The 57306-nt window shown below is 35.8% G+C and overlaps 2 protein-coding genes across 2 annotated transcripts; both read left to right on the forward strand.

The window, feature by feature from the left end:
- The first annotated feature begins 4326 nt into the window (after positions 1-4326).
- On the forward strand, positions 4327-38851 carry LOC146163163 (guanine nucleotide exchange factor subunit RIC1-like). The gene is made up of 34 exons (XM_083382938.1): positions 4327-4467; positions 4871-4978; positions 5573-5748; positions 5975-6114; positions 6591-6852; positions 7400-7506; positions 9663-9838; positions 10416-10691; positions 11633-11841; positions 12503-12728; positions 13253-13385; positions 13928-14064; positions 14479-14570; positions 15834-16027; positions 16935-17112; positions 17697-17940; positions 18396-18500; positions 19162-19272; positions 20487-20669; positions 21283-21454; positions 23308-23431; positions 24565-24705; positions 26372-26603; positions 27194-27273; positions 28315-28405; positions 29189-29298; positions 30829-30932; positions 31924-32064; positions 32439-32623; positions 33015-33145; positions 33860-34075; positions 34703-34820; positions 35563-35757; positions 37001-38851. The coding sequence occupies exons 1-34, from the start codon at positions 4327-4329 to the stop codon at positions 37367-37369; spliced, it is 5607 nt and encodes a 1868-aa protein (XP_083239064.1). The 3' UTR covers positions 37370-38851.
- Positions 38852-43743: 4892 nt separating this feature from the next.
- On the forward strand, positions 43744-55047 carry LOC146163164 (uncharacterized). The gene is made up of 11 exons (XM_083382939.1): positions 43744-44537; positions 45931-46044; positions 46490-46597; positions 47106-47191; positions 50400-50436; positions 51130-51302; positions 51559-51725; positions 52144-52318; positions 52809-53090; positions 53963-54100; positions 54859-55047. The coding sequence occupies exons 1-11, from the start codon at positions 43892-43894 to the stop codon at positions 55045-55047; spliced, it is 2115 nt and encodes a 704-aa protein (XP_083239065.1). The 5' UTR covers positions 43744-43891.
- Positions 55048-57306: the final 2259 nt, after the last annotated feature.

Genomic DNA, 57306 nt, shown 5'->3' on the forward strand with positions numbered 1-57306 from the left:
TGAATAAAGTTCATGCGGTTTAGAAAACGATTCGGAAAACAAACAAGGATGGTATCGGTGCCGATCAGACATTAAATTAGAAGTTTTTGAGCCATGATATGCCCGCAGAAAATTTAACTGAGAAAGGTTAATAACCAAAGTTATTTAAATTTCTTAAAACTGCAAAAAAATTTGACGTAATAACTTGAAAATAACAATCCTAAAACGTTTTATTTTGTTTGCTTGAGCAGAGACGTTATTGGTAGGAGACGTATTTGACACGTGGCCATGTCCCCTACTCTCCAAGTTTAACAAAATAAACGAACTGTATGTGTTGTTCTTCATGTTGCGTTTGATGTTTAGATGTTAATTTGTGACGTCACATTTTGACGTAACTTTACTACGTCATCCCTGAAAAAAAACCTATGACACCGGCCAAATTGAAATCCTTGAAAAACCTGCCTGTATGCGATGCCCGTAGAAAATGGAATCGACACAACAGGACAAAAAGTGACATACCGACTGTCTCGACGCACAGTTTAAGAGCATTTCTGTTATGCTGACCCACTTACTATTGTACAGCTAAGATACAGGGGTGTGGAGCCAGGGGCCACTGACCACAAAATTATGACCTTCCTACACGGTTGCTTCTATTTGTAAGAATATAAAAGATTCACTGTCTATACTCTATGACAACTGTTTTAGTTTTGTTCACCCCGAGCATCTATCTCCAGATTTCATTTACCCTTGTCTCATGATATGATAAAACTATCTCGTCTATATATAACAGCACAAAATGACTTGGGTTGTTTCAATTTTGGTAAAGATCAACTTAAGCTAAGTTTTACCGTTGCAAATCTATAATTTCGGTCGCAAGTTATCATACTTTTCTGACGGTTCACCCTTATTCACCCCCTTTTGATTGGTTCACCCCTGCAAACATCTTATTCACCCGGGGGTGAACCATTCACCTGATTAAGAAACACTAATCTAAAATATCGACACTTTTATTAGTTTAAGTGCGTACCGGTAATAAATCAGATCCTTATCTGTGTTAAAATGAATTGTTGGCCGTAATATCAATTGACATAATTTTTACATTTTTATTTTTTACATTTATTGCCGCAACGTCTAAAAAAACAAAGGATTATGTCGATTTTATCGAATATCTCCATGTGAATTTTAAAAGACCACGCTTGCGCAACGTTTCAAATTCTCGTCTTTGCAGCTAAGGAGAATTGGCATTCTTCTTGCAGCCATCTTCAATAAATAAACTTTAACCACACAAATTCCATAAATACCGAATTCACAAAAAATCCACGGCTATACTCAACTGAAACTTTAACATTCAAACTGCAGCATCAAGCCAAAATTTGTTTTGGTGTTATAAGTTATAGCGCTTCTCAGTAAAACGCACAATGTTTATTCAGGTGTTTACGGTCTGTGGCAGCCAACGTTTGTCCTTTACTGTTATTAGTTTTGTCCGCCTTGGCTTCGCAGTGCGTTGAAGTAGGCCACAATCTTGTCTACTGATTGACTCCATGACAGATTAAAACATGTTTGTTTTAAAATAAATATTGTACCAAGTACCGGTATACATGTCCCACTATAATTGTCAGCAAACGCTATACTGTTCACTTTCTATAAGTTTATATTTGCTTCTGTAATAACTTTTTTTCTTTGTTTTAAAAGGTGTTTCATCAAACTTGATTTAACAATCAAATTAGATCTCATTTTCTTAATTTGTTATTCATGAAACCGTAAAATACGTTATACATTTTTTAATCATAGATGAAAATCTAAACTTTTAGCACCAACTTTCTTCATCCTACAATAAGCAACTTCAATTCAATTTAGGAAACACCTTAGTCAAACCTGTACTGCAAAGCTGATCAACCTGGACCAGAATTTATTGATTAATAGATTTTCTCGTTCGTCTCGCTGCCCAAAATTCACATGACATTCACGTCAAAACACTGTTATATTTTAACTCGTGCCTGGTGCTCCTAACTTTTAAATGTTGCCATGGGAGAATCAGGCAAAATAAAAGCTTCTCATTCCTTCTAATTTTGACCCACATGTGACTATTTTGCCTCGCAGTAGGCTGTTCCAAGCATCTCGGCGTGGTTTTTACTCCTTTTTTAGACGCGCAACTGTTATTTTTCACTTAGGCCTGTAGCCTAACCAAAAAGGAGATTTTTGATGCGAATATATGAAAAAAGTTATCAGGGTATAAAATCGTAGTTATATGAAAATCACGAATAGTGCCTTAGTTTTTAGAAAAATCTTCGAAATCAAATATAGCTTAAGTCTCCCAAGAAGCTTGTATATTGTAATCACTGTTATCGTGATTTAATTTGAGGTTGTTTACCGTTAGACAGAAAGAACGAAAAAAAAACTGGAATATTATTTCCGCCAAATTAATCATTATTCTTGTTGCAAATGAAAAAGGCTTGTATTTAGTTATTTTATCGCAGATAGTGCGGCAAGAAACCAATTTTGCAGTTAACCTGTTCTCACATTAGAAACACAAAGGTAAATGACTATTCCCAGTCAACTCTGGCCCGTGATAATATTGATTGGCTTAAAAATCGATTACTCTCTTTCAGGTAAAATATATAGCCTACTTGCTTGCCTGATTTAATTATAAGGGTTTGCATAGGCCTATATAGGTATGTAACATAGTTACTACACTGTACTAGGCTACTACAGGAATTTCATGCTAAACGACACTGTGTTACAATAAAATAAATATGAAACTCACACAAATTTGCACCGAAAAAACTTTTGTTGCTCACAAATGAGATCTATTGATCTAAACATTCAGGTGCATTGCAAATAATGTTTTCAAATAAAAAATATAAAACGTTCATACGCAAGTCTAAAAAGAAATGCTACATGAAAAAACTGTCTTGAGTTGACCACTGTTAGGTTTTCCTGTTGATAATTCTCAGTTCTCACGAATTAGTTTCTGTGTTTGATTCCAAGTTACTATGAAATTAGTTTATAAAATAAATTTTCAAACTGCTTTATCTTACTTTTAAACTGCCTTACCTTACCTGGGGACTGCAGATAACGAAATGATAGCGATTAAGCTACCTCTATTCAAACAACATCGATCTTTCACAAAAATCAATGAACATTTAAGATATAAAATGGCGGTCAAATCGTAACTTTATCAATCTTTCAGGTGCAACCGCAAAGACGTATTAACTCTAAAAACTTTTTACTGTCAGCGCTTTCGAACAAAATTGCATTGCATAACTCGTTTAGTTTTTTGTTGTTTTAACCTTTAGGCTAATATCCGGTTAAAATAGTAGTCGGACAAGAAAAAATGTGGTAAAATTTCGAAAAGCTCTAAAACATGTTGATCTTAATTAATAAAATATTCCTAAAATATGTATGAAAATCAAACATCTTCGCGAAGAATTTAGCAATTTAAAATGCAAATCTTCAGTTTGACCATTAAATTGTTCCATTTAGATACCATTGAAGAAAGTATTTTGCAGTTTTAACAAACCACAATACCTTATTACACGTGAAGTCTGACGTGTTTCTTTAAGCTACCAATTTCACTATTCGGTATTTTGGACAACTTTATCACCAGAATCAAAAGTGCCACTATTGCTTCATATTTTTAAGTAATGGATTAGATGAACTGCTTAATAGAATGTCAGGTTTGCATCTATTTTTTGTTAGTGTTTTTTTTTTTTTTGCAGAACTAAATGCCTTAAAAGGGGTTTTCCTAAGATTTACAACCTCAGATGTACAAAACATAATAAATTTGTAATAAATGCAAACTGGCAGGCTTCTGGGTGCTGATTCGTGAAATAATTAAAAAATATATTTCTCCTCCCCCCCCCCCCCCCCTAAAAAAAAACAATATAACGAAATAGCAATAATATCACCAAGATAGTACATTAAGGCAATCATTTGTTCTAGGCTATCACAGGTTGACAAATAAGTCTGTCAGTTCATGCGGAAATCGTTGTGAAATGCATTCATTCGCACAAACTTAAGTCAGCAAATTTGCAAAACTTCAGTCACTCTTACAATTTTTGTTATGAATTGATTTAAAGCCGCTTTTTGTTGTGTTAGTAATTGATTTATAAATTTGTGTTTTATACAATAATACAACTCAATATTTTATTTAATAATTTTTTTTGTAAAAGTTGGTAAGCAGTAAGCACATACTTGTGTGTATATTTCATTAATTTATTTATACATTTGTCTTTTAGAATACAACTCAATATTTTCTTTGATAAATCAATTGTGTAAATACTGCGAACTGCAACCTATTGGAACTGTTATGGGCTGATATGATCCGAACCCACTCAAAGCAGGATTATGTATTTTCCAATCGGATGGCCCAGGTACCTTTCTGGGGGTCAGGGAAAAAAGTCCAACCTGAAATGCGTGGTTTGCAATCGATATCGAATGCTCTTTGCTGTTCTAACTGAGACAACAGTTAGCATTTGGCACTGTAAGGTAAGTCATTTTTTTTGTCTGTAAAAAAATAGTTTACTTTGATTTATTCAATTTAAAATGACTGTGGTCCTGTTTGTATTGCTGGCAAATTTGATTTTTTGTTTTCTTTGGGTGTTACAAGTTGATTTCCTAAACAAAACAAAGTGCAGAGATTCTTTGAAAATTAAAAAAAAAACAGTATTTATGTTGCGATATTATTTTTATGTTAAACTTCTTTTTTTTAGCTTTTTCTACTTAAATTGAACCTTATTTTAACAACATTCCTGTTCATAAACTTATATATAAATCTTCTTATATAGAAATCTTTCTTAATTTAAAAACAAAAATACACATATATAAATCTTCACAATATTTTCTTTTCTTTTTAAATTATGAAATTTTCAATATTTTTTTCAATTTGCAGCCATGTGTGGAGATAGTGTCCTACCAGCGTTGTCATTCATCTGTTGCATCGATTGGAACAAACGAACTGGCAGAATGGAGACAAGACAGCAGTATGCTTGCTGTCACTGTAAGTTGTTTGTCTCCAGTAGATTTTATTTTTTGTCTTGTGATGTACATTAACTAGTGATTATACAAGTATTTATTGACAGTAATTATACAAGTATTTATAAATTTTATTTACTAATAAGCAAGTTTTATTAACATTGACTATTTCATAAGTCGTTTTTTACCTTTATTACACGTACTTTTTATCCAATTATCTATTAACGAGCTTAACATCAACTAGTGATTATACAAGTATTTATTGAAAATCCTTTATCAGTCAATTTACTCGACCTTTTTGACTTTGGCTCATTATCAAGCTACATTACTGATAGTGCATTATGTACCTAAGTAAGTACCTTATGATTCACTTAGCATTTTTCCAAAATTCTAAATGCCAGAAGACTTTAATTGGCTTGTGTGCTCTTTTATGCACATATTAGCCCTTTTGTTCGAACATGTGTGTTGCCCTTATGATTTTTTCTAAAGTGTTTGAATAAATGGATAAAAAAAAAACTGTAGTGCAACTTTAAAATCCAATCAATTGACTGTTGCTTTGGTAACTCGATTTGTCTTTTAACATTTATATACCTGTTTGTTTTACTTTCTCACTACACAGACCACAGAGGGCTACCTGTTGATTTACCAGCTTGAACAAGATGTAAAGGGGGACAAAGGTCTTAATCTTTACGAGTATCATCAAACCAAAACTAACCAGGGCGATGCAAATGAGGTCGTCCCAGCTCTAAGGCTCACACTAAAGTCAAATGTCAACTATAAGGTGCCCGTCACAAGGTAAAATCACTTAAAAATATGGTGTTTCCCAAGATAGGTGTAAGTTAGAAAAATACTTATTTGCATGCAAAAATACAATGTATTTTTGGTTCTTGTTATGCAAGGTAGCAAATGTAACTTAAATATAAGTTTAGCATTTCAAAATAAATAATTAAACAGTTGTTAACATAGTTTTTTTCCTCTTTTTTTTTTTTTGGTTAACATAGTTTTTTTCCTCTTTTTTCAGCATGTCATGTGTGCACGACGAACTTCTAGTTGGTCTGGTGGATGGAAGGCTTGAAATACTTTCTTGGGAAAATGCTACCGAACAGAGAAAGTCGGTAGCCCTCTGCGATATTCCCTTTTCCATGGATTTGAATTTGTCAGGTAAAATGTGTAAACGAATATATTTTTTAAGGTTTAATAAAACATAGAGATAGATTGATATTGTTGTTATTTCGATAATATAGGTTTTCTAATTATATTTAAAACATGCAGAATGACTTTAATTTTAGGTCTTTTAAAACCTATAACTTTTCTTTAAAAAAGAATGTTTTTGTATTTATTTCATAGAAATGTGTGGCAGACCTAACCAAGCTATACTTTTTTTTTGATTTGAACAAAAAAAAAAAAAAAAAAAAACCTAAAACCAGTTTGAATTAAATATAAATTATCATATACAAATAAATTTCCTAGGGGAAAAAAAATCAAAAATAATAATTCAAACCAAAAAATGTGTCACAAAAAAATGTTTTTCCAGGCCATATAAAAACTAACAACAGCCCATAGTAAATATATATGAAATATATATTACACAGAAATGTTCTAAATACCCTAAAAAGTCTCAAAACTTTTTATAATAGGAACAATCATAAAGGAGCGAAACATTTTCCCGATCCAAGCGGTGTACAGCCCCTTTCTCGAGGGTTTTGCTCTGGTGCTTAGCGACGGCCGGGTGGCCCTCGTTGCCATGACACAGAGTGCCCCGGGCAGCCCCGACTCGGAGGACGGAGAAACGATTGAAAGCGGGTGGAAAACAAGAGGAATTTGGGCACCAGGTGTCAGCAATGCGACATGTGTGGCCGTAAACAACAAATACAGGCTGCTTGCATTCGGAACAACAGTGTAAGCATTTGTGAAAATAATTTAACCATTTGTTTCAGAGCAGTGTTCCTGCTAAGCGCATTTTTTGTGCGAATTTCAGGCACCTACCCACATTTTTTTATAAATTGTGCTAAGACGAAAAAGTAAAACGTTATTTTTTACAAGCTGTGGATGCCAATCGACACAATAGTAGTAGCTTCCTTTCTTATTTAGTTGATTTAAACTGATTTGATTTACATTTTGTTTTGAAATTATGACACCTTAAAATACTTATATTTAGTGTTAATGAATTTAAAAAAAATATTTGTGCCGAATCTAAAACAATAAAGTTTAATTACATTTTTCATTTCAGTTTAAAAATTTGTAATCAACTAAAAGATAAATATTTTTTTGTTTTTTATATAGCCTGGTGATATAGCAACAAATATTTTACTCAAGTAAATAAAAAAATAAAAAAAATAAAAAAAACTAACCAAATCTCTATATGCTTTGTAACGGACCAGTCAATAGTAGTAGTTCCTTGTTAATTTAATTTATTTAAATGGATTCAATTTACATTTTGTTCTAGTGGCGACTGTAAGGTGTTTGCAATAGATGATACAACAGGAAGTCTTACTTTGTCACACACCATTTCACTCTCCCCAACACAATATCCCAGCGTATGCAAGACTGTGGGTAAGCTGTTTCTGCTACATTTGTAACTTTAAACCATAATGGATGGAGGATGTTGTTAGTCACTTTATTTTGATGTTGTATCGACAACCGGTGGAACCCAAATCAGTTATTTTTTCGTGTTTAGGCAAAACTATTGATTAAACTACCTTGTCATTTTTGCAATTTGATTTAGAACTACTTTGCAATGTTTACAATTTATTTAAGTGCTATAAGGTTGAAAAATTATTAAATTTAAAACTCACTTGAAAATAACACTTTACAGACAACAACTATAATTACAAATTTTAGACTCAAACTAATAGTTTTAGACAAAAAACAATCATTTGACCAGGCAGCTTACAAATGATAAGTTTTGATTTAGACATTTAATTGGAAAAACATTTCTCAGTCTAAATGTTTGTGGCTATAATACAACCTCGCTATTGGTATGTTTTGTTACAATACAAAGTGCAATTTTACTTTGTATTGTAAATTCCGTTATTATTTGTTCATTTAAGGCAATTTTTTTACCGCAGACACTGATTTTTTGGTTATTGTGTGTAGTTAGCAGATAATATTTTATGATATAGATACGGAGTAAGCAGTTTGGACAAAAACAACAATTTCTTGGTGGTGGCTTAAGGTTCAAATTTTGTGAATGAAATCTAAAATAGTGAAATTTATGTTCAAATCTATTATATTAATATGTAGCCTTTACAGAAAAGGCTTGCTTTTAAACCCCTGCGTTGAACATAAAGTGACTGTTTGCTATGGTTAAGTGCAGTTTTGCTTTCTCGCTTCCTGGGTTTTTCAAGCGTTCGAATAAGTTCAAGTTATGTCAAGTGAGGTACTCCGCTTTTAACTGGACTTTTAAAGTGCTTCTAAAGCAAACAAACACAACCGCACTTTGTAGAAAACATGGACATTGTTTTGTTGGCAATACAGACTCTATTTAACAGTACAGCCAACTGGTATACTTTAATTTTTATTGTATACCAGTTTGTCGTCCCTAAAAAAAAAGGTTTTAAGGACAAACTGGTACATATACTTTCATTTTATTGTACTACATCTGATAGGTTTTAGGGACAAATTTGTATACTTTTATTTAGCCTCACCTGAAATCGTTTTCAGGACAAACTGCTGCACTGCAATTGTTATTTTTCTTGTTATATTTTTTTTCTTAGGGAGAATAAATTTTTCGGTCAAAAAGAAATTTAAGTTTGCAACCAATCATACAAAACGTGGGCATTGTTTAGTTGGTAACAAAGATTCAATTTAACAATGTAGAGCCAACTGCTATATTATAATTTTATTTATCTACACCTCGAATGGTTTTAGTGACAAACTGGTATACTTCAATTTTATTTAACTAAATCCGAAATGGTAAAATTGACAAACTGCAACACTGCAATTGTTACTTTTCTTGATACATTGTTTTTTTTCTTACTCACAACATTTTTTTTAGTTCAGCCAAAATTTATTTCCTCTGGTTCACTATACCTGGATCAGTAATGTAGCTTGCTAATGAATTTTAAAGTCAAAAAGGTCGAGTAAATCGACATCATCTTGATAAAGTGTTTCGATACGAACTTGAATCATCTTCAGTTAATGTGACCAAAACATAAACAAACCACAATTGCGTTCTACCTTTTATGAGTGAGGTTTCAAAATATTTCTGTCACATTAACTCAGTATTTCTTAACCTTTTTTACTTGGCGGCGCACCTAGAGACGTATGAAAACGTGGCGGCGCACCTTCCGAGCGAAGCGAGCGCGAAATTTTTGAAGTGTACTTCTATTGGTCTTAAATTGTCTGCTTTTTTTATTATATGGTTTTATTGTTGCATATCTTTAAAGGGACTTTCAGCCTTTGAGACTAAAATCGTTATTTTGTCCAATAAATTCTTAATCCGATTAATTTTGGACTAATTTCGACATGTTTTTTCCTTTCGTTTGCGGCGCACCTAGCAGCCTTCCATGGCGCACCGGTTGAGAACCGCTGCATTAACTGATCGTGATACAAGTATCAAAACGTCCTTATCAAGATGATGTCAATTTATTTGGCTTTAAAATTCAATATTGAGATAAAATTTTCTCCACAAATTATAATTATTCTATATGACCAAACAGGCTGTATTATTTTCAAAGCAGTTTTTAAAAAAGTTATTTTTTGTTCAGGAGCTGTAATGAAGATGGATTGGTCACCCGATGGTTGTGTGTTGGCCTTAGCATGGATGAAAGGAGGTCTTTCGGTGTGGAGTGTATTTGGATCCTGTTTGTTCTGCACTCTTGCTTCTGACAGAGCTCATGGGTCAGATGGAGCGTCCAACGTACAGGGAACATTCAGATCACTGGTTAGTGAAGTAGCTTCATGTGAAACTTTTTTAACATCATTTAATTTATTAGAAAATTCGAATGACTGGTTAGTTTAATGTAGCATGTGACAACTTTAAACATCTTTAGCGTTTTTAAGAATATCAAAGCCAAAACAGAGTAGGTAGCATTTTGTAAACATTTTAAATACATCTTTATTCATATTCAACATCTGTTGTTTAGGCTTTCATACTGTGTGTTACTACAACTTCTGTCCATTATGCTTTAAAATTGCCATTTTTGTTTGTTTTAAATTGAGTGTTTATACAGTAATATACTGATTTTAAAATTATATGACACCTCTATGAGTGAATTGCTGAATATCCACCTTATTTTAGTTAAATACGGACTGTAGGATTAGAATTGGACTTGGGATTTGGCAAAGTCGCACAACTGACAGTGACAGGAGTCAGACTCCGGTTCAATTTTTTTCGCAAATTCGAACTCTGGTTATTTTGACTGACTCTGTAAGCCTGGTGGCAGTCCTGTTGGGTTTGAGCTCCTGTCAAATAAAGTCAAACATCCTTAATTAATTGATAAAAATGTTCACAATTTCAGTGTTGGGGAGTGGAGGGTTACAGTCTGTGGTCAGTCGGAACTCACACAAACCCGAAGAAAAACGCTAAAACGCAAGCCGAAAAAACTCAAAATGACGCCGAGAACAAAACTACCACCGATAAACAGAAGAAAGGACACCGGAAAAGTGCAAGACGGAAACTGGTCACGGAAAATGGGGGAGATATGACCCCCTCGATGGGAAAAACGAATTTTGACCTCGCCCAATTGTTGATCATACAATTTGTGAAGAGTGCATTGGCAATGAACCCCTGTATGGTATGTTTGCCTTTTCACATTTTTAAACAATATTTTAAAAAAATGACATACTGTGATAAGCAAACATTCTTTAAACTTTTCAATTAAAGTCAGTCATTTCATAAGATGTAAGAGAAATTATGATACTAAAGATGCTATTTTGGAGAAATATATTTCTCTTTACATCTTTAAAATGTTTAATTCAAAGGAGAAATAAACTAAGTTATTGTCGTCATTCGCCTAATGGGGTCAATATGTTTTTAGCTAAAATTCAATATAACTTTTTAAAAGAAGTAAACTCAATTTCCGGTTGACTAAATATTTTATTACAAAAAATCGAAGTTCTGATGTCACACCTTAGCCTTCCGATCTTTGTGTAATTAATTGATTGGCAGACTCGCTAAAGCTGAAATAATCTTGTCCTATTGATTATATGCTGTTTTTATTTATTGAGCCAACGATTATACTCTTACTGAATCTAAGGTGTTGCGAAAAATAAGCTTACAATCCCTTTTATTTGTCGTGCAGTATGCCGAAACGTAAAAATAGCCTAATCTACAATTTCTTGCAACATAATTTACAAGCAATCCGGTGCCAAAACAGCGGCGCCGTAACAGCGCCTATCAAACTACAGCCCCCAAATGTCGACACCAAAACGGACCCATGGCCCCCGATCGTCCTACACCCTCCCTACACTTTCAGGCGTCATTTTTGACATTTAGGCCTTATTTCGATAACTTTCGGAATTATTCCGACATTCAGGCGATTTAGATCTTATTCTGTCGTAAATATTACTGCGTATTTACCTTTGTTATGTCGTTGGTCTTAATACTATGGTATTATAGATTATTTTGCCTTAGATATTGTTGTTTAAATACACTAGTGCAATGGCACATGACATCCTAACTTTTACATCACGTACCTTTGTTTACCTTCAAACCCTTCCCATTGTTACGTCACAGAGCAACCACTGTCACGTGCTGATGCACAGCGAGGACAAGATCTTCATAAGCTTGGGTGAGCGACCTCAGACCTACTCCATTGTGAGCAGCGACGCGTCAGATCGGTCGTTCTTAGCACGAAGGAACTCCAGTGTTCAGTCGAACTACGGCGAAATAGCATCGCAAGGGATTCGGACGAGGCAAGGTTCACGCGGGTCGCCAAGAAGAAGGTGAGTTGGATGAATACGTTTCTAATTTTAATTCTGATTAGTGGATTTCCCTTGTGTTTCTTATTCTAATATAAATCCATTTTTGCCGAAAATCCTAATTCTTCCAAAAGCTTTTCTTTGGTTTCTTAGTATAAGGACAAATTGTTATTAATGAAGGTGAGTTTTAGCCCTGAAAAGTAACTATCTTGGTTCAGTTATTTGTGACATTTGTACTTTAATAAGAAAAAAGCGATTTTATCAAAAAAGATTGTATTTGTACCCGATGCCAAATAGTAGTATAACAGGGTATCATTAGTGCCGAACTGATACCAAACTTATTCAAGCATTTTCGCAACATTGTTTGCAATCTTACTTTTTCTTTCGAAGGATATTGTTCTAAATGAGCGTATTAACAATCAATTTTAATGCAATGTTTTCTCAGAAATTTTTATTTTTCAAAGGAAAAATCTTTACACTAGAGCGCAAATTCGAAATATCGGATATCGGACCGGCAGTGATACCATCACTTGGCACCCGGTACCGACTTCGTTGAGCTATTACCAGATTTGCTAAGTGATGCTAAACAGTATCTTTCAGCAAATACTCTTAATCTGGCGCGATTTTGTACGACAAACCCAATTTCCCTTTTTACAGTTTACCAAGAATTACTTCGACTTTTTAGGTCTGTTCCTTCGCCCCTATCCTCGCCACATCGCGTCAGCCAATCACCGCCCCCCACGTTGTCCCGCATCGACCAATCGGAGGTCGCCACGTCAGCATCTCGTGCCGACGACGATAATAATGACGAGGAGGACATTTCTAGTCACCTCGGTTCGGCTGTAACTAACAAACAGTGGACTGTTATACAATTCCCGCTCAACTATCTACCGGGAAACTGGCCTATCAGGGTAAGTTGTTATATTTGTGTTAGTATTATTATGGAGTGCCCTAAGTGCACTTAGTCACTGTTTTTAAATGACTTTACTTGAGTCATTTGGCGTAACTTGATTTGGACTTGAGTCATTTACGCAAATGACTTGAGTTGTACTTGGGTCATATATGAAAAATTGACCAAGTGACTTGACTTAGACTTGAATTATTACAAAATGACTTCACTTTAGTGCAATTCAGTAGCTATTTTTAAATAAAAAAAAACTTTTTTTTTTATCAGAATCGTTAAGAGTGCCAGCAATTTTTTAAAAATTGTGTTGACCATGGCATTTTTTCAAAAAAATCTTCATGCAAAAATCGTCGAGCGATCCAATTTTCGGTCTTTAAAAACCTATAAATCTTCTTTGAAAAAGTCTTTGAAGTATTTCGTAAAATTGTGTGGCAACTCCAAATAAGTTGTCAAAACACAAATTCGTTTATCCGTTGCTCCCCAAAAAACTATGCTATGTTTTTAACCTAACGAACCGGTTTCTCGTTACAGTTCACAGCAGTGGATGACACCGGTTGCTTTCTTGCAATCGCTGGTAACTTCGGTTTAGCTCATTACACCGTAACTTCAAGAAAATGGAAGGTTTTCGGCAACGTTATGCAGGAAAAGGACATGGTCGTTACAGGTGCATTATAGAGTTGCTGGTTAGAGTTGGTTTAATTCAGTGTTTCTCAACGCATGTGTTGCCACCCAAAGTTGGGTTGCGTTTTGATTTGGTTGGGTCGTCACATACAGCAATTCACAAGGTTGGTTAACTAAGTGCAAGATTTCTTTAAAATTTGAAAGTGCGAACAAGCAATACAAAGACATTGCTCATATTAATTACATTCAAATCTATTTATACTAACGTCTTATGATTTGTTTGCTTACAAAAAGTTCTGTGAAGACAATTAGTTATCAGACCTTCGCCGAAATGCTGACCCCCATAGTATTTGGAAAAAAGATTGAGAAACACTGGTTTATTTATTTTTTTGACGCTATAAGAAAGTTTTATTCACCTTTTTAAATCTATTTATTTCTTCGAAAAAATGCTGCTTGTCTAAATATGTTGTTTCTAGGCGAATTTATGATTTATTAATTGATTAAAAATGTTCCAGATTGTTTTCCTCTATTTGTGCATCACACAGTCGTTTGTTATGTCACACTGTCGTTTATTACGTCACACAGGCGGTCTGACGTGGTGGGAGGATTACGTGGTGGTGGCTTGTTACAACTTGAGTGAGAACCAAGATGAAGTTCGGCTTTACCCGAGACTTACAAACCTCGACAATTCGTTCGCGTGCATAAGGAGGGTCAAGTCGCAGGTCAGCTCGCTACAGCAAATTCAGCTGGAGAATTGGAGTTTTTTTCAAGCAGAATAGATTTGTTTTTGTCGTTTATGAAAACAAACGAAAGTTTATTGTTTAATTTTTGGGGGGCTAAAACTTCTTTTCACTTCAATAAAAACAAGCCTTATAACCATAAGACATATGAAATAGTTTTTTTATGAGAAAGTTTTTTTTTGACGTTTCAAACTATCTCAATTGTCTGTTAAGTTAAAATCAAACAAAGTTTACAGTTTAAAATTGTCGAAAAAATCTATTAAATGTTTAATATAAAAAATAACTGCCTATTTTTTGTTTTAAGACATTACTTGTAGTACTCAAAAATAAAAAAATAAATACGAATAGTTACTAGTAGGTATCCATTCCGTCCATAAGTCTCTGTACACGTTTCAGATCCTGCTGGTAAACATCTTCCAGAATCTTCTGATCCTCTTCACTTACGATTGTAGGATCAGCATTTTTGTTCTCGCTCATGACCCAAAACAGTAAGTACAAGATTTAGTGTCGGACTTATTTAAGCAAAATTTACCGACTCCGTAGGCCTAATAAGCACACACCAATCAGTAACTGTGTTTAAGAGTCAGTAATTACACCACACCAACCAACTTATCACTTAGACCGCACGAATCCGCTAGACCAGCGCTTCTCAACCGGTGCGCCGCGAGCAAAACGAAGAAAAATAAATATGTTTAAAATATATATATATATTTTACTTTTCCATTAAGCTTAGCTCATTGATTTCACAGTACTTCCTAGTAGAAAACGTAATAAGACCTACAAAGTAGCAATATCTTAATTAACTAATCTATATTACCATAGTATTAAGACCACCGACATAATAACGCCAAATTCGCAGTAATCACGACAGAATAAGATCTAAAATAGTCTAGATAAGGCCTAAACATGTCAAAATAAGTCCTAAATAGACAAAATAACGCTGAGACTGTAGGGAATCGGTATGGGATGTTTGGGGCCACTTGTCTGGCATTGGCCGTTTGTTGTCGCCATTTGGGCGCCGCTATTTTGGCACTTGATTTTTTGCCCCTGTTTTGGCTTCAATTGGGTTAGGGTTAGAAATACCAGGGAAGTTAGTGATAATTAAGGGTGGGGTTTGGAGTTAGATAAAAGGTGGTATAGGCCTTATTTTTGCCATTTAGGTCTGATTCTGATTTCGTCACTATTACGACTATTAGGTATTAGTCCTATTTACGCCTTATTCCTAACTGTATTTTGTTCCGAAGTTGATGTTGTTCCAATTTTGGTCTGAAGGCTGGAGATCCTTTAAAGATTTGCAATTATAAAGCCTATATAATGAAAATTGACAACAATTTAAAGCAAATGCCGGTACACCTCAAAAATTTCGCGCTCGCTTCGCTCGCAAGGTGCGCCGCCACGTTTTCATATGTCTCTAGGTGCGCCCTCAAGTAAAAAAGGTTGAGAAACACTACGCTAGACACACAACTAAAAAAATAAGCATGTTTCTTATAAATAGACACTACTATTTTTCTCTGACTCTGTGCTTAAATAATTTTGCGTAATTCTTACAAATAAGCACGGAAACCTGCAATTACTCCACACTGATCCATTTATTCCCGCATACCGCGTGAAGCTGCTTGGCACACAACTAAAAATAAGCAAGTTTCTTAAAAAAAAAATTACCCTAAATTCAGCGCAATTCAAAGAAATAAGCAAGCATTGGTATGGTCTAAGCCTCTAAGGGCCTCTAATTATTCCATTCATTCCCCTAGACCGCGTGAAGCTGCTACCATCCGCTTCCTGCAGGAGTTATCGATGGCCCGCTATGTTCCCTACCCCACCTTGGTTGCCTCGGTAACACTCACCGCCCTGCACCTCGAGAGCGCCCTCCGACGGTCGTCGTCATCTACTTCTTTTTCGTCACGGCCTCAAAAAGAAACCGAAGTGCTGATTGTAAACGTCGCAGGTTTGTTTATGTTTTTTTTATTTTGTCTGTGTTTGAAGGAGTTCGAAGGACGACTACAGCATTTACTTCGTGGAAAAATATTTTTTATTGCCAGTTTGGCCGAATTTGCTAAGGTTTACTCGAAACGTTTGCAACGGGATGCCAGAGATTTCAATCTTTTTTAAACTCATATACTTGTAATGGGCTTGTCCTGATACCATCAGGGGTGTACGATACTTGACATATTGTTCCGATACCCGATATTCTGGACAAAAACTATCGCGATCCGATACCAAATGACGTCATTTATATGTTCAAACAATCAACATAGATAAAAGAGAAGCGTATAAAGGTCGTCTTTCCAGGTTAAGATTATCTTCAGCATACGAAAATCTAGTTACCTCCAGTGTTTAAATTATGTTTTAATATAGAATTGTTGCGTTTGTTCACAAAAGATTACTGTTTTTTTGTGATAATAATTTGGTATCGGTTCATCACCGATACGGCCCTTTTATCGGACGACTTACGATACTACCACTTGTCATCTTGTATCGGCACCGATCCGATATTATCGGACATCCCTAATTTATTGTTAAGTTTCTTGTACTAACAGATTGAGCAAGCATTGGCGTATGGTTGTTTCTCGACTCGTTCCCTTCTGAGCCTGCATAGCTCAGTTGGTAGAGCGACGGTCCCGGCTTGATCGGAGGTCGTGAGTTCGAACCCCACCACAGTCTAGTTGTTTTTCTAGTCTGCCCTGCTTGCATCCTTGATCGACAGATTCGGTGAAGAGTTTGCAATGGCTTCAGTATACTAATGATATGTAAGCCGTAATCGTTGGTCAAAAAGCAGCTTCCCAGGGGCTGGATCACAGATGTTATTAAACACTTGTGTTTTTGTCTTTTATTGGTTATTTTTTTGGTTCCAGGCCGTCTACTTCTGCTTCAGGGCGCCACAGACGACGATGAGACACCTAGTGGCGGCACCACGGACCTTGAGGAACCTTCGGAGCCGCTGGCCAACGAACGGCGCCAGTTACGCTTCACTGCACCCGTGGTGTTGGCGTCTTGTGTGGAGAACATCTGGACCACTCAGCATAAAAACAGGTGAAATGTGGGAAACTTCACAAAATTTGGTGTGTGCACGGTTCTGTAAGGTAGCTTGATTATAATCAATGTCAAAGCCAAGTTGATGTCGATTTACTCGACCTGTTTGGACGTTAATCGTTTTGTGTTGTTGAGTTTTAAAAGAAATTGTAAAAATAAATGTGAAATATTGCGGCGGAAAGACTGCTGTACAGCTCTACAAATTGTCATAACTTGACGACACAAGTTTTATGTTAAAATTTTTTTGAATGGTAGTAAGGACAAGTTTTTTTTACATTCGTGGCTTGTATTGTTAAGTGATTCAATAAATTATGAAAACACTTTCATTTTGCTAGTTTTACTTAAAAAAATATGTAAACACTTTTTTCTAAAGACTGGTTTTTCCAATTTAGTCAGAATTTCAATTTAAAAACACAAATGTCCGAAAAGAATTATATTATCCTAATAGAAAAGTTACGATTTGCAAATATTGCTTTTCAAAATCTATATAATGTTTTTTAGAAAATAATTATTTTGTTGAGTACAAAAATATAAATCCAATCTTGGAAAAAATCTAGTTTTTACAAAATATACTTTCTTTCCAGGGCCAAGGTTCATCTTACCGACGCCCTCTGGCTTGGATGCGGTGGGGCCGGGGTCAGGGTCTGGTTACCCCTGTTCCCCCCACGTCACAATCGGCATGGGGGTGAGGATGGGGCGGGGCACAGGGGGTTTGAACTGCAGCTTCTAACAGCTCGTCGTATCACCCTTGCATTCGCACTGGATTCCTGCTACCCGCTCGCTGTGTTGTTTAATGAGGCGGTCGTACTCGGCGTTACTTCGGAGACGGTGGGTGTTTTTGTGTTTTGGTTGGAAATCGTTTTTAGATTTTCAACATGATGTGAAAATGAATAAGGAGTTATTCGAAACGTTCAAAATGCTACCTACTTCTGTACGGGCTTTGATATTCTTATTTTTTTAATATTTTAAGTTAGGTCATAGATGATGGATTAGATTGTTCCACCATTTGATAGTATTATGCAATATTACGATAACAAACGCATTTTTATCAGCGGCGAAGATAAAGTGTTTTTGAATTGTTTGAAATATGGTCGCTATATGTTATGTGTCTGTAAGTTTGTTTTAATGCTGCAAAACAAAGTGACTTTTATAAAGGTTTTAAACTTTAGTATGCTAAAGTTTTTTTAGCATTTCTGTTGAAACGAGTCTTTTAAAGAGGCATGTATTAAAAAAATTTCGTTTACAAAATCACCACCCTTTATTTTGTTTTTTTATGTCCCCAGTTGCAAGGTTTCGATGAGACTTTGACGCACAAGAACTTGCAGGAATACAACACAGCCTTACAGTTCTCCACCATTGAGCGAACCTGCGAAATCTATCTGCACCAGGTGCGCAATCTTTATGCTTTCATTTTATGCCTTTTTTAACGTTCTTATACGACTTTTAACACTGACTTTACAAGACTGGGTCTATCGTTAGGAACTTTTAAAAAATATATTGTTTTAATAAATAGCCTTGCCGTATTACTCAAAAAGGGAACAAAACCTAGTAACGATTGTTGGTCTATCCCAAAAGCAAAATATAAAAAATAAATCATTAATTATTTCATTTTAGCGTTGTAGCAACTTAGGCCTACTCTTTTTTGTTTGTTAACGATTTAAGATAAAAAAATGTTGGATCGCAAATTATTGCCGAAATCCCAATATCAATTAGGTATCGGATCGGCACCGATACCACCCTAGTATCGGAAAAACACCGATACTAACACAGTAACACTTGGCATCGCGTATTATCCCATTCAATATTATCAAGCACCCCTATTTAACTGTATTATTTTAATACTAAAAAACAAGTTAACATTCAATAAAAAAAACAATAAGTCATTGATAAAGACCGCTTCAACAACGCAACCCGTATGTTTATTGTTTTGATAAACATATGTCAGTTACAGCTCTAACTGGCAGCTAAATAACAGCCAGACAATAGAAATCAATTATTGACTGTATTCAACTGAACTCCCATTTAACCTTTTACTCATGTTCTCTGCAGATTCTCCGTCAGCTTTTGCGTCGCAACCTTGGTTACCACGCTCTACAACTAGCAGCAACATGCCAAAACCTCTCCTGCTTTCCACATGTGCTAGAACTAATGCTACACGAGGTAAGTACTACCGAGAAGCGTGTACTGCATAAAACTGAGTATCATTGGGTCTCTCGTCGGGTATTCTAGCTGTCTATTGTAATTTTTTTGGATTCTGGGCTCTACTTAGTAAAGCGTTGGGCTCTCCGCACTTGCTCGAACTAATGATACACGAGGTAACTTAATAATTAACTCCGTAAGCTTCATTAAATTAAAAAAAAAAAACTCTGATCTCCATCTGAGATTTCACCTATTTTTATTTGTGTTTTCTTATTTTTTTATATGTTATTTATACATCTGGTTTATAAGATTCTTATTGTTTTTTTATGGACTTATTTTATTTACAGATATTGTATCGTATTTTTTCTTACTTTCCTGCTTAATCCAGGGGTGTCCAACTCAAACATGCCGGCGTTCCAATTTTTATCCTATAACTTCTTACCGTGCCAAAGTTTAGTAATATAATTCTTTCTACTAAAAAAACGTTTTTTCTACAAATAATAAAAAAGTGTAGTTAGCAGTGCGCACTACTGCATCTAAGTGTCCGTCGGTGTGCTGACTTTTGCTTTTTGTTTCTTCACACCAAACTTTATAGTTATGTGAATGCTAGCCTTCACTAAAATATAATGTTATAGTATTAGAAGTAATTGTTTGTTGTCGTTATTGCCGCGATTGTTTTATATTGTGAATAAACAATGGCAATTTACTGTATAATAAATTCGGTATTTTTTACAATTGGCTGAACAGCAAATTAAGTTATTTAGGAGGAAGACTTGCGTGTCATTTTTTATTTGGTCGCGTGCCAAATGTGGTGCCGCTTGTTGGACACCCCTGGCCTAATCTATTTATTTCTTGTTTAATTTTTCTTCTGCTCAACTTTTCTTGTTAAACTTTCCTTCGCTTGTAGGCGTATGTGTATTAATTTTCATGTTTTTACTGAATTATCATTTACTTATTTAATATTCTTTTTATTGCCATTTTCCACAATCTTTATCGCTTTTCACCTTTTCAAATGTTTTGTTTTTCCCAATCTTTCTTATCTTATAACCCTTGAAGAGGAATCACGTTGGGCATCATCATTTCGTATATTATTATTTTAATATACCTAAAAGTTTGTAACGTTTTTTTAGTTGTCCTTTTTTACATGCATTTTCAATTTATATATGATTTTTTTCTTGTTCTAATTTTCATTTAAAATTAAGATTTTCATGTTTTTACCAACCTCTTCATATTAGGTCCTTGAGGAGGAAGCAACAGCCTCGGAGCCGATTCCCGACCCTCTCCTCCCAACAGTGATAAAGTTCCTGGAGGAATTTCCTCAGTACCTCCAGACCGTCGTCCACTGCGCGAGGAAAACAGAAATCGCTCTCTGGGAATATCTGTTCAACTCTGTCGGGAGTCCAAGGGAGCTATTCGAGGTTTGGATTATCTTAACTTTTGTTTTTTAGAAAGTACTGAGAAAATAAAATGTAAAAATCAAAAAGAAATAAAAGGAAAAAAGTCACGGAGCTTTAACTTATTTTTTCAACTTGCGTTTTCAAAAAGTCCTAATAAAATAAATGTACAAATTCAAAAATGTTAAACAAAAAATAAAGTTAACTGACTGTTAAACGGTTCGGTAATTTCTTAGCTGTTTTTTAAAAAAGTCTTTGATAAAACTAGTTTAAAGTCATGTTTGTACAAGAAATGTTCTGGTTTTTTTTAAACCTCTGAGCCTGTGTAGCTCAGTTGGTAGAGCGGCGGTCCCGGCAGACAGAGGTTGTGAGTTCGAACCTCACTACCGACTATTTTTACGAACAGGATGCAGCAGGCAACGGTCCTATGGTTGTTTCTCGACTCGCTCCCTTCTTGAGCCTGTGTAGTTCACTTGGTAGAGCGGCGGTCCCGGTATGACAGAGGTTGTTAGTTCGAACCTCATTGCAGGCTAGTTTTATAAAAAGGATACAGCAGAAAAATTTACTTTGAAAGTACTTTTACAGCACCTTTTTTCTTTTTTTCTCTTTTCTCTTCTTTACCCTTTTTGTCTTTTAGGAATGTTTGGAGCTCGGTCAGCTTCGAACGGCCGCTTCTTACCTCATCATTCTGCAGAACCTCGAACTGCTGGCAGTTGCGCGCCAAGATGCAACGCGCCTATTTGACCAGGCGCTGCACACGCAACAATGGGTGCTAGCCAATGAGATCGCTCGCTTTTTGCGCGCAATCGGTAAGTACTCTTTTTTTGTTTTAATTTGGCGAAAAACGAATCTTTTGAGATATAAATACAATGAGATTAAATTTAATCGAATTTTGCCTAATATTCTGTAAATTATACGTTTATTATGTTCCTAAATTTATTGAATTCTACCCATAACGAACAAAATTGGCGGCTGTGAACGAAGATAGGTGTTAGCTTTTCACTGCTTTGAATAATCACAGATAAACACGATACACTTAATTGTCAAATTTTGCCTGATATTCAATACATATACTTGGACATGTACTTTGCGGTGCAATATATATTTTAGCAAAAACGCCGGGTCAAATCAGTTAACAATTTACCGCATTCGGTCTTTCGCAGTTTTAACAAAAATTGGTTGAAAAGAATTGGTTCCTGTCAGTTAAAAGTGCCTTCAATTACAGGCTGTTAATTTCAGTTAAATCGAAATTATAGACTTATAGAAATTTACCCAAATACAAAAGCAAGTTTTTTCAATGGCAAAAAATTGAAATCGCCTTTTGTTTAATTCTAACCTTCTTCCATTACGCCAGTTGAAGACGAAATGCTCGAAGAGTTATTCCGCTGTGGTAGGTTTTCAAAACGTAGCACCTGCATAGTGGTGGAGGTTACAGGCGGGAGTTTACGGTGTAGGGTGGTCCGTACCCCTTTAAACACGCTACAAGTTAGCAATGTTCAACAAATCACATGAAAATTACAGGGGTTGATTATTCTTAAGCAAAATAAACCAACATCTCACTATATATTTATAAAACTGTCATTTAGTTTGAAATTCAAATATTTTCATTAACCTTTATAAGCATTAGCATCCGACAGACATTTTTGTTAAGAACGTAAAATTAGCGATAGAAAATATTCTGCGGACCGGGAAAAAATGACGACCCCTGTCTTCAAATAAAGTCCCATTGTCGTTTAAAACCTATATTTGGAACCAACTTTTAGTGTAATCAGAAAACTGAGTTATTATAGATGTGTCTTTGTATAATATTTTAGAAACTGGAGTAAAATGTCAAGCAACAATAATTTTTTGTTGTTTTATATTTGCTTGGGCTAGCAATCTAGATGGTGTAAGACAGGGGTGTCCAACTCAAACTTGCCGGCGTGCCAATTTTTATCTTATAACTTCTTCCCGTGCCAAAGTTTCGTAACCGAACCAATTCTTTTTAATTATAAAAGCGCTTTTTTACCAAAAATAGGAACGTTTATTTAAACTTGACAAAAAAAACTGTCTAGTAGAAATGCGCATCACTACATCAAAGTGTCTCTCGGTGAGCTGACTTTTGTTTGTTCACACCAAGCTATATAATATTATGTGAATGCTAGCCTCCACACAGTATAATGTTACTATATCAAAAGTAATTGTTGGTTGTCGTGGTTGCCGCGATTGTTTTATATTGTGAACAAACAATGGTAATTGGCTGAATAACAAATTGAGCTTTTTTGGCAATTGGCTAAATAACAATTTTAGTATTTTTTGGGAGGGCTTGCGTGCCATTTTTTATTAGGTAGGTTTGGCACGCGTGCCGCTTGTTGGACACCCCTGCTGTAAGAGTTAGAGATTAGATGGTTTTAATGAGAATAACTTTTATTATACATGTTGTAACGACTACTCATTTATGTATTATTTGTTTCTTGGTGTTTTACCCGGTCGTTTTCTGACTAAAAGTCAATCCTTTTGCTTAAAGTAAAAACATATTTGTCATTAACTTGCTTATAAAAATGAACTCGGTTTCAGTTGGCCAACATTTGCAAAGTTTAAGATGATGTTAAAAGAGTTTGTTTTTATCATACCTTACATTTCTAGTAACCTAACCTTTAAACCCTTTTTTGTGCGTTGCTAGGCGACGGAGATGCGTGCGCAACCCCGCGTCACCCGACCCTCCTGAACGCGAACATTTACCCCGCAGTTACCCCTGGGTCTCACCATAACACCCCCACCGAACCTGACCCAGCTTTCAAGTTCAGGTTAGTGTATGTTTTCTGTGTACTTCATTGTGTGGAAATATTGCGGTGCTTGAATGTTGTTAGTTAGAGGTTGGTTTTAGTGACTTGTGATGTTATATAAGAATGATGGGTTTGCGTTGGTGAGTAGTTACATTTTCTTTTAAACCTATAACTTACATACTATTTTTCGGCAGGTTTTTAAGTGGTCAAAAATGTTTATGGGTATAGTAGTTACATTTCCTTTTTTAAATCTGAAACAAATTAATTTCTATTTTTTCGGCAGGTTTGGGTAAAAAGGTGTTGTTTTTTTCTCTTTCATCTTTCATTTCGCTTTTTTGATGTTTTAGTTGGTAAAAAATGTTGTTCGTTTGCTTTTATTGCCATTATTTAACTTACAAAGTTTTGTTGTATTGTTTGGGTACTATTAATATTTAAAACTTTTTGAAAGCTCACACTTTTCCCCTTTTTTTAGGTGTTTAACATAATTTAAGAGTTTGTTTGCTCTCTGTTAATCCAAGAGATTTTTAATCTAAAATCTAAAAACTAATCTAAAAACTTTTTTTATTTTTTTTCCTGAAAGTGTTTGTATAGTAAAAAGGCTATTTTGTCACCAATGGTGACTCACTGTATTTTTTTTGGACAGAATAACTGTAGGGTTATTGATCATTATCAAATGTTTAAGAAGAAATAGCTGTTTCATAGGCTGAGCTCATATTTTTTTTTTGTAATGTGAAATAATAACTTTTCCAAACAATATTATTGGCTACCCTAAAAAAGATGTTTTTAAATTAATGATTCTTCTAATGAAAATTGTAAAACTTTTGTATGGAGCAGCGTTTTCCAAAATTTTACTTTTTACTATTTCGTTCGGCCGACAATAAATCTTTGTATACAACGTGGTATGTCAACCGTTTCAACCAAGATATAATTTATTTCTTTATCTTGGATTAAATTTTAAACCATTTATTTTCTTAATAAAATAAAAGAAATATTAAATGAAAACAATAATAATAAAAATATTTTGGAAATTCTGAAAATATATCCATGTTTTTAATATTTTTTTTTCTGTTTTAAATAAAAAAAGTATACTGAATTATTTTATAGTTTTTTTTAATTTTGTACTAAAAATAGACACTATTTTATCCACTCGCCAGCGAGGAACGTAAAACCCTTATGATGCGGCAATACAGCGTCGTTCCTGGTCTAGACACCCACACCAACCTCCACCAAAGACGCTCGTCGTCCAAAAGCGCCCCACCCACCCCACAGCCCCAGGCTCACCCTAACGTGTATAGGTGGGTCAGGGGGAGGCCCTGGTGCATGGCGCTTGGCCCCCATTGGAACGCTGACACCATTAATCAATAAAGCAGTGGTTCTTAAACTTTTAACTGTTGTTTTACGTAAAAATCTTATACAACTATACAATTCCAAAGGTTCCCAGTTCATTGATTATTATTGTTATATATTTATGTTTCAAATTAGAACAAATTATGGCAATCATCAAATAAAAAAAACATTAAATCTAAAAAAAATCCTTTTCACACAAACTAGGCTTCTTCAGGTCAAAGAAGAAATCTAAAACGTAATTTTAAAAGGTTATTAGAATTTAATATAATCCTGAAGTTAGTTTTGATATAAAGTTGTCAAAGATAACATTTTTTGCTCTCAAATTTACCTCTAAAATATCAAGGTGGCTAACAACTGTTTAAGAACCACTGCAACAAACAGCTAATTTGCTCACGAGCGCTCACTAAACATTCATATGACTGCTGTCACGTGATGATGAATGGCGAATAACTTTCTTAATCGGAGGATTTTTTTTTCTGCTTGTAGAACTTTGACTTACCATGATCACTTTGGGTCCACATGATACTTTTTCATGTTTTTTTTTTCTGCTTGTAGAACTTTGACTTACCATGATCACTTTGGGTCCACATGATACTTTTTCATGTGAATTATGACTCATGTGATCATATTCTTTCTGCTCACATGATCTTTTCTTTTATTTTCAAGTTGCTCTTCAGTTATGTGACTGCTGATTGACCATCCGTTTGTGTTTATATTTATTCACAAGGCATGATACTTCGTTCATATGAATGAGGACTCATGGGATCATTTATTTTCTGTTCATATCGTCTTCCTTTTATTTGACAGTTCTGTGACTTCTGATTTACCAGGAGTTTTTGTTAATATTGATTCATATGACTCTCGTGAGTTTTATGTGAATATTGGTTCATGTGATCTTGCCTCACGAAATCTTTCTCCTGCGTTAATATGAAGTCGATGGATGGTTTATATGATCATGAGTTTAGTGATTTATGTGACCGAGAATTGTTGCATTAAACAAACAAAATATTTATTTAGCGTAAGTAAAATGTTTACACCTTTATAATGGTAATAGTTTATTCAAATTTTGTTGTTTAAACATGTTTTCTTAAACACCGATAGAAACAAACTGTTCCGTAACCTTTAGGCACTTTTATATTTTATCATATAGGAACTTTGCGCACTATGAGTATGTTGGCTTGCTTAAGTTTTCCCAACTATATAGGTTTGTGGTTTAGTAAAGCGACCATTTTTAAGGAGTAATATGCACAAGACGTAAACTGTGGCCAATACATAGTATTGTGGTGTTGCCGCTAAGCAGTTTTCTCGCGGATGCGCAGGCAAAACAAATTAAATTGTTATCTACTCCTGACGCCAATTGTCCCCTTATTTAATTGCATATACTTCAGACAATAATTTCTTAACCAAAAACAAGCTTCAAAGGGGCATGTTCACAGTTGTTGAACACATATGTTTGTGTATATTTCATGGAATACTTAACCAAAGTTTTAAAATATGTGTGCAAGACGAGTATTGTGGCCAATACATAGTAGTGTAGTATTTGTTGAGGGTGGAATGCTAACATCTGACGGTGAAACTAACCCTTTCTAACCCCACCCCCCACTAACCCCACAGCTCAGCGAGCAAGGGCCCCCAAAACACACCCGCCGTTCCCGAGGACCCCCAGGCCCCAGTTGCACCCCCAAATACTCGAAGACTGACGTCACGGAGCTACACCGAGTCCTACTTCGACCTTGTGCCCCCCGCGGGAACTGTGACGTCACCAGGGGGTCAGAGCTCGTCTGGGGGGTCGTCCCTCTCGCACCCCTATGTGGTGGGGAAGTACCAGACACGGCAGTATCATCAGGTACGCAATTAGGCTTTGAGCATGTCGAACAAAAAAATAACAATTTATAGCAGTGATTCTTAACTTTTTGAACCACGCCCCCTTTTTGCAATTCTAACAAAACTCGCGCCCCAACTTGTTGCAAAATAAAACAACATTAAGCAGAACAGCAATTTATTGCCAGGTAAGTTGCATTAATGCGGAGGATGTAACTGTTTTTTGGAAATCAAAAATGTTTAATTGGACCATTAGTAGCAGGAAATATCACTTCGCCATAATGTGTAGTCTTAATCCATACAGAGTTTGTCAATTTGTCGCGTCCCCCTAGTAAACCTCACACGCCCCCTGTTTAGGAGCCACTGGTCTATTGGTTTAAAACTTTGTATAAGGTTATACGGACTTACTGCGACCCCCAGTTTGAAAAGCTTTGAATTAAATTGTAATTACCATTGCTTGCCATCACTGTTTATTAGTACTAATCCATTCCGTTTTAATGGTTTTATGTGGACATAAAATTATATGGCACGTAACTGCATTGGGGAGATTTTTACTACTTTCTTTTTGCCAATTTAAAATTTGCAACCGACATTAAAATCCCTTTCCACTCACAGGACCACCATCCTATGCATAGACCACTTCAGCACTCTGCAAGTCATCCTACATCAGCAAATGGTGCTTTGCGATCCAAGAGGTACTTCTGCTGATATGTATACAAATCATATAAAATAATATGTAGCGCTTTATGTAGCACTTTATGTTGTCATAACTGCATAATGCACACCTTGAACAAAAGTAAAGTGTATATTAGGTATAAAAAAGTAATAATATTTTCATTCGAAAAATATGCTTTTAAGTAGTCTTTTTAAAAATTCGTTAAACTTTAAAATTTACTTATTAATGATTGCATACGATAGTACAACAAGTAGTTTAACCAATTCTTGCATTCTTTTCACAGCTGTTATTTTATATTTTCAGGGACTTATTTTACTTTGTTTTTGTAGCCTTTACCTTTATACACACTGGCATGCCGTGCACTAACTAATACTAACAATTTGCAGAGCACGCGAATGAGTAGAAAGTGGTGTTTCTCGCAATTATTATCGTATTTGTAATTTTGCAATAACTGTACACGCCTGGCGCAAAAATATTTGCTAAATGCCTATTTAAATATATATACATTATTGGTCTTGTAAATGTCTTTATGCTGTTTCCATTCTTTAGTCCCACCTAAATACTTGTTTTTTAGTCAAACCAGCTTAAAGATAGTTTACCCTGTGTAGGCCACACTGAAAAACAAATCAAAGTTGTTATATCGTTCGAGAAAAAATCGCTATCATATAAAACTTTATTATTTTTAGAAAAGTAATATTCAAATATGCTTCGAGTATATTTGAAATTCGACATGTCCGAAAGTGTAGCATAACATACTTTAACATTTTATTCATATTCACTTCAACACCGATATTTATTTTCGTTCGCTTAATTTGCTAAAGACCCGTTATCCTAAAACGAGGTTTAACACTTGAACCGGAACAGTTCATAGCAAAATATTTAAAAAAAAATAACTTGGCAGTATAACGCAAATGCGTTCGTCTATTAAAGCCAACTTTTCCCTTAAAAATACCTTGGACACTTAAAAATTAAAAACTTAAAGCCGCTTTTGGGCATTTTAGTTCGAAAGTTGGCCTCTCATCGCCAGAATAGTTTGACTGACATGTTTTGATTGTACCAGGTTTTCCGGAGACAAGGACTCAGTGAGCAAAGAACAAACTGCTGCAGAATGCGCAGAACATTACTTCCTCGACGTTATACTCGCAAGACAGGTAAGACTGTTCGAAAACCCAGTTAAATTATACGTTTATTTAAAAGCAAAACATAGGAACTCATTTTAGTCGCCGAACATATGTTTCAAAGTACCAAAAAGTCACATAAAATTTAGTTCTGGTAAACGCAGTGGTTCTCAACCTTTTATGGCTAGCGGCATCCCTCAGAAATAATAAACAGATTGCGGCACCCCTACAAGATTTTTCCGTCGGTAATTCACTAGAATGTCGCAATAAACGGAACTGGAACAACACACATCAACTCTGCACAACATAGGAAGTTTATTTGGATTTATTTTACTCTAAAATTAGTCTAAAAATATTAATTCTTTAGGTAACACTATACTGTTTATATCAGGGCTTCAAATCTGTTGGTCGTCCAAAAGTGTTTTAGCGGTGAAGAGTAGGCTTGCATTAACTGCAAGTGCTTGCAGAAAAGCAAATAACTAAAGGCATTTTGTCTATAGCTGAAAAGCGTTAAGGGTGGCTAGGAAAACTAAGAGATTACAGACTAAGAATTCTGAAATCCTTTAAGAGTTGAGCAAAACTTAGATTCTCATAGATTCTCAAATATCTCTTGGCACCCTTGAGCATTAGAAATGGCACCCCAGGGTGCCCCGGTTGAGAATCACTGGTATAATAAGTTAAAAAAATATAAATTTTGGCGTTTTTCAGTTTCCTTAGAGGACCATTTATTTTCGTTGAAAAAAGACAAAAATACTCTTAAAACAGGTCACATAGCAGCCCTTTTATCAGCTCTAATGTTGTGTTTTATGTTTTCAGGCTCGTAAGATCTTGAGTGAGCGTCGAATCCACGACCTCGGGACTTTTGCAGCTTGCGTCGATTTCCAACTTGTTCCTTGGTTAAGAAAGGAAAGATCAAGAGCGTGCAGGTAAACCACCGCTCGGGGAACCCCCACATGATCGATTGTGAAGCTGCTTGAATTGTACTTTTCAGAAACGTTAAACCTATCGGAAAAATTATAACTGGGCGCCACAATCAGTAATCGCCTGCTTGTTACGTTCACGAATCGAAAATGTTAAAAAAATCGAATTATTAATAAGATTGGGATACCGTTACTTGTCCGATACTAGGGTGGTATCGTTACTTGTCCGATACTAGGGTGGTATCGTTACTTGTCCGATACTAGGGTGGTATCGTTACTTGTCCGATACTAGGGTGGTATCGGTACTTGTCCGATACTAGGGTGGTATCGTTACTTGTCCGATACTAGGGTGGTACCGTTACTTGTCCGATACTAGGGTGGTACCGTTACTTGTCCGATACTAGGGTGGTATCGTTACTTGTCCGATACTAGGGTGGTATCGTTACTTGTCCGATACTAGGGTGGTATCGTTACTTGTCCGATACTAGGGTGGTATCGGTACTTGTCCGATACTAGGGTGGTATCGTTACTTGTCCGATACTAGGGTGGTACCGTTACTTGTCCGATACTAGGGTGGTATCGTTACTTGTCCGATTCTAGGGTGGTATCGTTACTTGTCCGATACTAGGGTGGTATCGGTACTTGTCCGATACTAGGGTGGTACCGTTACTTGTCCGATACTAGGGTGGTACCGTTACTTGTCCGATACTAGGGTGGTACCGTTACTTGTCCGATACTAGGGTGGTACCGTTACTTGTCCGATACTAGGGTGGTATCGTTACTTGTCCGATACTAGGGTGGTATCGGTACTTGTCCGATACTAGGGTGGTACCGTTACTTGTCCGATACTAGGGTGGTATCGTTACTTGTCCGATACTAGGGTGGTATCGTTACTTGTCCGATACTAGGGTGGTACCGTTACTTGTCCGATACTAGGGTGGTATCGTTACTTGTCCGATTCTAGGGTGGTATCGTTACTTGTCCGATACTAGGGTGGTATCGGTACTTGTCCGATACTAGGGTGGTACCGTTACTTGTCCGATACTAGGGTGGTATCGTTACTTGTCCGATACTAGGGTGGTATCGTTACTTGTCCGATACTAGGGTGGTATCGGTACTTGTCCGATACTAGGGTGGTATCGGTACTGAACCGATACTAGGGTGGTATCGTTACTTGTCCGATACTAGGGTGGTATCGTTACTTGTCCGATACTAGGGTGGTATCGGTACTGAACCGATATTAAACTCATATGGGTGTTTCCATGATTTGCGATCCAGTGCTTCAATTTCTACCATATTAGATCAATTCATGAAACGCTAAAAGCAAGTTTTGGCCTATTGTCGTTTCGAAAATCGATCCTGCTTGTGTGGTGAGCATAGTCATGACGTCATTTTATATCAGCGCTGGTTGCAATACTTTTTTCTCCAAATAATTGGGTATCGGATTAAAATGTCTTTAAGAAATAACACAAGTTGGAAATTACTGCTCTAGCAGATGTGCTTTGTACTTACTCCTTACTAACGTTGTTGACCCAGGGTTGACGATGCAGTTGCTTGCCTGAAGGCGCTCCACACTGACTTCACCTGGCCTCTACCAACTTTCTTCAGCTCCAGGTCTTCAAGGGGAAGCACCGCTAGCAGTGGTGGGTACTTTTAATTGACCCAGTGGTTCCCAACTATTGCTTAGTCACGGATCCCTTTTTAAAACATTACCTAGATTTCTATTTTTTTTTAACACTCACCCAAACAATTAATTTTGCCTAACGCTTAGAACTGTCAGCTTCTTCAGCGATACCACAAAGTATTTGAGTCTTACTGTATGTGTAAGCTATGTGTTAAGTAATTAAGTAAGTCCGGTAATACAGGGTTGCCGTTTAGTCTTTGAATGTCTTTAAATTGATTTATTTATTTATTAAGATGTCTTTGAAAAAAACATGATTTTATATCTCTTTAAATTTGTTTTATGTGATTGTTCACTTCAAGTTATGTGTTAAGTAAGTGTGGTTAAAAAAACTATTTTTTGATTTTACCGTTCTGTTTTTCAAATATATTATAAAAATTTCGACATAAGCGCAACTTTTACTTTTTCTATTAATTGACTCTATCTTCTAAAGTGTAAAGCTACCATTTTGTTAAAACAAACTGAAAATATAAAATGGTTATTACAAATGCTTTAAAAGCGTATTTTTATTTATGGATTTTGTCATCTTTTTCAAATCTTTTTGGTAGCCTTATTAGTCTAATTCTAAATCTGGAAGTTAAGTGGCACTCCAAATAAAATTCTATTCAAAACTGAACCACGGTTGTGTGAAAGCTTGTTAAGATTTTAAACATTTTCCCGTTAAACAGTGTCGCTTAATTTTGAAAACAGCAAATTAACATCCTATGGAAGCATAATGGTTTGAGGTTATAGTAAGACGTATTAAGAGTATCAAAGCCCATACAGAAGTAGGGATTATTTTAAACGTTTTGAATAAATGAATAAAGAATTATTTGAAACGTTCAAAATGATATCTACTTCTGTATGGGATTTGATATTCATATTTGTATGTTTCGTATTTTTCTCGGACTAACTGTACCCGAGTTTCAGACCAAACATGGCTTCCATAGTGTGCTTATGCTGTCCCACAGGTGGAACGCCTTCTCACTCTCGTTCCTTCCACGACCTCGGTTCACTACAAACTAAACTCGGGGCAATCGATGTAAATGCCAGTTCCATGTCGCCGTCACGATCAACGCACTTTAACACATCGCCCAGGTCGCGACAAAGTGGTATGTGTAAGCAAATAACTAATAAAAACAAATATAAATTACTCTCTCTCTCTCTTGTCGGTTCATTTCTATCTTTCTTTGCGGTTATTTTCTTTCGCTGACTTTGAGGTTCTTTGCTATAGCTCTGCATTAACTTATTTTTGTTCATTTTATTTGAACCATTTGTTAATTTTCACCCCCTACTTTTTGATTACCTTCCGTTTTTTCACTAACTTGTCGATTCGTTTTACCGTATCAATATATAATTTCTCCCCATGCGTAAACTTTTTGATTAATTTCCATCCCTGCGCCAACTTTTCAAATTAATTTCCACCCCTGCGCCAAATTTCCAATTAATTTCCACCCTCGCTTAACTCGTTTCGATTAATTTCCAGCCCTGCGCTACCCCAGCGCCTCTGGATTGTCTCCGAAACGTCACAATGCAGTCGCGTCGCTTGACGTGGCGAGCGTGGGAACCGACGATGACGGGGGAACCGGAAGTGGGGTCCTAACCGTCCTTTCAGCTCGCGAAACGGGGTCCACCCTCACCCTAACCACCATAGCATCTGAGATGTCTGAGGTAAGTGCTGTTGTGACGTCAAAAACGGCGTTGTAACGTCAACAATGTAGTTGTCCATAAGCATCATTCAAATATAAGTGTTCAACTTAAGAAATTAGTTGTATATGGTTTGGTTTCCTGATTAAACAAAGTGTTAACCCGCTATTAGTAAATATACAATATTAATTTAAAATTTAATCAATCAATTTTAAGCGGAAAACAGCTTAACAGAAAATATGTTTAAACCATTAATATAATTTTTAAAGCTTAAAAACACTACACTGAAAAAATGTTGGAAATCTGAAGGACAAAATCTGAAATAAATATTAATTTTGCATTAAAAACACGCATGGCCAATATTTCTGGATGTTAAACAGTATTTATTGACCACTACCACAATCTGCTATTAAAGGTGTCTGAATCGAGTCTTAATGTTGAGGATTCCAGCTTTGGAGCAACTTCCGAAGATGTTTACGGATTCATTGGGAACGGGATTAACTTGGATGACAAGAGGGGACCCGCAAGATGCGAGATGAAACTACAGTGGGTGCTTTTGCTATGTTTGTTTTGTTGTTGGATTTAAAAAAGGGCTTATGTTTTTTTTGTTGTTTTTTTCACTTTTTAGAACGGCCAATAAAAAAGGTGCGTTTTGAGAAAATGTCTCTATCTAAAATATTTCGAACCCGTTAGAATTGCCCGTCACAAAATATTTGAAGATATATTAAAGTTCTGCATACATAGCTACCTATTCGTTGAGGTAAAAAGTAATACAATTTATCAAAAAATTAACATAAAAATTATAATGTGTATTTATAAATATATCTATATCAATAAGCCAAATAATGTTTGGAATAATTATTTTTAAAAGTAACTGTGCATTTTTATTAAACAAAAAATCATTAGATACTTTTAGGTATTGTAACCTAAATGTGTTGGGTATGTGTACATTTTTACAAAATTTGTGTATTTAGGGCACATTTGGAAGTAGCAATGCTAACTTGCCATATTTGTTTTGTTTTTATGTCTATTTTGCGAAATAATGAGTTGGCAGACCGCAAAAAAGAACATAACTTTTATATATACAACACTGGTAAAGGTTTTTACTGTTTTGCTTGAGAATGACTTGGCCACTTCTACCAATGTCGATGACTTATCAATGACTTATTATGTGCACTCAAGTCACTGTTTTTTAATTACTTGACTCGGATTTAACTCATCCCGAAACGACTTATTTACAACGTTAACTTCCACCCACAGATACCTGCTTGAGCTTTTCCTGGAGGCCTTATGTCTTGAATGGGCCACCCTCGTGTGTCTGATGCTGCGAGATCCTTCCAACATGGCTCGGCTCGTAAGGTCGGCAAAACTCGCTGACCCCGTGACCTCTAATGATGTAGACACCGTTCCGCTTGAGCAGCTTCAGCGAACACGTGACTGCCTGTCGCAGATTGACCAATGGGCGCTCAAGGAATGGTAATGAAAGACTTCTTGTTTTCCTCTATTTATGTGTTTTGCGGTCAAAATTCTTTCACCCTTTTTCATTTTTGTGGGTTTTTTTCGACAGTTTTAAACAGAAATTGAAACCCAAAACCGGATTGCCACAAAGAATTTGTATATTGTTTTTCAGCTTAAGATAAGTGTTTACAAAACACGATAATAAAAAAGTTTTAAACTATTTGTTGTTGTGTTGACCATGGCATCCGTACTGCTTTGTTTTTTAATTGTCCAAAATCTATAAATATTTTAAAAAACCTATAAAAACTTAAACCTGTAAATCAGTTTTTGATAAATAATTGGCTCGTTTTGCTTTTCTTTAGACGCGCGGTTCCAAAGTAGATTATTAAACTTGCCAAATACTAGCGTTTTTTCTTATATGTATTTTAGCCTTATACTAGTGTTTTTAATATAATTGCAAGGGGCAGCTGTTAATCATAAAATTATTTTACAAAGTTTTTGAAGACTTGTTCTTCAATGTTTAAATAAAAAGCGTTTTTGTACTTAAAAAATCATAAAAAGTGGCCATTATAGTTTGCCATATGTCTATCTCTCTTACTTAGTTTTACCCCCCAGTGCTCTTAACTGTTGTTTGTTACGTCACAGTCCCGGCTACAAAGCGGTCCTCGTCAGCGTTCGCGCTCACCTCCAGGAGCTCTATGACGTCATAAACGCGCGAGAGATCGCTCATGCGGAACAACAGGCCTTTATGGCGCAACAACAGGTTTGAAATACTTTAAGTAATGGTTAAATGTTGCAAAATTAGAACTTTAAGCATGTATTTTTAACAGTGTAGTCCAGTGTTTCTTAACCTTTTTAGTCCTCGTACCCCTTGAGTTTTCGTAAAATTTCCTCGTACCCCCGGTCTGCAATGGCCGACGGAAGTAAATAAAATTGTAATATTAGAAATTAAACTCAATGGATTTATAACATGTGTTGAATGCATGCATCAAAAACAGTCTTGAAAGTTCAACAATATTTTCAACAAACAAACAATCAGTTAATTTACTGACTTTTTGTTGTTGATTTTAGTAAATTATGCATTTTTTCCAAATATGCTCAGAGAGCGCATAATTTCACACTGCTTGTCGTACCCCCTGCTTTGGTGCTTCGTTCACCCTAAGGGGTACTCGTACCATCGGTTAAGAACCCCTGGTATAGATGGCTTTCTGTTGTTTTTTGTCAAGTCATGTTTCACAATATGATCCGGATATTTTTTTTGCAAAGCAACGTTTAGGCGAAAGAAAAAACGTTAAGCCTTTTTTAACAATATTTCAGCGTTATTTAGCTCTTTAACAAAAATGTTACGCCATCCGTAACTTAACTTTTTATATATGTGTTGCAACAAAAAAAATTTAACTCGCCAATCAGTGCATTCTGATGGCTTCATTGCCATTTTAATATTTAAACAGAACGTTTAAACGACTACTTACATTTTTCCATCAAATAATATTACTACTGTACAGTTGCAGAGCCACGGAACAAGCCCAAACCCCATCACCATCACCAGCAGTAGCAGTAGTATGAACACAGCCGGTCACTCGACCTCAGTATCTGTGGTGCCCAACATCACAATAGACCGAAGTGCTTGGAGCAGTGTACAACCCTCGACTCAACCCACACCAACACTAGCTAACAAAAGCACAGTGCCTGTTACAAAGGTGGGTGTTATGCTAACGTGCAGTGGTTCTCAACCTTTTTAGCTTACGGACCGGTAAAATTTTAAAACAAAATTCGCGGACCGGTTGACCTTCAAAAATTAAAAATTTGATTTCGACAAAAGTATGCAACTTAAAAGCAAAGAATGAAAACTTTAATTTAATGAGCAGTTTGCTGCTATCTTTTTTATAACATACGTGTTATACGTGTTTTTCGAAATTTGATGCAAGCCTTCAACATCTTCTATTTGCAATTGAGATACAAAATTCTAATATATTTGGCGGACCGACAGGAAAGTTGACGCGGACCGGCGGTTGAGAACCACTGCTTTAGTGCACTTTTTTTATGCACAATCATATTGTTTTTGTTTGGTAAGAAAAAGCAAAATTGCTTTCTAAGTTGTTACATTAAATCACAGCACTTAATATGTCTCAAGAAACACCCAACTTTAAAATACCTGAACTATGTGTCTGGTCCGTTGTTTTTTAAACTATGTAAATTACTTGCGAGAATAAATGACTAAAGTAAGGCTTATTAAAATTAGGCGTTTAGCTAGTTGCTTTCTTAAAAATCTTTCATTTATCAAGCTAAATCACCAATTTGTCTCAAGTAACATCAACTTTTTTTATATTTTATTTTCTCTATTGAGCATAAAGGTTGTAGTTCGTCGTAGTAAGAATATTAAAGCCCATACAGAAGTAGGTAGCATTTTGAACGTTTCAAGTAAATCTTTATTTATTTTCAACAAAGTGAGAAGGCACTCATATGTTGAAAATGAACTAAAGAGTTATTCGAATCATTCAAAACGCTTCCTACTTCTGTATGGGCTTTGATATTCTTATTACCTAGTACCTGGTGTGATTCAGAGTTACAAAATAAATCAATTTACTTCCGAGTTGTATAATGTGAAATAAGGAAGCCTAAATAAATAAGCTGACCTGAATAGTTGTTTGGATATTCCTTCTTAAAAATCTTAAGTTTTTGAAGTTAAATTACCTGTTTGCCTCAAGAAACATCAAATTTTAAAATATATATATATTTTTTCGCTTGATAATAAATTACAAAGCCTTCTCAGTCACATTAACCGAAGATGTTACAAGCTCGTATCGAAACGTCTTAATCAAGATGATGTCATTTTCTTTGACCTTTTTGGCTTTGCAATTTATTATCAAGCTACATTACAGATCCGTGCATACTACATAGTTCACCTAAGTATATTTTTTAAACATGTTATTCTTCCTACAGAAGAGGCTCCCTCCTCCCGGATGCGCTCAAAACCTCTCCTCCGCTCCTCCCAGTCTCCACAACGGGACAGAAGGATCAGCCTCGTCCTCGGAGCAAGACGACGACCAATCAAGCGTCGTTACTTCACTATCACGTCACGAGCCACTGGATGACGTCACACGGACAACAGTAGAGAGCTTGGCGCTGTTGAACCAGGTCGACGGGGATTTGGCTCCTCATTTACCGCCGGCGCCTGTAGCTGACCCCATGTCTGATGATTTTCAAGATGGCGGTGAAGGGAATAGCGAACTCGGGTCGGATAGCGAGCTTTATGACTCGGACGAGTACGCAGAGTCGCAGGACGAAGGTACTGGATGTTCTGTGTCATGACTCGCGGCCAAATGACACGACATCGGATGGTTCGGCATCAAAATAACACTTATTACTCACTGTCGTGACTTCGTGGTGAAATGACAGGACATTGAATGGTTCAGGATCAAAATGGCACTTGTGCCAGCAACATTAAATAAATTAAAAATACTGCGGGCTATTTCATTTATTGTCCTATGGTAGAATATGACACGACATCGACTGGACTAGCATTAAGTGGCAGTTGCTGTTCGGTGTCACGACATCGGATGGTTTGGGACTTAAATTGGCACTTAATTCTAGCTGCCAGCAACATCAAATGAATTAAAATAATGCAATGACACAACATCGACTGGACTGCACGGACTTCAGCTTGAAGCGGCACTGGCTGTTTGGTGTCATGACCTGTGGCTAAAGGACATGACACCAAATGGTTCGGGGCTTAAATTGCACTTCATACTTGATGTAAAAACAGCAACATCCAATGGTTAAAAATAATGTTTTTTTACAAGCTTGGACCCGTGAATCAAGGAAATGACACCGCAGTAAACGGACTGGGACTCTTTAAGTACACCACATTCTAGTTTCGTGGCGAAATGACATGACATGAAACGGAACACATTTTCAAAGAGCACTAAAAGCTGTGTGTCGTGACCCGCGGAGAAATGACACGATGGAGATGTTTGAGACTAGAACTTGTGCAATTTCTGCCTCCATTACGAAATATGTCCAGCAAGTACTATTTAGATTTTATGTAATAATAAAAAGTTTTTTTTCTTGTTTTATCTTCTTGGGTTAAATGTGTACAGTTGAATTTATAGCTATAAGTAAAAAACTATTTTTTTTTTCAAAATGATATTGCTTTATTTCCTTGTAGTATATAGTATATTTATTACGTCAAGCTTAAACGTTGCGGCAAACTTAAGACGGTATAATAGTTCTAGTTGCCAAAATATTTAATTTTTGCGACTCTAGAATGCTTTGGCCAACGTTTGCTGATGCAACGTTCAAAATATGTTTGTGACCAATTAAACCTTAACTTCCAAGTGATTGCGAAGGCAATTTGTTCCGTTCTGTTTTTTTTTGTCTTTTTTCGCTTGTATTTGTATTCATCCGCGGTGCTCAGCATTCCATAGATATCTACGTATTCCTCCGCGCGCCTTCCTGATCCGTTATTTTATTCGTCTATAGAGCGTAAATTGTCGTTGTGCAAAATTCCCGCTTATTGCATGTTATCTTGTTGTTTAGGTCGTTTCTAGGAATGTCCGATAATATCGGATCGCGGCCGATACTCGATACCAAGTGATAGTATCGATACTTGTCCGATACTAAGGTGGTATCGTTGCCGATCTGTCATGCTTTACATCCATGTTTTGCGATACATCGTGAAATTTTGAACATTAATTTAAGGACTGCAATAAGGAATCGAAGATAAATAAGAATATCAAAGCCCATACAGAAGTAGGTTGAACGTTTCGAATAACTCTTTATTCTTTTTTAACATGTATGGGCTTTGACTTTCTTATTACGTCTTACTACAACCTCCGAACATTATGCTCCGAAGATAAATAGGTTTCACAACGTAAAATTAAACTTCGGTCTTATACATTGTAAATCAGTACCAATGCACTTAATATTTGGTTCAATTTTACCTATTTTAGCATAATAATTGCGTCATTTGGTATTGGATCGAACAAGGTATCTTTTGCCCAAAGTGTCGTAAATCCCGAGAGGTTATTATCGCTTAGAGAAAATTGTTCAACTAAACTTAGCCCTTTTAGTATTATCCCCCCCGAAAAAAACATTTTTGTAAAGTAACAAATCTATTGAAAATAAAAATAACCGAAATGACACAAAAATGGCCTAAACATTTTTTTTATAAAATTAGCTATTAAAAGACTACTATTATCTTTGGCGCAAATCGTTAAATATACAATCTTATAATGTCACAATTTTCCCTTAAACTGTGTCGTTAAAGCACTTTAGTTGGAAGTCGCAAAATTTCACCGCGTCGAATCATCTAGTCGTCCTGGCTGACACACATTTTTCCGGTAAAATATGTTTCGAATATCTCTGATCATTATCGACATCTTTTTTCCATAGTGGCTGACAATAAACTTTGGAGCATAATGGTTGATAAACGTAGTAGACATCACAGCCCATACAGAAGTAGACAGCGTATGTTTGAACGTTTAGTTTAGACTCTATTTATTTTTAACATCAATTCAAAACGTTCACAAAATGCTGCCTACTTCTGCAGGGACTTCGACATTCTTTCTACGTCCAAAAACCTCTGTTATGCTTCAAACATCAAATTGATACGTGTTTTTTTTTGTTATTTTGCCTTACTATAGAAGTTGCACTAAACTGTACCTTTGGTGGTTAATCCGCGCAATGCAGTAATTGTTTGGGGGGCACTACGTGATTCGGGGGTATTCCAATATCAGTTTCGACTGCATAATTTGTTTTTAAATCGACTTTGAACAACAATTTACCTAAAAAAAACTTCATAAAACTTTTTCTTTTAACGAGAATTTAATCAATTTAAGCGTAAATGCCTGGAAAATGAACTGCAACAAAGAAAAAATATCGTATCTTAAAATTGCGTAGGGCATATACATTCGATAACGTTTTAAGAAGATCATTCTATTCTATAGCGCTTTGTTGTTAAAGCAAAGTTTATTTATTCCTGTTGTACTTTTTCTTGTCGTAGGACATGGATGGCGAACCACTGACCCATGGGTCACAAAGTGACCCATTACAGGGTTTCTGTGACCCACTTGACTTGAAAAATTACGAAATATTGTAAAATGTTTTCTAAAAATATATTCGTAATATGGCACTAATGTTAAAACCATGCTGCAATACAATCCTTTCACATGGGGCGTCTGCCAAATTTTGTTCAATAACATAAACAGTTTTGCTGTAGGTTTGGTCAATATATTGGTTCTATTCCTGCGAATCCTAATTTTCCTAACAAAAATTGAATCTAGAAACCAGTGGATTACAAGCCAAGGTAATATCATTTGTAGAAAAGATGCAGCAACAAATTTTCGCACCAGTAACATATATATCAACGTACGGCCAACTTTTTTTTTTATCAAGTTGTTGCCCGTGACGGACGTTTTAAAAAGGTTCACCATCCCTGTCGTATAGGGTTTAAACATCGGGTCATGTGCACCACTTGTCAGTTGCATTCCACGTTCGTTAGAATATGTACAAGCACCGTTCCGTAGTTAATGTTCGTGGCCGCGCGATTTCGAACGTGAATAAATTCGTATCCCTATTGTGATGTGTTCATTTTCGCAGGATAAACATTGTTCTTCTAGGGATTATTGCAGGGGTGGCCTTTAAGCCAGAGACCAACAAGCAGGGCTGCGGAGTCGAGTCCGACTCCGGCCAACAAAAAAAATAAACCCGAGTCCGACTCCGGTCAAATGTGCGATTTCATCGAGTCCCGAGTCCAGCCCAGACTCTACAACCTGTATTCCACCCATTTGCGCAACTAAAATAACGTGGATATTCATCAATCCACTCGTAGGGCTGTTTGGTATAATTCATTCACTCACAATACACCGTTGGAAGATATTCCTCAATATGCTATTCAACCTTTACAGTTTACAGTTGGCGGCTATATCAGATTTGAAATTTAGTACTGCGCATGTCGGGGTCTGGTACTTTTACGTGCTCTTACCCGTGTCCGACTCCGCAGCCCTGTCAACAACCATTTCTTGCTTGGTTAACTGTTTCCTTCTTAATGAAAGACACACAAACATATGTGTTTAATAACATCTGTGATCTAGCCCCTCGGAAGTTGCTTTATGACCAACGATTACGGCTTCCGTATCAATAGTACACCGAAAAGCCATCGCAGACTCGCCGAATCTGTCGATCTATGATGCAAGCAGAGCAAGCCAGAAAAACAACTGGCCTGCAGTGAGGTTCGAACTCACGACCTTCGGTCAAGCCGGGACCGTCGCTCTACCAACTGAGCCATGCAGGCTCAGAGAGGAGCGAGTCGAGAAACAACCATGCGCCAATACTTGCACATTTTGTTAGTACAAGCAACTTCACACTGGGGATCATCAGTCCGTATCAATCAATGAAAGACACACACAAACATATGTGTTAAAAAACATCTGTGATCTAGCCCCCCGGAAGTTGCTTTATGACCAACGATTACGGCTTCCGTACGGAAGATTTGAGGGGGTGGGTCTGATTAATGAGTCATCATTTATATAATTGCCAAGATGAATCGACCACACTCCTTCAAGATTTGAGATGGCCTGTCTTCGTGAGGCCAGACAGGTCCAATTCTTTCCTTTAGTTCAGATACATGAACAGTCAATTTTGCTGTCTCAGTATTTTCTCTCTGCACTAGGCAGTACTGGGTGATACTGGTTGATTTATTCGATTGTGCGACTATACTTATTGGCGAAAAGATTTCTAAAATGCACAGGAAATATTGACGTAGATATTCTTACGATTTTCAATAATAAATCACGTGACAACAAGGCGTGGTCTAAACCTTTTTCTCTCGACTCTTATAGACGGAAATAATATTTTTGTCCCAATATGGCTTGAACAAAAGCGCTTCGATTTACATTGCGACGTAACTGGCGTTCGATTCTAAAAAATACCGCATTGTTGACAATAAGGCGAATTTCAAAACAAAGCGCTCACATTAAACGGATATACGTCACATCACATACAGCTCTGACGCATAAAAATTGGTGTAACAAGGCATTCGTTGCAAACTCTAGCAAGAGATATCGGCAATGGAATTTAAACAAAAACTTTCCGTGACGTAACATTAAGGCGATAAAACAAAGAATTAATTTGATGTGCTGACGTGTTGCGACAGATTACGGCGTATCGCTTGTATGGTATTATGGTTGCAGTAAAACCCAATGGTGCTTTGTTTTTATGTTAGAGAGGCAAGTGGTTCATTAAAAATCTGTGGTGGGTCACTTTGTGACCCGCGGATTAGTGGTTTGCCATCCCTGGAGCCTACGCTCCCGCCCACACATTGCTCATACAAAGATATAATATTGTGGTTTACGAACTAAAACAGCTTGCTACGCAGGCTCTTTCTACAAACTTCCCCACTGGCACGAAATGACATTTTTACCTAAATAAGTTGCTTGGATAAAAAAAAATAAGTTGCTTGAAAAAAAAAAAGTTTTTCCGAAATAGCGAGTTGCCTTAAAAAACAACAAAATTCTAGTTTGCTGACACAAAATGGAGTCATAATTTGTTAAAATGTGGGGGAAGAAATTGAAACACTTTGGCTGTTAATTTATTTTTGCACGCAAAAAAATTGTAGAAAACAACATTATGTCGGTTAGTTTCTTTTCAGGAAAGTTTCATTCGTATATTGAGCACTTCAACTAAAAATTGTGTTGTGTTTAAAACTTTTTAAAGGGTAACACCTAATACGGGGTGCTTCTTCTTTTCACTTGGTGTATCCCCAGTCTGCCTTAATGCCACTTCTCGTCGAAATCTCGGTCGTACATTTTTAATTTTTCAAAGTGCAGGTGTGCTATTATGGGCGCTGGTCTAAAATCCTACTACATTTCAACGCTGAACGCGAAAAAATAAAAAACTTTAGCACAACTATAATATTTGTATCTTAAATTTAGAAAAATGCACACTTCGGTGTTTAACCTTATGGGTGTGCACCAGGTTGAAAGGTAAGGCCTGCGCGGGGGATTTATCCCCCCCCACAGTTTCCCACTCAGCAGTGGTTATTGCCGCGCATTTTATGTAAAATCAACGTTAGATGCGTTCAGCCGCGAAAAATCGCTCAAACGCGCAAAACTTAACGGTTTTCAGTATAGTACTCCATTTTCAGCCGTGCAAATTTGACAAATAACGTCGTGACAGGCTCAAAATTTCAAGTAAAATCCAAAGTTTCCACTCTGGGCCCCCTGGGGTGTGCATAAAACCTTAATTGATAACCTGCACAATTGAAACTTTGGCACTCAACCTGATAAATTATGGCGCTGGTCTAGAATCCTACTCTTTTTTACAGTAACAAAACGAGTTGACATAAATTAAATACCAAGAAAGAAAAAATATAGGAGAATAGAAATAATGTTAGCAATACAAACCCCGGCGAAAATGTGGTAGGATTCTAGACCAGTGCCTAAATTTCTACAAAACGTTTCATGAAATACAGACTAATTTATACTCTTTTAATAATTTAACTGCCTAATTTATTGTGTGTGATTGGTTATTTGTAGATCTGCTTATACTGTTAAACCCCATATGCCACCTAATTGCATGAACGCAAGATCTGACATAGATTTTACAATGAACCAAAAACAAATACCTAATAATTTAACAATTTCACTCCAAACTATTGTTTCTGGTAATAGGAAAAGAACTATTAAAATACTTTACATTTTATCATTTTGTGGTTGCAAATAATTCCGTTGCTTAAAGCTACAATCCTATCCCATCCTTGATTCCAACCAGTGCCCCAAAACTGAGGAGAAAATCCCACTTTTCTAGTGGCCGATTTGAAATTTCACCCACATAATGGCGCAATGGCAGAGAAACAATGATATCGACATCGGGGTTTGGGATCCAACATCTGTGAGTAAAAGCAACCCGTCACCCGTACCCCAACAAACTCGTCAAGCGGACCCCTACGACGCTCTACCGACCAATTCCTTCAATGAGCAAAATATTGGCAGTTGGCATTCACAGCCTATGACGAATTACACACCGAACCCTGCTTCAGCAATGGCTTACAACAATGTTGCTCCTCGAAGCACTAACCCTTCTGTGGATTCAAGCATATACTACAACCCCGATGGGTATTCGGGCTACGTAGAGCAAACCCCGCCCCCTAGTGTAAGCCCGTACAGCAACGCCAGCTACCAGTCGAACAATACAAGCAATAGCTCCTTTAATCCACAGTCACAACAGCAATGGTCTTCTGGTAATAATGCACACAACCAAACTTGGTCTTCCGGTGGTGGCAGTGGTGGTCAGGGACGATCGGACAGCCAAAACTGGCGAAATCCGCCGGCTCAAGTTGCAGAACCGTACAGAGCCCCGTCGAGTTACACGGCACCGCAACAGTCTTACAATCAAAGCCGGCCGCCGACCCAATATCAACATTACTCGAATTTTACAAATCCGCTTAATGTTAATGATGAAGAGGATGCAGAATCTGCAGGTTAATTCATTTTTTTAGTTCTTTTTTAAACATATTTAATAACTAATAAATTGGTAAACAAACGTTTTTTACTAAATCATGTATAAAATAATAAAACCGGTTTAACTTCAAACTGATTTATTTCAGCTATTAGAGAGAAACATTTAATTTCTAGCATAAATGGAACTTTTAAGTTTTTGAAGAACTTTTAAAATCTTTTCCAACCATGTAATGTTGGTGTATATTTAATATATGAAACCCATATGACTGAATTATTCTATATCTAGGGCAGTGTTTTTAACCTTTTTTACTTGGTGGCGCACCTAAGAGACATTTGAAAATGTCGCGGCGCACCTTGCGAGCGAAGCGTGTACAGAATTTTTTAGGTGTACCGGTATTTCTTTAAAATTGCTTGCAATTTTTTGTTATATAGGCTTTATAGTTCCATAAAAGACAGTTAGAAAAAAGGAGAAAATAGGACTACATAATAGTTGTAATAATGACAAAATCAGACCTAAATTGCCATAATAATGCCTATAGAACCTCTTATCTAACCCCAAGCCCCACCTAGAACTATCACCAACTCCCCTAATATTTTCTACCCTAACCCAATTGCTAACACCACAAACTACCTGCCCATCCACCCAAACAGGGGCAAAAAATCTAGAGCCAAAACAGCGGCGCCCAAATGTCGACAGCAAACTGCCAATGCCAGAAAGGTGTCCCCCAATCATCTCATACCCTTTCCCTACAGTCAAGGACTTAGTATTTTTCCGATTAATTTTGGACTTATTTCGACATGTTTAAAATCTTATGTATAGACTATTTTAGATCTTATTCTGACGTGCTTATTACTACGAAGTTGGCGTTATTATGTTGGTGGTCTTAATACTATGGTATTATAGATTATCTGATTTGGATGCTGTTGCTTTGAAGGTCTTACTGTGTTTTGTACTTAAAAGTACTTTGGAATCAATGAGCTAAGCCTAATAGGAAAGTAAAATATCAGAATATTTTTCCCTTTGCACGCGGCGCACCAGTTGAGAAGCGGTGATCTAGGGAGTCAGAATACTTCCTTTTTCTTACTGGAGCCAGACTCTTTTCAAACATATTTAATAATATAGTAAACAAACACAACATATCATGTTCCCAATGCTCTCAAGTTGGTAAATCTATTGTTTCTTCCTGTAGAAGTAGGTTTATTACACTAGAGTCTGGCTCCTGACTCGATTATAAATACATCAGACTTTTGAAGTCCTGAGTCCCCACTGTTGCCGTGTTAAATTAAAAAAATTTTCGCACTGTACTTGACTGGAGCCAGACTCTTGTTTTTTAATCGACCTGGTAGCCCTGGTGACAACATGTCCTGCTCCTAATGGTTTCAAGTTGGTAAAACTGTTCTTTCTTGCTCTAGACGTTAAGGTTGATCGCATGAGAAGGGCAGCTGAGGAAGCCAAAATACGAGAAGCCTCAATGATGCGAAAGCCAACCAACATATCAAAGGCTGCTCTGGCCATGGTTCAAAGAGGTACATGACTGAAAAATAATACACGTTTTATGCAAGATATTATATGTTTGTTACTGTACATCATTGTTTTTTAACCTTTATTTTGTGGACCATAATATTAGGCGTAATTACGACAGCAAAGCTTTGGTCATCCAAATTCTTTCAACTGAACCTTTTTGTATTAACAAAACATAAGAAAATAGCATTATTGAGTTTCACATTAAGTACACTTAATTTGCTTAGGTTGATTCTGCGAAAGTACATATGTGTAAGCCTAAAACAAGTATTTATCTCAACTTGAATTGTTCTTAAATATATAACCATACTCTCTATATGTCACACACTAGTTGCATTAATGCAATAATTGTAAAACAATCGGAGTTTATGTAAAAAAAACTTCCTTGCAAAAAAAGATTGAATGCAAAGTTTCATAATACAGTTTTTTACAACTCTGCACTTTACCTAGATTTGCAAGCGGCTGCTGCCCCATTCCAATCTGCAGATACTTTAAAAAAGTTCCGAAACATGCATCTTGGAATTTCACCACTAGATGGGGATGAAAGCAATAACTCTGGTAAGTTTGCAAATATTGTTTTATTTTGGTAATTTTTACAAAAAAAATGTCCCACTGCAAATAGCAAAAAAAATGTTTAAGAATAATATAAAAAAGTCTTCTACATGGTTCAGTGATCCTGTTTAATTTATCGTATAACTTAAATAGGCTTTTATAAGCTTGAAAATGCTTAACAATATGCTGAGATAAAAATTTTTTTAATATTATGCTGGATCATTATATTTTGTATGATTGTATCATAAATATTTTCCAATTAAAATTCGCACAGATAAGGGGTAATACTGGTTTCTGTTATATACATATAAATATATATAAGTATGTCGTATTCAATAATGATTTGCAGTGTATCTGGCATTCTACTGCAAACACCTAACATACCTATTTAGCAGTTTTACTTACACCAAAGCTGTAATCCAAGTTACAACATTGAAGTTTACATATTTTTTAAAATCTTAGACAAATGTAGTGTATCATTTCAACAGTTAAAAGTAACTTTTTTTAATTACAGATGGCGACAAAAGTTCCGACGAAATTGCGAAAAGTTCAAACCTGTCAGCTTTGGCCGTTGCTTTTGTTCCAAGACAATCATCCTCGGTAAGTAATATGTACAGTTATAGAAAACCCCTATCTTGTAAATTGTGAACTATGTATTACTGATTAAGGTGACGTTCTCGTGCAGGGTTTCTTGTACTGGAGTTTGTAGACTCTATGGGTGTGCAGTACAGGGACTATTTTTTCGGCTTAAAATTTTAGTAAAATATACTTTTTTAAAGAGTATAACTACAAAAAATGTTTGGCTCCTTTTCCTTAAATTAGGGTTGCTCTCCGGGAATGTTTCGACGGGAAATTCCCGGGATTTTCCGCGAAATAACGATCCCGAATCCCGGGAAATTTTTTTTGTAATCCCAGTTATTCGGCAACATAGCAAAACTTAAAAAACATTGTCATTTTTGACTAATATAAAGAAAAAAAATTTTACCAAACCTATTAAAGTCTTTGCTTGAGTTCCTTTTATGTGCTTACCAGCGGAAAAACATAATTAAATTTATTTTACCAATAAAAAGGCCCTAAAAAAAAACAAATAAGGGTGCTGACTTTAATACGAGAACGTCTTGTAAGATTGCAGAAGCAATACTACAGAACATAAATGAGCTTAATTAAACGTTTGAAGCTATTAAAAAGTAATTTTAATCATCATAATGACGTAATTAGGGCACGAAAATTTCGTCAGGATTCCCGGGATTCCCGGGAAGTTTCATTTGTCAATCCTGTTTCCCGGGAGTGAAAAAACCTGCGAAAAAGAGGAACCCTACCTTAAATGTTTCGACTCAGGTCAATGCAGAATAAAAATATTTAAAAAAAAAAACCCTGTTCTAGTAAAAACAGTCATGAATGGTGCTTTAACCTAAATTTTGCTTTTAACATTACCAAAATTATTAATAGAAGTTGTTAATTTTGGTCATTACCAAGTAATTTGGTTGAAGGCTAAGATATTGAAAGAATTTCAATCTCATTCAGTTGTAGTTAATAGAAAAAGTTTATTTAATATTGAATTTTAAAATAAACAAGTATACACAGCAGTAAGTCTCAAAAAGGTTCTTGGAGTTATCTGACCTAATTGTTAAAGATATGCTATTTTCTAAAGTTTTCAACCAAATATTAGTTTATGCTTTATAAGGCATGGATTGTTTTGCTATTTCAGACAAACATGTTAACATTTGGGTACACTATGCACGGATCTGTAATGTAGCTTAATAATAAATTGCAAAGCCAAAAAGGTTGAGTAGATCGACATCATCTTGATTAAGATGTTTCGATACGAGCTTGTATCATCTTCAGTTAATGTCAACATTTAATTATATTTAAAAGTCTTTATCCACTCAGCATTACAAAAGCTTTAGCACTATTTTACATTAACTTAAGTGTTGAAAGCAGCAAAGAATTTTCACAGATTTTGATAATATTTTGAAAAAAGTGCAAAAGAACAGCTGATTAACAATATTTTTCTCTACAGTGCTTGTTAGAAAATGGCTTCATCAATGCAGGTGGAGATGACAGTGAGATTGTCGTTATTCCAAAACTGAACCTACCAATAAGTCCAGACTCAGACAGAGCACTGATACAAACAGAAGGCAGCCATCTAAGTACTGAAGCTGCTTTCTGTACGTCCACACCATATCCGTCTGAATCTAAAATCCCTGCAGATAGCAGCCAAAACAGAAGCAATGTTTTTGACCCTTACGAGACTGATATCTTTACAAACCCAATGGATGGGTCAAATTTAAAATATTCGCCCCAAAAGAAAGCGAACTTACCATTCCCGATATTTGAAGATGAGAGTCCCATACAAGGAATAAGCCTGATGTCCTCTTCTAGACAATTCCACGTAGAAAATAGAGAAGCTGATTTTGCAAACACAGACAACAAACCTATAGAGAGTCTATTTGCAGTAAGCGAAGGTAGCAACCAACCAGAATTGTCCAGAAAGCCATTTGTCGAAGGCCTCGATTTAAGTAAATGGAAGGGAAGTTACTTTCCACTACTTGGTTTGAAACCACTCAGTGAGCTCGGATTTCAGTCAGAAGAAGAAAGCATCGCAGAACTAAAGCTAAAGGTAACCTTTGGTCAATTGTTTAAACCTTTTGATTGGCTACATTTTAAGTATTCAATTTGGTTTTCTATGGGCAAATTGCTGTAGTACGTCTTGATTTATCAGATATTCTTGCAAATACAACATCGGCATCAATGGCTTTGTCTTTGGTAAAAGTTTCAAGATTAAATATAACCTTAAACTGTACCGGTATTCAAATATTGTATATGATTTGAAAACAAAACTCTGATTCCGTTTTGAAAAGATATTTGTAGAGTAAGACCATATTTAAGCATTTTCAAGTTTAAGATCACCTTGAACTGCATTAGTCTGCATTCACATATTGTAAGGATCAATGGTATTGTTTGGAACACTATATACGGATCTGTTCATAAGTTTAATGGTGAAAATAACGGCCCAAATAGAAGGTTTAAACGTCTATTTGGGCCGTTATTTTCACCATTAAATGGTATTGTTGTTATAGTCAGGTGTTAAAAGATTGAGTTTTTAATAACCATTAAAAACAAATTTAGTATTTGCACTTTAGTTTGATTATTACAATCTACAAGTAGTGTAATGTTGTTGCTTCAAAACTCCCCGAGGTTTAATGTAAAGACATCTTTGAGATATTTTAGCAATAAGAAAATACTATTTAGACAGTTTGCAACTGCTAGCATTTTGTAAAAGCTTTTATGATAGAAAATTGTTTGAGTTGAGAAAAGGTTTTCTTTAGGTGGCTTCTCATTTTTGCAGCAGATCTATTTAGATTAGTATTATAATACCCAACTTTTAAATACTTTTTGAGTGGAAAAATGTAATTTAAAATCTTGGTTTAATATTGGTAATAGATATTCATTTTTTCCAGAATATTTAGACTTCTGGCCATTTTTAAGAGAAATATATATTTCGCCATAAAATAAAGCATCGTCAGTCTCTAGAAAAAACAACAATACAAACACATAAACTTGAAATGAAAACACATAAACTTGAAATGAAAACACATAAACTTGAAATGAAAACACATAAACTTGAAATGAAAACCATAAACTCAAGAAAAGTCTTAAGGATGTCGTAAGAATTTCTCCCATTTAAAGTTATTGTCGTCATCTACTGTAGGTGTAAGAGTGAGGAGATATCTCCTTATTTTACACATTCTGTTCGCAATTTTTTCAAAATATTTTTAATTCCTAATCTATATAAATATTTTTTTAGCTGAAGCAATCAAACACTGTAACAACCCCTAGTGAAGGTAAGAGATTGACTTGTTAAACATTTCTGTTTACTTTGGTGTTTTAAAGTGTCTTTCTTTACACAAGAACTTGTCCATGGCATATGTCACATAACTTAAACACTGGTTTAAATCATCCAAACCCAAGTTCGTGGATTTGGCATGGCGATAATCATTATACATTACTTCATTGACTTATTTTGTTATTATATTGCTAGCCAGAATATGTCATCCAATATCCATGAACCTTTAGGTTACACTTTAAAAAGATTTTGTGTCTTTTTTCTATTGATTTTACTAAGATCTGTTAAACTTTTCACAATTTTGTTTTGGGAAAAAGTTGATTTGGTAGAAAAAATTAAGACAAAAAAAAAGTTAATTTGGTAAAATATCAGTTTTGTTAAAATTTGTACTCTACCAAGTCAAGTTTCTGAAAAAAATATCCTTACCTAGAACAGATGGTTTCAAACTGGCAAAATATTTCATAGAAGAAGACAACATTTTGTAAAATTAAATCAAAACAATTACAAAATGTAGTAGTTACACAGAGAAATAAAAACTAAACATTACACGAACATATGTGTTTAACAACTGTGATCTAGCCCCTCTAAAGCTGCATTTTGACCAGAATTACTACTTAGTTGTTACAGCATAAACCAGCAAAATTTGATAATAACTTGTCAAAGCTGTCAAACCTTAATTTTTAATACTTAGGCGATGATCAGAATGAAGGCACAGCTTTGAAACTGGTTGACGATTGTATAAACCAGCTGACACTTACCCCAGCTGCTTTCGACGAAATTGTTCCCTCTATGACTGACGAACTGAGGAGTTATAATTTGGGAAAACCATCGGTGGAAAAAATAGTGGACGTTATTTATGAAATGGTTAGTTGGTTAATAAAGTTTATTTATGTGTGCTTAAAGCTTGACATTTTCTATTTTACACAAAAAACAACAAATGGGTCAAAATTTATAGCTAAAAAGGAAATTTTATTGGTATTCTCAGATAAATATTTTAAAAATTTCCTGAAACTTAATAATAGGAAATTTTGAAAACAAACCAAAATAGTGCAAAAAGATAAATTCTTGCAATTTATTGTACAACCTGAATTTAAAATATGTTCAAACATTTTTATTTCAGTGCGTAATTGAGGCAAATTTTCGCTATTTGGGAGCACAGCTCTGCGATACTTTGTCGAGATCGGAAACCGGGTTGTCCAATTTCCGTTCTGTTTTGCTTTCAAAAGCACAAAAGGAGTTTGGTGGAATGGATGAAGCTCTAGCCAGCGAAGAAAAGATTGCTGAAAGGTAAGATTAGTACAGCTTTTGCTTTTACAACTGTGGAGTCACTTTGTTTCGCCCGGGTCGAACTTAAGACTTGAGTAAGACTGCATGAAACTACCCACATCCAATATGGTTTATATGACGAATAGAACGTATTGTGATTGAATTTAATTTAAATTTAGGTTAAAACACAGTCCTAACACTTTAAATTAACAAAGGTTGATGTAAACTTGGACACAATTTTATGCAAGTGTTTAGGAATATTTCCCACAACCTCCTCATAAGGAGGCGTTACCCTCCCCTTAAACTTGACACTAAATTTGTTAAGGAGGACACAATATGATTTTTTCTTTTATGCCAACTTTTTAAACCAATAAACTCATACTTCCTAAGACGACTTAAAAGCTTGTACTACCAATATATTTTTTACCTTGTGTTTCAGAGCAAGGGGTTTCACCAGATTTGTCGCTGAGTTATTCCTCAGTCTAATGCTGGAGCGCAAGAATTGTGTGATGGAACGTTTTGCAGTCCTTGGTCGTGCCTTACTGGGTGTGGTAACTAAACTTGTGGCCCACCCAAGCAATGAAAACCTCCAGTGTGCCATCCGTGTTTTAAAGGTAACTACGCAGTTTATTAGATGTGCTTTAGTGCTGGTTTGAGTTGAGTCGGACACTTGCCAATATACGTTTTTTTGAAATTTTTAGTTTTGTTTCTCTTTTTCACAAAATGCTGCATTACATTTACCCAAATCTAAAACAGATATTGCCGTACCTTAATAACTATATGCATGCAGCATTGGGATTTTGCATTTGTTAGCTCGCCAATCTTAATTGGGGATATTCTCTTTAGTTTAAGAACCCCTTAATTATGGTAATAATGGATCTGGATGTAATCATTTATTTGATGTTTTTTTACATATTGTTTTTGTTTGAATTATTATTTTTTTTGTGATTATACTAAAACTGATAAGTTCGTTTTTTCATTGGAACAACTACTTTTTACCAACAAAATAACTAAAGGAATTTCAAACAAAAAATACCTTATTAATCAAGAAATTTATAATTTTCACATAATGAATAATAAAACAACTTATTTTTCCCTTTTTAGTTGACTGTAATTTCGCTGGAGGATTCGTTAAAAGACGACAGAAAGGATTCACTCAAAACACTGGAATCCACTCTCGACGATATGATTTCATTTCTCGACGAAGACAAGAGAAAATCGTCCGAGCTCTCCGACTCAACAATAAACCTTCTGATCGGCTTCAAAAACTTGCGGTCGGAAAAGTGGGGCCGGGTGGAACCGGAAGACCCCGATTGGGCCGCCTCCCAATCTAAGGAGTATTTCCCACACAAGCAGAATGTTCCAAATGATGAAGATTTTTATATGGTTTGTTTGAATTTTGTTTTTGTTGACAATTGGTCATACATTTGTTTAAACTTCAATTAAACATATGGCATACTGCCCATCTTTTGCTTACCTTTCTTAAGCATTTATCATCTTGGTGTTGATTTTTTTGTCAAATTTGCTGTGTTTTTGCATCTTGATGTTAAATCTGAAACGCATTCAAATGTGGAACACATCAAATTTACTAAAGCAGGGGTATATGGTTTGTTTACATTGTGTTTTTTTTATGATAGTCGTCTTAGATGCACTTTATGCACGGATTTGAAATCCAGCTTGAAAATTAATGTCAAAAGAAAAATAGATCGAATGGATCGAAATAATCTTAAAAAAGATTCTTAGTCATGCACTTGTATCATCATCAGTTAATGTCGTTATCCAACTTATAGCAAACTATATCTCAACTTGCTGTTTATATCCTTGCCCTAACATTTAACAATTTATTTGCGATTATTTTTGTGTTTTGTTTCGTATTTGCATTTAAACCACTTGTTGAAAACAGATCAGTGATTTAAAAAAAATGAAAATTAAAAAGAGCAGTAAATTTGGCTAGAACAAATACGTAAAATATTGACACAAATATGTAAACAGTTAAAAACATATGTAAAAAAATCATATAACATTAATACCAAAATGTTACGAAAAACCTATGGCCTAAAGATATTTAAAAACTGTTTTAGATGTGTGTCGGACTGTCGGTTTATCAAGCATAAAATTGTCTAATTTAATTTTTTTTAATTTTTACACTTTACTAATGGCAAGCATTTTGGTTTTCCCCAGTGCATTTTTAGTTTCCAATGAACTACATAAAATAATGTACTTTTTATTTTTATACAATTTATTTAATATTGTTGCAGAACGAACCAGTATTCTTCACCCCCAATGGGGTCCAGTACACAGCGGCAGACGCAGCTGACCCCGAGTTCTACAAGCAGTATCTCGCGCCCCACGCTCACCCACACACATTAGACCAAACAGGCAACTCTTCAGCGGAGGTATAATGTTAAAGTTTTGAGTTTGACATAAACGTAAAAAAAACGTGTATTGCCTATTATACACATTAGGTTGAGTTACGTTTTTTAAACCAAAACCATTGAGTCAAACGATTTTAAATAGATGTAAGTGTTTGTTTGTCTTTTTAATGGTTATTATTTTTCTTCTGATAAAAATTACGTTTTTATTCGTTGGCAATTTTTATTTTGATACAATGATTTGTCTTCAACTTGACTTGGGCAACTGATTACTTAGGCTGGGGCTTGACTTGCTCTAACAATGACTTGATTAGGACTTGGCGTGGGCAATTGATGACTTTGAGCTGAAACGACCTATTATTTATTTAAAAAGACTTGACTTGCCTGGTTATAAGGTCATTTCAAAATGACCTACAACACTAACTGGTCTTACTGAACAACTATTTGCCTGTTTTGGCAACTCCGTGTATCTAATATTAATTTATTAATTTGCTTGTCCTGATGACATGAACTGGGACGATTTGCTATTTCTTAAAGGCTTGAATTAGACTCAAGTTATTTAACAAGTGATTGCACTGGAACCAACGTCTTACAGAAATAATTATAACACTAGCTGCAAGCTAGTCTTACTAATTTCCGTGTATTAGGCAACGCCAGATCCGTCGATTTTAAAACGAGCAATTCAATTTTAAGTCTTTCAAAACCTGGAACTTTTATTTCTTAAAACTGTGTGGCAACACTGTAACTACTGAACAACAACGCCCGGAATTTTCCTGTTTTAGGCAACGCCAGGTCCGTCGGGCCAACATTCCCAGCACAGTGTGAACCCCCTTAACCCTGAATGGGAGCCGGATTATGGCTGGCCACAAGCACCAGACCACTACGACGACCACACAGCAGAGGACCAATCTACAGATGGGGACGATTATGATATCGAGTTTGATATGTTTTTAAAGGGAATGATGGGATAAAGAACAAGTTTTATTGAGTCGCTATCCTTCAAGCTCTTCTTGCTGTCTTTGGAGTATTTTTTCCAGCGTTTTAGCCTGTGTAGCACGAGCATTATAGCGATAGGGAATACAGCAGCATGCCGTTTGTACACAGGATAAATATTTTTATTATAAATCTGGAATTTAGATGGTACTGTTTAAAAAAAATTGTATTAAAACCTTAGCTACCTTAGCCATGATGAAACACGATCGTTTGAAAGCTGGTCAGCATTTTAATACAATGTGTCGTTAAACAGTTAAGTATTTTTTTATTGTAGTGTCTGTTAGTTGCTGATAATACTCCCATGGTGTTTAAATGTTCATTTCTAGCCCTTTTCGCACCGTAATACTCCATACAGATAACTGTTCATTTCTGACCGTTTTTTGCACCGTGAAAAGTTCAAACAATATCACTTTGCTTATATTGTGGAATTGATAGCACAGCCCGTATTTTTAATATTGTACGCGGTTAAACCGTTTCATTAAAATTGTGCCCCCTTTCAAATTTGTTTATCACGCAGGGACCAAGGTGAACGGCAGTCATGTTTATTCTTAGCGTCAACTCAAAGACTGTTGTGTGTAAAAAGTTTAGAGTGTGCAAAAACGCGATTGCCAACCTTTTTTCACTGCAGCCCTATCTTGTTGTATGATTTTCATCGTTTAAGAGACCGCAGAAAAGCACGACTATTTCTACTCGCAAAGTTTTATACCAAGCGCTTTTCAACCGAAATTAGAAAACTCCAGAAAACAAAATGCGCAAAACGCGATTATTTTATCGTGATTTTTACTCGACGTTTTTTTGTGACGCGATGCGCATTCAACCAGAAACTTCTTTTTTTTTTCTTTTCCCGCCAAACTTCAAAGCCGCCGCCAGGGGTCGCACCAATCATCGTTGTGAAAGTTCTTTTGTGATTTGCTCCTTCGCTCGCCAAACTATGGTTTCGCGCAGTTTCTTCTTTCCTTGCAAATACAATTGCGGTGTTTCGTTGTAAGTAGTGTGTTCCTTAGCTAAGCCAGACAAAGTGTTACATAGCAAATTTAAGAGCAAACATAAACATGTTTGAACCAAGGCTGAGGAGTCGGTTAAAAACATCCGGTTTCCGACTCGGGCCTAAAATATAAACCCGACTTGGGCCAATTTGACGATTCTGTTGAATCCGGCTCCGGCCACACAACATGTACTCCATTTATTTCGTATTAAGGTCAGGTTTATATACACTTATACAGCAATCCACTTAGAGTGTCATTAAACCTACCCACCCACAATAAATAATTGAAAAATATTCTACTGTGGGGCACGAGATTAGTTTAGTTGAAGTTTCCGACCCTCGCTTTAAGGTTGCGTGCGTATAACTCGTTAGCCAACCACAAGACGTATAGGTTAATAGAATTGTATTATATTATAAGCGAACAACCAGTTAAACTATAGAAGGCGGACAAATTAACACTGTAAACAACACAGCGCTGTCAACCGCACAACACGTTAACTGAGAAGAGGTCCGTTTACCAGCGGATAGCAGCCTTAAGTGTCTACAGTCAATCGAACTGCTGACCGACGAGATAATCGCGGAACAGCACATTTAGCATTTACACTTTGGTGCGAGTAGACAATAAATCTGGGACATAAGCCGTTACAGCGTAAATTGCACAATAAACACAAAATCTCTTGGTCGGTCAATAGCCGTGCGCTACACTACCATATGGCATTCCACCTTACGATTAACAGTTTATGGCCTTATTTTTGTACTGCATATACAAGTACTCCGGTAGACGTGCGAAATTTTACTCGACTCCAGCGAAGTAACCGACTGTCCAAAGCCCTGACTTAAAAATATGTACAAAGTATTATATTTTACTTAACCGTTACGCTTTGCAATGAGTGTAGGTAAATCAGTGGTTTCCACACTTTTTTGTAAGCTGTTTTGCGCAAACGCTTTTCTAGTTTCGTTCACCTCCATCACAATATACTGCATTTCTCTTACCGCAGTAAACAAATTTATGTAAATTTCATTTAAGATATTTGTTGGTTTTACAAGGTCTACTTCAGATATAAATTGCGATTAAAAAATCCGTCATATCTACAGTGAATAGGATGTGAAAATCTATGAAAGCAAGAACGTAATCATTTGATAACTTTTAATAAACGACAACGTTTGACAGAAAACTAAGAATCAGTAAAAAATTAACCCCAAATAATTAAACCGATATGACCTGTTACTAGATGTCGCGGTTGAGAAGTTA

The sequence above is a fragment of the Ascidiella aspersa genome, chromosome 2 (genome assembly GCF_963924565.1).
Source record: "Ascidiella aspersa chromosome 2, kaAscAspe10.2, whole genome shotgun sequence".
Lineage (NCBI taxonomy): Eukaryota > Metazoa > Chordata > Ascidiacea > Phlebobranchia > Ascidiidae > Ascidiella > Ascidiella aspersa.

What these genes read in the sequence shown, in the direction of transcription:
- LOC146163163 (XM_083382938.1), top strand. Translation starts at nt 4,327, where the DNA reads ATGTATTTTCCAATCGGATGGCCCAGGTACCTTTCTGGGGGTCAGGGA. An exon ending in AAAGGACATGGTCGTTACAG is followed by an intron (nt 13,386 to 13,927) that starts GTGCATTATAGA and finishes TACGTCACACAG; the next exon opens with GCGGTCTGACGTGGTGGGAG. An exon ending in GACCCAGCTTTCAAGTTCAG is followed by an intron (nt 23,432 to 24,564) that starts GTTAGTGTATGT and finishes TCCACTCGCCAG; the next exon opens with CGAGGAACGTAAAACCCTTA.
- LOC146163164 (XM_083382939.1), top strand. Translation starts at nt 43,892, where the DNA reads ATGGCGCAATGGCAGAGAAACAATGATATCGACATCGGGGTTTGGGAT. An exon ending in TTCCAAGACAATCATCCTCG is followed by an intron (nt 47,192 to 50,399) that starts GTAAGTAATATG and finishes ATATTTTTTTAG; the next exon opens with CTGAAGCAATCAAACACTGT. An exon ending in GTGCCATCCGTGTTTTAAAG is followed by an intron (nt 52,319 to 52,808) that starts GTAACTACGCAG and finishes TTCCCTTTTTAG; the next exon opens with TTGACTGTAATTTCGCTGGA.